This window comes from Condylura cristata, unplaced genomic scaffold, assembly GCF_000260355.1.
Source record: "Condylura cristata isolate star-nosed mole 26May11 unplaced genomic scaffold, ConCri1.0 scaffold00008, whole genome shotgun sequence".
Taxonomy (NCBI): domain Eukaryota; kingdom Metazoa; phylum Chordata; class Mammalia; order Eulipotyphla; family Talpidae; genus Condylura; species Condylura cristata.
Genome location: NW_004567109.1, coordinates 61,633,340 through 61,704,555, shown reverse-complemented (window position 1 = coordinate 61,704,555; position 71,216 = coordinate 61,633,340). Strand labels below are relative to the sequence as shown.

The 71,216-nt window shown below is 48.6% G+C and overlaps 1 protein-coding gene across 4 annotated transcripts; it reads right to left on the bottom strand.

Annotated features, from left to right (window-relative positions):
- Positions 1 to 24,821: 24,821 nt before the first annotated feature.
- On the bottom strand, positions 24,822 to 67,706 carry HRH2 (histamine receptor H2). 4 transcript variants are annotated; one of them, XM_012722723.1, is made up of 4 exons: positions 67,596 to 67,706; positions 45,642 to 47,174; positions 38,700 to 38,838; positions 26,946 to 27,083 (listed from the first exon to the last, which is right to left on the bottom strand). In XM_012722723.1, exons 2-4 carry the CDS (start codon positions 46,665 to 46,667, stop codon positions 27,040 to 27,042), a joined length of 1,209 nt encoding a protein of 402 aa, XP_012578177.1. In that variant the 5' UTR covers positions 46,668 to 47,174; positions 67,596 to 67,706; the 3' UTR covers positions 26,946 to 27,039. The 4 variants fall into 4 exon arrangements, with proteins under 4 accessions (XP_012578176.1, XP_012578177.1, XP_012578178.1 ...); XM_012722722.1 differs by lacking the exon at positions 38,700 to 38,838 and having other exon boundaries at positions 24,822 to 27,083; positions 45,595 to 47,174; XM_012722724.1 differs by lacking the exon at positions 26,946 to 27,083 and having other exon boundaries at positions 38,792 to 38,838; positions 45,595 to 47,174.
- Between the last annotated feature and the right edge of the window lie 3,510 nt (positions 67,707 to 71,216).

The following is a 71,216-nucleotide window of genomic DNA, read 5'->3' as shown; positions in this document are numbered from 1 at the left end:
CTCTCAAATGTCTCTGGTATATAGCTTTTCATTATTATTATTATTATTTTCTTCCCCTGGTCCTTTACACTCCTGCTATGAACGAAACCATCCGGTATTTTTCCTTTTCTTTCTGGCTTATTTCACTAAGTATCATCCCTTCCAGCTCTATCCATATTGCTGCAAAACAGAAAGGATGTTTTAAACAATAAATACATACAAGCTAATATGTGTTCTGTCGACATACTCTCTGTTTCCGAGGGTGTTAGATGAGAAGGTGGCCCCAAGAGGCGCACTAACTTTTCTAAGGCCATGCATCCCAGTGCAGAGTTAGGCCTTGAACTCATGTCCTGATCCCTGTTCTATTTGCTGCTCCAGGAAATGGAGGACTGCTTCCAAAAATAGCCCGCACCTCTCCAGACTTGGAGACTCTCCTGAGTCGCTCCAGGACTGCCCGGCAGTTGGGATCTATGGCTCCTTTGGGGTGACAGCACCATCCTGGCAAAGAGACAAGTTGTGGAGCAGCTGCACAAGGCAGGAAGCAGCCGAAAGGGCGAGGCCCTGGCCTTGACTGACAGAGTAATAACACAGTCAGTTACGTGGGGTAGGAGGACAGGGAAATAGAGCGTGTGTGAAACATAGAGAGGTGCTGATGCCATCTAGGGCTTTGGGCGAGGAGGTGAGTCTGCTGTCCAGGTATTTTTTATCCGCCTGATGTCCTGGTGTTAAACTTGAAACCGTACCCAGGGCCCCAGCCATGGTTCCAATCTTTCTTTCTTTCTTTTTTTTTTCAGATTTATTTATTTATGCACACAAGAATTGGGGTACAGGCCAGAGGTGCAGGGGCAGGGGATGAGAAAATTCACCAGAGTCAGAGTGGGAAGCAGAACAGGCAGATTGAGTGAAATACACTACTGGGGGGGGGGCAGCGTGTGAGACAGGAGAGGTCTGCTGCGCCATGTGGGTCAGCTCCCTGGCTGGGGATCGAACTCGTGCTGCAGTGGCTGCCAATAACTTCATAGTGCTTAGACTTAGTCCCTTGCACCACCAGGGAGGGCCCCACGGTTCCAATCATATCAACTAGGCATGTCCTCTGAGCGGTCTCTGGGCACTTGGTCTCACATGCCCCCAGGCATTCCCGGCCACACCTTGTGCTGAAGGCCCATTGCCCAAGAATGATCAGGCGTCCTGTTTCTGTTTAACTTGAAAGGAGGCTTGTAGAGTCTGATATCCTACTTCTTTCAGGTCATCTAACTGATTGACAGGGTTGTTCTGACCTTGTATTAGAGGGCAGAACACAAGTAACTGATACGGTGACCCAAGAGTCTGTTTTAGTCTAGCAGATGTACACCCTCCTTGGGTTTCCCCCAGCTCCCTAAGGCCTCCATTGCCACTCCCTGGGCCATTATTGTCAGTTTTTCTATCTTCCCATTGAACTGGAGATCAGGTCTGATGTGCTCCAGGGCCCCTGGCCCTTGGTGTGGGGCTGGGAGTGAAGTTGGGCACTCACTAAATGCAGGTGCAATGTTTCAGAACAAGAAAGAGCTCTGGCTTCACCCCCACCTTCCCCTTGCGCCTGAGCTGGAACCATGCCCAGGCTCACTTTTCTCCTCTGTGAAATGGAAAGAGCGCTCACTCCCTTCTTACCCTCCAGTTTAGCTGTCAAGAAAGACAGTTGTAGAATACCGGTAGTAGCTAACATCACTTGAGGGTTTACTCATTCCATATATTTCGTCCAACCATCTTTTAAGGCAGACAGTAGAATCACGCGCATTTTACAGATAAGAAACCGACTTGGAGAGAACAGATTTGCTGGGAGTCGCACAGCAGGAATCTACAAGTTGCACAGCAGGGACTCGATAAATGGAGTCTAGAGAAATAGTATCCACGGAATGACCGAGTGGGATGCTCCCAACCACACTGCCTTCCCTGCCACTGGGACCCCTTGGCCCTCGTTGAATTGGAGCCTGGCCAGATTGTGACGCCAGGCAATTTAAGGGCTGAAAAGGAGAGTGGGCCCCCAGATGCCAGGGCTGGGTGTAGCTTTTGTAAAGAGGGTGATTTGGGGTACAGCAGAGGCCTTGGCCAGCCAGTCTGAGAAACGACTGGCCTCATAAAGCCTGATGCTCTCATCCTGAGAATCATATACTTCTGCCTCATGCCAAATTTTCATTGCCTCGTCCTCTTAGCTGTAAGCTGGTGGTTCAGGAGAAGGCTTTGACCTTCAGAGCATGGATGTCATACCCTCCAACTGAGCAAGAAAGCACGGCAGGCGTAGCATGGGGTGCTTGGATGTTGGACAGGCTGGGGTCACATCCCTGCTCTGACCTTGGCCGGGGCACATTCGTTTCTGGAAATGGAACAAAGCCACTATCCCTTCTCAAACGTTGGAGTAACTGAGGTGTCAGTAACCAGCAGATGCTCTGGAATGCTTTCTCCTTCTCCCCACTCTTCCCCTTCTTGAGCTGTTTCCTGAGAAACATGAGGGTCAACGTCAGTTCTTTGGAGCTGGACACAAAGGTCAACACTTATTTTACATGAATCTGGCTCTTCCAGGTGTGGGTGCTTGTCTGGCATAATGATACATCCCCTGACAAAAAATTCACTGTCTGACCTGCCCCAGCCTGGAGGCCCTAAATGGAAGCTGGAGGGAGGAGAGTGAGGAGTGGGTGCTTGGTCAGACCCCACTCCCGCACCCCTCCATCTGCTTGCTTAGCCTGGGCTGAGGCTGGGAGACTCTGAAGATTCAAGGAAAGGAGGAGAGGTAAGGAGGGGGACACTTTGATGGTTTCCCCACTCCTGTTGGGTTAGCCAGGATGCGGTGGGGCCCCTTGAGGTTCTGGAGCCTTGTCTACTACTCTCAGTGGGGTGAGCATAGCAAGGACTTCTAGGGGAACCGATGGCAATACTTAGAATAAGGGAGGGGCCTGTGGAAAGGTGGGTGGGAGCAGCAGTGGTGGAGACCCGAGAGACTGTCCCATAGTGCAGTGAACGCTGGGGCTGGGGTCAGCTGTGGGGATTGTGAGGTGGCAGGGGAGGTACCCTGGGGCACTTTCCTAGAGCTCTGAAGGAAAAGTAAGATTAGGAGGAAGACTTGGATTCACTGTTCAATAAGGAGAATGCTTTGCCAGAAAAGTGATGAATTCCCCGTCTCTGAAGCCATCCAAGTTGATATATGTGACCATCAGACAGAGACATGGAATGGTCAGGACACCAGACTCTTCCCAATTCTCTGTGTCTTGCCATTGTCAGACAATTCTTTTGTTGGGCAGTGATCTCAGTCTTGCAGGGTGAGAAGCCCTGGCCTGGCTCTGGGGGGCCTGTCAAGGACAAGGCATAACAGCCCTTGCTGAGGGATTAACATGCTTCTCTTTCCCTGATGTCAAGGATAGCAACATTTGACTATCCTGCAGCTTAGCATCTAGCTCTGACAGGTGCATGGAAGGTCACGTTCCAGGAACTGCAATTGACCAGACAGCAGCTGGGCATGCATTACCTAAGGGTGAAAGGATAAGGGAATTCAAGGGGGTTGTGGGAAGGTACCTGGGTCCTAGAGAAAATGGGGTCTAATGCAATCAGTCCTCTCCTGGAAACATGGGGAATCAGAGAGAGCTTGCTGGGAGAGGTGGCATGAAACACAGTCTTGAGGGCAGGGCAAACGGGGGAGAAGGGAGACACTGAAGGCAGCTTAAACCTGAAACCAGCACCAGAGGCTGGAATTGCCCAACAGTCATGTTTGCAAGTGCCAGAAATAATATCAAATCCATATGGTGTGTGTGTGTGTGTGTATGTATGCACGCGCACGAGAGTTTATTCACATAATCGAAAAGTCCAGAGTTTGTTTCAGGTAAAGCTAGATCCAGATTCTCAAATAATACCATTCTCTTTTCCATTATTCAAATCTGCTTTTCCCACATGCTGTGTCAGAGATCTTCTTCCTAAAATGGATACTAGCAGCAATTTTGTGACCAGAGCCCCTAGAATAAACTCCAGGGAAGGTCTCCTGGCCCTGCTTGGGCAATACCCACTCCTCAATCAGGTATTGCAGGATCTGATTGTGTCATAGATCAACACCTGGATTAAAAAAAGTGAAGAGGGCTCTCCCTGGTGGCACAAGGTGCTAAAGCACCGCATTATGAAGCTCTCTGAAGCCACTGCAGCACAAATTTGATCCCCGGCCAGGGAGCTGATCCACATGGCACGGCAGACCTCTCCTGGCCTGCCCACTGCTCCCCTCAGCAGTGTATTTCAGTAGATCTGCCTGTTCTGCTCCCCACTCTGTCTCTGGTGAGTCCTTTCACCCACCACAACTCTGGCCTGCACCCCAATTCTGTAAGCATAAATAAACAAATCTTTATAAAGAAAAGTGAAGAAATATTTCCATAAAGAAATATGGGGTGCATGGGCCCTCCCTGGTGCAGCACTACAGGCCAGCCAGGCACTTCAGCACGAGTTCAATGCCCGGCCAGGGAGTTGACCCACAAAGCACAGCAGACCTCTTCTGTCTCGCCCACTGCTCCCCTCAGCAATGTATTTTAGTGGATCTTCCTTTTCTGCTTCCCCCACTCTGTCTCTGGTGAAACCTCTCACCACACCTTGCACCTCTGGCCTGTACCCCAGTTCTGTATGCCTAAACAATAAATCTTTTTTAAAAAGGAAATATGGGTGCAATATCTGGAACAGGGAGAGTGACTGTATCAGAGGCTAAAACAGATGCGTGTGGCAGGGGCCCAATCCTTCTGGGGGAATTCCGGCCTCTGCCATCTGTCCTTACCACTTCTGAGTACCCCTGAGTTCCCTGTCACTGTGCTCTTGTCCTTTGCCTTTTATTTGAACGCCCTCTTGGTGGCATGAGTGACTGACCACCTGCAGCTGGATAACTGTTCCACCAGGCTGTCTACACCCCAGCCCCTGGGTCCCAAGAATATGTGACTTTACATAATGAAAGGGACTTTGCAGATGATTTAAGTAAAGATTGTGGGGTGAGCAGATGACCCTGGGTGAGGTGGTTGGATCACAAGTGCCTATAAGCGAAGAAGCAAAGCAGGAGAGGTAGAGGACAGGATGTGAGGGCAGACACGCTGGTTTGAGCCAAGGGCAAGGACTGTGGTGGCTGCTGGAAGCTGAAAGATAGGGAAGCAGACTCTCCTGGAGCTCCCTTGAACCCCATTTTGGAATTCTGACTCCCAGAACTGTCAGATAAGAAGTATGTTTTTAGTTTTAAGTTTAAAGTCTGTGATCATATGCTTTCATGGAAAATGAAGAACCTCTCAGTACCTGATAGCTTTTTCTATAGCTCACTCCACACCAAACCCAGAGAGAGACCATCTCCTGGGGTTCACTGCAGAAGGCTGGGGTTCAGGTCTGTCCCTCTCAATCAGACCAACCCCCTCACAGGTTGCACTGTTCCAAGTCTCCTGCTACAGCTGGAACTTGCACTGAACTTCCCCCTCCACCTGCACATGGATCACAGATCTCCACTGAGATGTCATGCCCAGAGTTTTCCCTGCTCTCCACGGGCACCTGAACTCCCTGGTGCGAATGGCACATTTCTTTGGTCTCTCCCTAGGCATGTGAACTCCTTGAGGACACAGGTAGTGTCTGATTCAGGGCCCCTCTGACTCCCCTCCCAGGATCTGCACAGGGTAGATACTGGGAAAACATTTGTTGAACGAATGACTGACAACAGATACACCATTAGACATGCGGGTTAGGTCACAGAGAACTTCCCCTCAGAGGTGTGGCTGTTAACCCATCCGCACCACTTTCTCTTCTTCCTGGCTCTTAACCTCCCTGCTGGTTATACCAGGTGACCTCTCTGATGGCCACAGGCTGACTTCTGAGTTCTGCCTCATGAAAAGCAAAGCTGTCAGGGAGCAGGTATGCATTCCCTTACTTTCTCTCTTTCTTAAGGCTAGAAAGAGGTGGGGACAAGGCCCCCATTTCCAGGTGGGGGCAGCCACCAGAGGAGAAAGCTTGGGCCCAGGTCCTGGAAAGAAGAACCCCTGCTGGCTTGATACACAGGCTCGGGGCCCTCATACAAAGCAGAAGCCCACTGCTAGGTGCGTTGAGTTCTGATGCTTTGGGTCTATCTCTCAACAGCTTGTGATACTCGACTTAGTGTGGAAGTTGGTGCCTTGGAGTGAGGGTGTTGTCCTATCAACAAACCTCAAGTATGTGTCCTGACTTGGGATGTGTGGGGGACGGGAGGACATTGAGACCACAGGGAGAGGAGTGGGGTGCGTGTGCTGCAGCTGTGGGGCAGCTATGAGCTGCGGCCTAAAATGATTGGAGACTCGGGAGGAAGACAATCATAGGAGTGGGATTTGCAGGATTTGCAGGATTTGCAGGAGGGGCTGCAAAAGCAGAAAACTAGGAGACATTGGTTTCTTCTGGCAGTGTGTTGCAAGGACTCTCAGAAAGCCATGAGCTCAGCCAAGAATAGCCAGTCTGTAAGCAGGGAAGAAAGGAAACCCAGTCAGAAATGGGGCCCTCTCTTGCTGCCCTTCTGAGCTAGCTGGATTTTCCTGACTTGGACTATTACATGAGCAAGAAATCAACTTCTATTGCATGTGAATGTTCCCACACTTCTGGGTCTATTTTTGCAACAGTGCGCATCCCCTGAGTACATGTGGCGCTGGTAATTACCACTGTGGCTGTAAATGGGATCCCTGACGCACACTTGGGCTGTCTCCGGTGGCCGCAACAGGCCGTGCTGAGGCCCGTGCTCCAAGGAAGGTGCGCCCTTGAGCCCCCAGAATGGGGCTGCAGGCAGAGGACTGGACTCACATGTGGCAGGATTCCCAAGAGGCCAGGCAGCAAAATCCAAGGAGAGACAAAGGGGCCCTGCTCACCCTCCTCCCCACCTCCCTGCCCCCCCCCCACGTGCAACTGAAAACAAGAACCTGTTCCTGGGTCACCCGTAGGCGGAGGCAAAAATAACAATTTGGAAGTCGTATCTTGTCCTTTCTTAGTTTAACCATCTACAAAGTTCTCCCACAACATCTGTTAGCTCCTATGACGTGTTCACCAAGTCTGTGCGGAAGGTGTTCACGTTTTCTAGATGAAGGAACTGAAGCTTAAAGAGTAGTGACTTGCTCAGGGGCACACAGAGAAAGCACAAGGGTGCCTCCTCCAGGCCAGCTCCCCAGTTCCAGAACCCAGATTAGGGAGTGGGCCTGGGAGGGAGGGAGGGAGAGAAGGAGGTAGAAAGAGAGAGGGAGGGAGGGAGAGCAATGGAACCCTCGCCCATCTGTAAGCCACTGTGACCTTAAGGGTTGTGACTCTTCATAGGCTGCACTGAGGGGCCGCAGAAGGTAGGCATGCTTGCCCAGAAACAGCTTTACTGATGATAAAGCTGAGGCCCAGAGAGGTCAGGTTTCTGCCTGAGGTTGCAGAGCAGATGGACAAGCTACAAAACCTGCAAAGATCACCCAGGATTTCGGCCTGCACTGAGACTTCCATCTCTTTCTCGGTGTCCATTTACCTCACTTCCTCCTGCCTCCGCCTTTCTCTTCTCTCTCTCCCCTTTCTTGTTCTCTCCCCTGGCCTCCCCTCTTTTTCTCTCTCTCATTCTGTCCCTCTCCCGCTGCCCCCCAAAACTATGCCTCCCCAACTGGCTGGCATACTCTTGTTCCCAAGGACCTAGGGAGAGCTGCAGGGCAGGAATCCCAGCCTAGACATGCCATGTTCTAGAGCTTTACAGCCACTGGCTACCCATCTTCTCATCCCTTCACTGGAGGCTGGGCAGTGGGAGCGTCTCCCCTCCCTTGCTGTGGTGGGGTCATCCCTCGCGGGCCCTCAGGGTTCTGTGTGTGCTCAGGCCAGGGGGTGGCCACACTCCAGGAGCTCTGAATGGCAGGGAGTGCCAGCAAAGGTCACCCACCATGGGGGTGGCAACCTGGCAGAGAACAGAAAGGCCCTCTGCATCTGTGCCCTTGAAGCCTGCTCCCGGGTCTGCCGAGCTTCATCCTTACAAGCTACCTAACACCCTTTTAAAAGACTAAGTTCAAGTTCCCTCACATCAGAGGGACCTCAGACAAGGACTCCTGATGATGCAGAAAGAAACCCAAGTGGATGGTAGGAAAGTAAACATTTCCCTCAGGGCAAGGCAGTACACATTCATTGAGCGCCCACAGAGTGCTGGGCACTGGGGCCCTCCAGAGGCGAGAGGCGGCATCGAGCCACTTTGCAGCCTGGAGGAGCTCCCAGTCAGGGCAGGGGCAGGAGACAGTGGAGGGATGGCCTGGTCAGCATGCTGCTGTGCCCAGGGCTTCCTGTGTAATAAACCCCCAACTGCTAATTCAATTGGCACCCAGAAGGGCTTGCTCCTGTTTCTTCTCATTTTCCTTAAAAATCAATAAGCTACTTATGATGTCTTTAATAGAGACTAAATCAGAGCTTTTTATAACCCCGTTATGGGGTTAGCATTTTTTAGCAGTTTCCCCTAAAGCTAAAGTCGGGCTAATGTGGCATCATTTGGGAATTAGTCAGTAGACAGAGGCAATTGGCTAATGACAAATTAGCCAATAATCAACCTGCATCGGGTGGTTTATGGTTTCTGGAGCTGCTGTGGGCATCACAAGCACCCTGCAGGTTAGAAGACTGAGGCTTAGAAGAGGGAAGGAACTTGCCTACACGGCGCTGCCTGGATGGCCATGGCAGAGCTGGAGCTGATCCTGGCTCAGCTGACTCGAAAGCGGTGGTTTTCTTTTGTTGCACAGTGCAGATGAGTAACAGGCACTCTGGGAGCTGCAGGATGGTGGGGCTGGGAGGAGAGGCTTTCTGCAGGGAGAAAGCTTAGGAGAGGCAGCCTTAGCCCCTTTGGCTGCAGGAGCATCCCTGTTCCCACACTGCCCCCTGGTGGGCTCTCTGCGCCTGGCCTCCTGGCTCTTGGAACCTTGAGCTGAGCGTTTCAGGTCAGTAGCTACAGGTACCAGGAGGAACATCCGAGTGGAGACACCTTTGCTTTTGGATCCCAGAATGTTTAGGCAATCTGGAGCAGCTAACGTATGTTCATGACTACTTATTTGGGGAAAATGTCGATTCATGAATTCATTCCATTTGCCTCCAGAAACATCTGTGTGTCCCAGGCATGGCTCAGGCAATGTCCTTGCCCTCAGGGTGCCCTCGCCTCATGGGAAGGTCAGACACACAGGTACTCGTGATGCTGTGAGATGTGGGCTGGAAGCCCTGGAAGCCCAGCCCAAGCCACCCTGAGCTCCCAAACCCATGTGGGAATGGGGAGCGGTGGGAGGGGTCTGGGATAGGATGCTCAAGGAAGGTTGCAGGGCTCGCATCAGATGGGGCTGGCATCAGCTGGGCACAGAAGGGAAAGAAAAGCTGTGAAGCTGTGACCCGGGACTTGCTTTCCTGGGCCCTGGGCTTCCTAGCGTATTCGTTGCTTTATATTCTTTTCCTTCCGGAGATTTACCCCCAACCTGTAAGTTTCAGGGGTTCCACTGAGACTGCCTCTGCTCCCTCAAACAAAGCGAACACCAGTCTGGGAGTGCCTGAGAACATGGAGCAGCAGGGCCAGCCTGGAAGGATGTTGTGGCTGGAGCCCAGGAAAGTGCCTAGCAGAGGTGGGGATCAACAGGCGACAGAGTAAGAGAGAGAGGCAGGTGCCCCAGTGAAGAAGTGTGGACCCCATATCCTGAGGGCCATCTGCTACTAGAAGGTTTGAAACAGCAGAGTGGGCAGGTGACTTCAGAGTTAGAACGTCTTTGTAGATCAGGAGCTCCCTGGGGCAAGCACAGGCCAGGAAGAGAGACCCAGTCCTGGGCTGGTGCAATAGGAACCCAGCTCTCCTGCTGTGCCACTTCCCCTGAGCCCAGCTGGTGCACAGGGACAAGGAGGGTGTGCTCACCTGTGCTCTCTCCCTACCCTCTTCCAGGTCACATCTTGAGGAACTGGGGCCAGACGGCAGAGTCTGTGGAGGCTTCACCCTGCTTCAAGTGCAGCCTCCAGACAGTGCAACCTGTAGACAGTATGTGAATGGCTGGACCCAAGAGCAGCTATTTTGGGGACAAGGAGAGGGAGCTGGAGGGAGGCTCATGAAGTGGCAGGCAGTTACCTGCTGTCAGATGGTGGGCGTTAGGGGTGTGCCCGGCTGTCTCTGTGGCCTTCTTTGGTTGATCTCCATTCTCCCCACAATGATCTGTGAGTACCTGCTCTGTGCTATGGGCTGGGCTTATCAGGGCCCAGGCCAGGTTGGGCTTCCTGGGCAGATATACCCTGCACACCTGGGTGCTGCTGGCAGGAAAAGGTCCTTCAGGTCGGTTGGGGAATCTAGAGGCAGGAGGCCACACAGCCAGGAGGGGTGTTCTGAGAGGGGCCAGGCTGAGGACAAGCACAGGGCCAGATGGGGAGACAGAGCCCCAGAGCTCACTGTGCCTGGCATAGACACACTGGGGGCGGGCAAGGGAGAGGAGGGGCCAGACATAGATCTGGGCCAGCTCTGCTCAGATTTCCTGGTTCCTGGTTGTGGCACAGGAGTAGGCCATTTGACTTGCGTTCAGGCCTGGGTCAGGAAGCCACAGACAGAATCCCTTGCAGGCTGGGGAGCCTCATCTGGAGGGGTGAACCTATATCTGACTGTGTGGTCTCTGGGACACAAACCAGACCTCTTGTGTCCGAATGAATGGGATTCCCACCCTGTCTGCAGCCCCCAGGAGGCAATAGGAGGTTCCCCAAAGGCAGGGAGGATTTGCTTCTCTGGCCCAGCCTGGTAATTAGATCCTTCAATTGCAATTACTTTTGCAATTAGCTCAGCCGGTAATTGGAACTGGAGGTGGTAATTTCTGTCCTTCAGGAAAGCTCCCTCTGAATTGGGCTTTGCTCATCTGTCCAGAGTGCAGGGAAGTACTCTGCTGGTCCTTGGGTGGAGTGAGGAACACACAGCCCTGGGCTTGACTGAGAGGGAAGCCTGTGGGCTCTACTGGGGTAGGGCAAGGGGCTCTGTGCTCTGCCCTGGAGTTTGGGCTGCCTGAGTGAGTTGCTGGTAGAATATGACAAAGATGCTGGGGATGACGCTGTGAGAGGCTCTCAAACATGGTGGTGTCTTTTTTGCTAGCTCTCTATTGCCTCTCGGCTTGGAGCTTTGGTGCCCTTAACAGCAAGAAAGTGGTCAACACTCTTTGAGGAGCAGAATGCTGCCAAAGACCCCAGGGGGGACCTGGCTTCCCTAGTTGAGCCTTCAGATGAGACACAGACCTGGGCTGACATCTTAGTTGCCCTTCCTGATGGACTGTGAAGTAGAAAATCCAATTAAGCAGGTCCCGGGATCTGAGCTGTAGAAACTGAGAAAAAAAATGTGTGTTGGTTTAAGCAGCTACATTTGGAGCTGTGAGATGGGGGAGGTTATCACAATAGGTGACCAGTACACTCACCACTGACTTTGACCTTGACCTTGACTGTTACCTGGAATGTCAATTTCATAGCTAGAATCTTTGGACTCTTTAGAGCTCTGCATCAGGACATGGTGGAAGACCAGGGCAGGATTTCCAAAAGCACACAGACCAGTAGAGTCCCCTCTTGCTGGACTTGAGGTTGGTTCAGGTGAGCCTAAATGTCTCAGATAGAGGTGCTGCATTCCCAAGAGAAAGGTTAAACAGAAGCAACCCCTGAGAGGCAGGACTGGGTAGAGGGGACTAAATAATACCTGTCCTGGCTTACTGAGGTCATAGTGAGCATTTGCCACAGCCTGACAACCAAGGACTTAAGAGGACGCAGTCCTGGCGACACCCCATGGCAGGTGCAGTCCTCCCCAAGCACGTGGGTTCTTGAAACGCACAGCAGAGGTTTTGGCCCAGCGGGCCCTCATTCAATTAGGATTCACTGAGTACCTATTATGTGCCAGGAGCTGGGGATTAAGCAGGAAGGGATTTATTTGGATAGAGGTTATTAGAAAGCTGACATTCGTTGCAGACTGACTAGCCAGAGCTGTGACCAAGTCCCGCCCACAGGCTGATGCGTGACAGCCTGAGACAGCTTAACGCTTTCTGCACAGAGCTTATTTTTAATCAAAGTTACTTGCTGCCTTTGATCAGCAAATTTTAAGTCACATGTCTGCACCCAGCAGCGGTGGAGGCTGGCAAAGGCAGATGTTTGCATTCTCCATGGGGCAGGAGGAATTCACCATAGAGAAATTACGAACAAGGAGTGTGGGCAGCCATGATTGACAGTTGCCTGCCTAGGCAAAAAATATGTGGAAGAACAGGCTGAGCAGGAGTAAATCCAGCAGCCTGAATTCAGCATATACCAAAATGAAACCTCAGCTTCCTTCTAACATCCTGCTACTTTTGTTTTCAGAGACCCCTGGCTTGAAGAAGGGATTTCATCTCGCCAGATACAGAATTTTCAATCCCTTCCAATTTTCTTCTTTTTGCAAGTACCATTTTGTTTCAATTTGGGGTAAATATTGAAGCGACCCCATGCATGCTCGCTCTGGTAGCTGTCGCTGCTCATAACCTCCAGCTCCCACTGATTCGTCACCCTCCCCCTGTCTAGCATTTGCCGGCACATTACCAAAAGGAAAAAAAGTTGATTCGAGAATAGAAAAATAAGACTGCAGAATCAAAACCAATCAATGTTTATGTTTAAACACACTCTGCAAGCAGTAATATTGTGCCAGCTGGTGAACCACAATTGAATTCAATGCTAATAGAGTCATTTAAGGTGGGGGTCTGAAAACACTTTTTTTAAAGATTTATTTATTTATTCATACAGAACTGGGGTACAGGCCAGAGATGCGGAGCGTGAGAGGACTCACCATGGGAGTAGAACAGGCCCACCGACAGAGTACACTGCTGAGGGGAGCAACGGGCAGGCCAGGAGGGGTCTGCCACACTATGTGGATCTCCCCCAGGGCAGGCAGGCGGGGATCAAACTCATGCAGAAGTGGCTTAAGCTTTTTAGTGCTGTGCTTTAACCAGCTGAGCCACCAGGGAGGGCCCTGAAAACATTTTAATACATTGCAAAGATGTGGAGTAGATCCTTTCAGATTTCCAGACCTGTACAGCAAGTTCTGATCCATTAGCAAATGATAGGATTTTTTTTTTTTAAGATTTATTTATTTGTGTATACAGAACTGGAGTACAGGCTGGAAGTGCAGGGGCAGTGAGAGGCTTCACCAGAGACAGAGTGGGGAGCAGAACAGGCAGATTGATGAAGTACACTGCTGAGGGGAGCAGTGGGTGGGTCAGGAGAGGTCTGCCGGCCATGTGGTCACCTCCAGGGCAGGCAGGGATCGAACTCATGCAGAGGTGGCTTACGCTTTTTAGTGCAGTGCTTTAACCCACTGCGCCACCAGGGAGGGCCCATCAGGATTTTCAAAACCTGGAAATCTTTACTGTCTTTATTCGGTGATGTGTTAAACAGTTATTTATAGTGGTCTTCCCTTATTTGCAGAAAATACACCTCAAGACTTCCAGGGAATGCCCTAAAACTTGGATAGAACTGAATCCCACATATTCTATTTTTCCTGTATATAAGTACACATGATAAAGTTGAATTTATAAGTTAGGCACACTGAGATGAACAATGATAACTAATAAAACAATATAATAATTGTAACAGTTTATAGTGATATAACCATATGATCTCCTATGGTCTTTGTCTCTCACAAGATATCTTACTATGCAATATGTAGTAGTCTTTGACCTTGGGAACTAAAACTGTGGAAAGCAAAGCTGTAGATAAGGGGGAAATACTATACTTTCAAATTGTGTGGCATTTAAAAAAAATTAAGAGCTAGCTGATAGATGCAGGCATTTTGTTTCCATATGTCATTCAGCCTGGCTTGATCCCTACAATAATTGTTGCTCCCATTTTACAGATGGGGAAACTGAGGTACAAGTGATTAAAGTTCCTTTAGAACCCAAACTGGAGCCAGAACTCAGATCTTAAGGTTCTGAATCTGAGAGAAGAGTGAGGCACCCTCTTAAAACACCTGAGACCCTCTTAAAACACCTGAGACCCTCGCTTGGCATAATTGCTCTCTCCTTACATATTGGGTGAAAATGCAATTTGGTTTTGTGAACAATGACCTGTTTCACTTGACTACAGTTTCAAATATGTGTGGGCAGTGCTTGGATTTCCTTTTCAGGACTGTCAAGAGTGATTTTGGCTGGGATCAGTGTGACTTGGGCTTAAAAATGATGAGGCTATTTTATACTTTGTTATGTATGACAAAAATTGATACTTGTAAATGATCAAAACTCAAATTAAGGATCTTGCAGGGGGAAAAAAAAAGTAGCCTTATAGACAGGGAGATATAAAAGCCCTGTTGAGATCTCTTATCTCTTCTTTGTCCCTAGGGGTTACTATGGATACCAACCAGTGAATAGATCACCCAGAAAACAGCTCCAAACTAGAACATTCTTAGTATTTCTTAAAGCCAGGTCTTCATAGCGTGGTGCAAGCCTTCACTGGCACCAGCAGGCTGGGTAGCTGTTATCTCCAGGTGAAAGTGAACAGAAAGGGCCCCGGGGCAGGGACAGTTCAGGAATCAAGGGCAAAACTTTGCAAGAATTTTGCTGTCTCCACTGGGTGGTAAACAAGATGAAACCTGATGACTCCAGGGCCTCCCTCCTGGCAGAGGGGTTAAGTCTCAGCACTAACAAGTTATCTCCAGCCACTGCAACATCAACTGGATCCCTGGCCAGGGAGCTGACCCATTCAGCACAGCAGACCTCTCCTGTCTCCCCCGCTGCTCCTCTCAACAGTGCATTTTGTAGATCTGCCTGTTCTACTCCCCACTCTGCTTTTTGGCTAGTGCTCTTCCCCGCTACCTCTGGACCCCAGCTCTTGAATGCATAAATAAATAAAATAATTTTTTTTTTAAAAAGGAGGAAAGTTGGTAACTCCAAACCCTGCAGCCATAAATTTCCTTGGTTCATTGTTTTGGGAGTTTTTAAAACCAGTTCTGAGCTATCTTTTTACAGCTTATCAAGTTGGCAGCTATAGGGACAAAGGTAGCTGCAAACCCAGAAAAGCAAAGAGTCAGAGCTTGAGACCAGACCGTTGAGAGCCCAGAGCTGCTGGCACAGAGATGTTCACCTTGGAGACAGGGAAGCCCAAAGGTCCCAGAACGCGCTTTCTCAGCCAATAAACTGCAATTCCCTAGTTCCCAAACCCCGGTCCAACACCTATATAGACTATTAGTTCTGGCATCATGTCAGAAAGTGTCCACAAACCTCCCACCTCCCCCAAGCCCCTCCAGAGCCCTCTTTCCTGGCTCTTTCGCCATCAGTAAACCCCGACTCCTTGCCTGCTCTCACCAGTGTCGGTCCAGTCCTCTTCGGTCACCACCAGAACGTCTCCAGAGCCTATTTCCTGGCCTGGGAGCGGACCCCTTGGGCCACCCCTTCTGACTCCTGCCGGGTGGCGCAGGGGACCGCGGCTGGGGCGCTGCTGGTGGGTTATCTGCCTGGGCTGTGTGGGAGGTTGGCATTAGGCCAAGGGGCAGGCCACCCGCCTGCCCCCTGTCCCGCGACTCCATAAGCACCCTTCCTGATGACTTTCAGTGGGTTGTAAAGATGGAGAGGCTGGTCTCTAGTTGTATGGATGATAAACAGAAGTCAAGACCCAGGTCCACACTCTGTGACAAGGACCACAGAGGGGTGGCGCTAGTGTCCTGGTGATGGAGGAAGTCAAGGGAGGCCCTGAATTTTGTCCACCTTCTCCCACCACATCAAGGGGCCCCGGGGTTGGCAAGAGCCTAGGTTCCTGTTGTCTAAACTCAGCCCAGCCTCTGAGGGGTAACCTCTCCAAGGATTGTTCCCACATACACAGCTTCTTTTATTTCCATTTGGTGAAGCTAACACACATGCAATATGTCTTCCACTTTCATCTGATGAATCCCCAACATCAAAAGTAGAGACCAGTGAGAATATCCCATATTAAAAGTAATGTTTATAGACTTCATGAGTGTAGTTCTGCTACGGTCAACAATGAAAAGACTGTATTTTGCAGATATTTAATGAAGCACTTATTTCCTTTTTATATATGTCTCTTTCTTTTCATATTTTGGAGGTGCTGAGTCTTTTTGTTTGTTTGCTTTTTGCTTTTCGGGTCCAATAGATCTTTGCAGGTTTCAGAAAAGCTTGTCTTGTAGTATCTACTAGAGAGAATGGCCCTGCCTGTTGCAACCCGAGATTTGGTCTAAGTAGAATTTCGAAAAGATTAAAAATATGACTTGTACAAATGTGTAGTCAAAACAGGACGGAAATCATCAGGAGGAGAAGGACAAATACCTGATTTACTTCTATGTGGAAATTAGAGAAACTGAACGAAGGGACAGATAAAGCCAACCGGAGAAACGGAGAAACCAATCCTTGAAAACTGATCATAGAACCAGGCACCCGAGGGGGAGGGGGGAAGGGAAGCTACTGGCCTCAAGCGGGGTGGCCTTGGCCTGTGCTGCTTAGGTGGGGTGGGGGGGGGCGCTCTAGGGGCAGAACCTGAAGGAAGAATCCTATACTTCCAGAATACAAGCAACATTGTAAAAATGTTACCTCAGTAAAAAAAGAAAAGTTCTTACAAAGGTAAATGCCAGGTTTTCAAGACTGTAAAAAAACAAACAGAACACTAGGAGAGGTTAATTTAACCCATAATGAGGGAGCAAGCAAAATGGCTGAACTGTCTTAAAGAAATATCTGGAAAGGAAGGATCTTGGGATAAGAGTGCAAAGTGTTTTTAGCAATAGCTTTGAAAACTGCAGAACACCGCTATTTTTATTCTTTGGCCCATGAACTTCTACCATATTGCCTACCATTTAGAAAACTGTTTTTTGTTCATATATCTGGAAAAAACATTAAATTATTTTTGTTTCTAACATATCATGGTGAACACATATCATGTGCAACATCATGCATCACTCACATTTCTTTCAGAAAGTGATCTCAGCCACTGATCACTTTTTGTGATAACTGCTGAGGTAAAAAAAATAATAAATGAAAAATAATAATCAATAAAATGACTTGCTATTTATTAAAAATAGCTGATTGAATATTTTCTTTTCCATTTGAGGAAGAAATGGCAGGTGAAGATGTTTCCAGGAAAACCATTTTAAAATGTGTAAGATATGTACAAGACAGCGGAATATTTCAGTGCCAGCAAAAGCAATGATGTTGTAATATAAAACCATTTATAAAAAGATACCCAATTTCTCTGTGTGGCTTACAATCACCTGCATAAAATATGTTCTTAATTTTGATTTTACAAAGACTGCCAAGTGATATACAAAACTGATCCATGTCCTACAGAACAATAAGTCATATCCTTTGGCCTTATCTTTTATACTGGGAAGAAATCATTTGTGTTTCTACAGGGCCCAAAGAAAATAATTTTGACTTATCAATCTTGTATAAGTTAATATGTAACTTCATGGAATCTGATCCCTAATCAACAGTAAATAGTAAATCATACAAAGTGCTAATCCTCTAGTATCAGCTATGTTTAGGGGGGGCCTGCCAGAATACCTGTTTATGACACCAAAAGACCTATCTCACCCTTGAGCCTTATTCCCAAGTTTGGATAATTTTTTTTTAACAGTGTAAAAGGAGGAAAATGAGCATTTTTGTGACAAGTCCTTGCCAGGGCAGGGGAGTATAGGTAGCTCTGTGAGTAGGGGATTTGGCTCCCTTTCACATGTATATTTTTTGATTTCTGTTTCAACATTTATTTAGCAAGGTCATGGAAAAACAAAAGTTTTCTGTCAATAAAGACTATATACAGAAAGAGAGTCATTTACTTATTCATATCCATGGCCCCAGAGGTGTCAGTATTCTGAAAACAACAAAAACCTCAATGAAACATTTCCCATTTTTTGGTGTGGTCACTGTTCCTTCATTAGTTGCCTTGGGAGAGTATCTAAATCCAATAACTTAGGAGTTATAATTTTAGGTAATAATTTTTATTGGTAAGAAGCATGACCTTTATTGGTAGGCAGCAGAAATGACTGAGTTTCTGAATTTCAGTGAGTCACTATGATTTCCAGGCTTGCTTTACTGCAAGTGTATATAGCAAACTGTCCAGAGTAGGCAAGAGGCTTATGGGTAAATGATTGCTTTGGGGGATGATGGCAACATTCTGAAAGTAGACAGTGGTGATGGCTGCACTACTTTGTGAATATACAGAAATGTACTGAAATTTTTTTTCAAAGGGTGAATTTTATGGTATGTGAATAATAGCTCAATTTAAAAAAAAATAACCAGTACAGCAAAGGATTTTTTAAATTTCCACAATAGGACCACACTTACTTTGTTGTAAGTAGGGGTCAATAGACAGTTTGCTTTGTGAGACAGTGTGCTAGAATCAGGCTTCTGGAAATAAGGGCTCCCTATCTTTCCTGACTGGCTGAAACCATAACCAGCTTGGGCTGGCTCTATCTTTAGTGACCTATTTCAGCAGAGACAGTATTCAAGAACCTAGGAGATCTTCCCACTCCTTCTCCTTGTATGTAATATGTCTAGACGGTTACAAACTGTTTGGAACATCTGCTTTGATCTACCTAATGCTTTAGCATTTTATGTTGCATGAGACTGGATCTTCAAATTGGAAATGTCTATCCTATGGTATCAGGCACTACAAGACAACCATGTTCTGGAGAAGGTGGCCATGAAGAAAATCCACCTCAAATATAATTGTTGCTTTTGTGTGTTCATCAGATGCTTCTATTCATCATATTTTTTCCATCCTCGCTGTATCCTACAAATAGAGTTTATGAACACTGTAACAAAAATTGACATATGACCTTCTGATCCCTTGACATCTAGTCAAGGTTGGTTTGATCCCACCCATTTCCTGATCTCTAAGAAGTCCACATCTTCTTGGAGATTCTTATGACTTCCCCAAGGGCTCAGCTTTCAGGAGGTTTCTTCTTGTGGTTTCTTCTGTTTCTGGGCACCAGCTTCTTGAAGGACCCATTGATGTGGACCCAGATATGAAACTCCACCGCATTCACACTGGTTTTCCCCAAAATCACTTTCCTGGAGATATTTTTGTAAGAGGAGAGGTGGAAAAAGATTTCTATCACATAAATACATGCAACTATGAAATGAATTCCAGGAATGCCCTTCTCCGTAAAGTGTCACTTTGGGGATGTGCACGTGTAACTTTATCCTGTTTCCATCGTAGTAGCTCTTGTTTCTTTCCTCTTACCAACCCTTTTCCTCGTCATCTGCCACCTCAGAATATGCCTCAGGAATTCAAAAATTCTCCCACCATTATGTAGATAATTTTTCAGATTCATCCAGGTGATCATCAGAGTAAAGGGGACCCAGATACCAATAAAGGGAACTTATCTTGAAAAGACAGTTGAGGTTATAAATAGCATCAGGAAAAATGTTTCCAGGGTCACCAATTCATGGAAGAGAAAAAGAGGGTGAGAGAAGACCATCATTCCCAGTGTCTTTTCTGCTCGGGATGTTGGATTAGTTGTACATGTGGTCCTTGGGAGAAGAGATTGGAGTAAACTGAGAATATTCTATGAGACATTGGGAGGCCACAGCAGCCCTGGCTTAGTCTCAGATCATGAACTGTCCTACCCTAAAGTTTGTGGGTGCTTTCCACATATTTGGGGAAGGAGTAGTCTTCCAGACTTGGGCATACAGAAGGCTTAGAACTGACAAAGCAATAATGCATAGTCATTATGGATAGGGCATGTCCATCTCATGACTGGAACCTCTGTCCATATGGGAGCATGGTCCATCAGGCAGGTGATGTTTTCACATAGGTGCTTAAAAAGAAGATTGTTTAGAATGACTTGCATTTTACCAATAAATTTTACTAACGGTGACTTTTATTGAGCAGGTATAAGTGTCCAAATTTTTTTTTATTGCATGGTTCTTAGCATTTTGCGAATATGATCTCACTGAATCTTTCCAACAACTCTTTGAGTTGCTGTAATGAACCATTTTTATGAAAGGTGGTACACTAGGAAATAAAGTAACTTTTCACTGAATAGGATAAGTCAGTCAGATTTCGTGATCTACTTGTACTGGGATGTCAAAGACATTGAGATGGTCAAAGACATTAAGAGGGACTGGAACATTAGTTAGGCATCCCAGAAAGTCACAGTAAAGCCTGCTGGCCATGATATGGAAGAAGGGGGAAGCTTGAAAACCCTTCTTGAGGATAAGAGGAACTCTTTGGATTTCATAAAGAATTCAGTCAAGAAAAAAATAATTCACATTCTTCCTGTGGTTCTTCTCACTATTACTCCATGTCTACTGGAAGCCTTCTAGTCAAGTGTGACTCTAAGATTATTTCACTTTGTCTATACAGTGCTCATTAAAAACTGTATACATTTTCAAAGGCCTATCATCTATCTTATCTTTATCATCTGTTATTTATCTACATTATTGGTCAATCTGTTACCTATGTATCTGTCTGTCTACTTACCTGCCATCTATCTACCTATCTAGCTAGCTATGTATCTACCTATCCTGTGTGAGTGATTAATTAAGGGGACAGTGGTTAAAGGGCTACTATAGCAACTCACAGAGATGTTGGAAAGATTCCGTGAGATTGTGTTGGCAAAGTGCTTAGAGCAATGCAATAAAATATTGCATACTTATACCTGTCAATAAAAGTCACAGAGGAGGGAGAACTGAAGGACATTTGGCCTGGCAGGTCCAAGGCCCAGATTTGAGTCTTAAAGATTTTGCTGTAGGCCAGCATTGTGAATAAACATTGGTGTAGGTAGGAGATGTGAAGCAACTATGATACAGAGAATGCGGAGGCTTAGAGAATTCTGGGAATTTCCAGGTGTCCTCTGTTGTGAGAGCTCTGGGTCTGAAGAGCTCTGGAGTCATGTAGATTTCCATTCCTACCCAGGTTCTGCCTCTGTGGTAGATTGGGTGAGCACCCTTCCCCACTGCTGGACCTCTGATTCATGGAGATGTCAGTTTACTCACTCCATCCATGACTACTCATGGGACTTGCTTTCACTAAGATGTATTCACAAACAAGATGCTCAGGAGCTTGAAACACACTTGTGCTACTGGGCTGGTTCTTGTGTTCCTGCAATATTTGCCAGTATATCCAACTGGGTAGGTCTGTTGGCCTCAAAAGAGGAGGAGACATATGGGGAGTAAAACCAAAACACCCCAGTAGATTGACCAACCTACAGGTTCATGAGCTAAATAAGTGTTTACTGTCATATAGAGAGGTTGTGTGGCTGCTTGTTGTACAGCCCTACCATGGCCCTTGAGGGTGGCTATGGCTTGTCCCCAGGCTCTCGCCAGGTTGATCTGGGGAGGGTCAACTTCTTCCACAGAGACTCAAAGGAGGAAGGTAGGGATGGAGGGGTTCATGGGAGACCTGGGGGTAAACCTAGGGAAATTCAGAGAATCCCTCTGCCCAAACACCTTGTTCCATCCTGACTGCAGATGGAGCATCTCTAAGAGCAACTCATTCTAAATCACTGTGTGGTAGGAAAGACACAGTTGGTATATTGGGGCTGTGGGGAGCCAGTTTTCCTTGAGTCATTTTCAGGTGCTTGAATGAACCATTCCTCCCTGGAGGACTATTTGCAAAGGCATATGTTACACATTATAGTTGGGTGTGCTATACACACACACACACACACACACACACACTCACTCACCCTAATAACTATGATACCCACACGTGTATGAGGAGGCACTGACAGATGATCAGCACATTATTGTTGAAACAACTAAAAATTAGAAGGTATGCAAAAGCCCATGTCTAGGAGAATGGATGGTTGATTGACCTGTGAGCTCTTAATACTACGGAACACCCTCCAATGTACGTTTAAAAATAATGAAGGGCTGTGGTACTACCTATAGTCGACAAATGATGGGAATAACCTAAGTACCCAAGGATAGAGGAGTGGATTAAGTTATGGCCTATATACATAAAGGAATACTACTCAGCTATTAAAAAAAGATGACATCTGCTATTTGCAACAACGCAAGTATAACTGGAGCATAGTATGCTAATTGAAATAAGTCAGAAGAAGAAAGAGAAATTCTGACAGATTTCACTTTTATGTGGAATATAAAGGAACATAGTAACAGACAAAACAGAACTAAAACAGACTCTAGAAATATAATGGTAGAATTAAGACTCTAGGGGTAGTGGGGAATTAAGACTGGAAACAACGGTGGGAGTGAGCACAGTGGGCTTTGTGGAGGATTATGGCGTTTGGGTGGTGAGTATGGTGTGGTAACACACATTTGAAGAAATGTGAACCTGTACCCCTAAGTAATAGAGTTGTTGTAAACCAATACTACAAAATACAACTAAAAAGATAATGAAAGGTACTTCTGTTTGCTAATGTGGTTGAACCTTAAAGACATATTGTTACAACTTTTAAAACAGCTTGTATTCTGGGCCCTCCTTGGTGGCACAACTGGTTAGGACTCAGCACTGCAAGCTGGTGGCAGCCCTGGCCCTGGAGCTGACCCACATGGCCAACAGACCTCTCCTGTCTGGCCTGCTGCTCCCCTCAGTAGTGTACTTTGTTGATCTGCCTGTTCTGCTCCCCGCTCTGTCTCTGGTGAAGCCTCTCACCACCCCTCTGGCGTGTACCCCGTTTCTGTATGCATAAATAAATAAATCTTTTTTAAAAAGACAGGTTGTATTCTACATTGTTTAAATTTTAAAAATTAACTTCATAGTAGAAATGCTAGCAAAGGACCTGGACTTTAGAGACTAGCAGTTCTGGGTTGCAGTCCCAGAGATGTCACTTGCTTGGGTTTAGAGCTCTGGTGTGTCATGTCCTCTTTAGGTCCTGGTGCTTGGGATGCTAACTTCCGCCTGGTAGGGCTCATGGGAAGAAAGGAGTTGATGAAACAGTGGGACTGGCAGTTGGTGTGCACAGGGGCACTGGGTAAACTGAGTGCTGAGAGGTTTATTTGGGAGCCACACAGCCCAGATGGTGCACCCCCTCTGGGACCCTGTTTTCTTGGGCGTCCTACCTGGCACAAGAGGGCCTTGGCAGTGCCCCAGGGACAGAGAGCTTTGGTCCAGCCAGACCAGTGCTCCGCCTCCCATGGTGACATCTTGGGACGTGAGAAATATGTTGTACTATGTGACCTGAACTGGGAGGTTGGGAACACGGTGTTGCCATCTGCCACGACCTGTCAGTGATAAATGCTGAGCCTCGTAGGGCTGCTGGTTAGATGAAGCAGGATTCTCGCTGACATGCTGCAGGCTCTTGGTGGTCAGGGCTCCTGAGTTTTTTTACTGGAATGTTTGAAATTATGGTAGGCTTTGGGTGTTCTGGTGGGAGATGTGTTGCTTTGACTAACATTTCCTGCTTGAATGACCTAGAAAGTCTTCTCAAATGACTCATGATGGTCATAAACTCTCCTCTAGAGCTAGACCCAAGGACCAGGTGGGTGGGGTGGCAAAGGATAACTGGCTGAGTGACCCACGTTCTCCCACGGTCCACACACTGCTCTTTCCTCTCAGTTTTGGTCACCCAGTATCTGCGCGTGCATCATTCCTGCCCTGACTTCCTGGTGATACTGAGATGCAAGCCCATCTCTGTGGCGGGCGGAAGGGTTTAATTCCCTTGGGTTCCCAGTACATAGCCCTGAGATCTGCAGGAGAGTCTTAGGTAAACTCTATAGAAGGAGACAGTTGATCCTCACAGGTGACCCCCTGCAGTGGGATGCTTGTGTTCAGCCTGCCTGTCACCTCTTCCCCACCACCCCAACTCCTATCCATTTTCCAGACTGGAGTCTGAATTATCTTTGCACAACACAGATCTTGTCTCATGGACCCCCTCTTAATAAAGACTTATCAAAGCCATCCCATTACTCATGGAGTTAGGTCAAAACCCTAACGCTGCTCCCCCCTGAGGTCCCATCACCAGCCCCTGTGGAAGCTACTCTTTCAGCCTCCGTGGTCTCCTTTCCTCATTGCCTAGACAGGGTTTTGCTTCTCTTTCACTTGCCGGAATTTAAACCTGTTGGAGCAGGATTTTGGACATCGTGACTCTAAGGCTTCCTGCTTTCACTGGTTGCCTAAAAATAACCCTGTATTCAGCACAGCTGTGGTACTCACAGAGGACACGCTCCTGTCATCCCCCCATTTACACGGAACTGCTCAACATCATTGACCGAATGACCACCTCTGCTTGCATCTTTCCCGAGTCTACCTTCACATGCTTTGCCTTTCCTCTCCAGAAAAGAGCATTCTGGGCAGATCAGCTCCTGTAAGCTTTGATTGTGATGACTCATGATGTCTTGTCTGGAGGTTCAAAAGGTGTGTCTTTACCTGTGCTGCTGTGAGGCCAGAAATTCAGGATTCCAGAACCTCGTAAGTCTCTCCCTCCGATGGGGACATGCTCACCTCTGACATGCTGTTACCAAGTGGTGATCTTGACTCTAGCCAGCATTTTCCCTTTACTTTCTAAACCCTCTCATCAGTGACTTTGGGGTTCTTTCCTTGCACAAAACCAGTGATTTTTTTCTTGACCTTGTTTCTTGCATCTCACCATCTACTCTATTTTGAGTATCCTGGATTGACAAATTTTCCATTTCAAAGATGTCATTTTCTCCCACTTAACAAAGGCATCTCTGAATCTGACAACTGCAGAAAGATTTCATTCCACAAACATGTGCCAGTCACCTGCCAGGTACCAGGCTCACCAAGTGGGCACAATGAAGCCTGAGCCTTCCAAACAGCCCACCCTAATTTTCTGAGAACTTTTTTTGCTTTTTTAAGGCAGTTTGCAAGTTGGCCTTAACCCCAGCATTTTATCATAACTCTTTTTCTAAATCAAGATACCACATTATGAAGTTTGGGAAGTATTTCCTCACCAGGAAGTGAAAAAATAAAACCGCAAAGCAGCATCTGTTTTGATAGCTTTATTGGAACACGATGGTAACACGGAACACGGATTTGGGGACACACCACAGATGTTCCTTCTCTAGACAGCACACACCCCACTTCTGCAGCCAGTAGAGGCAATAGCAGACTCCAGAAGGGCAGGGGCAACTCAGGACAGGCTTGCAGGAGGCTCCTTCAGTAGCCAGTCCCCACTGGGCACCTGAGGTTGGAGCCAGACCAGTCTGTGCCTCCAGCTACTGGGCAGGACCTAGAGACCCACCTGCGTCCTACTCCTGAGAAGACCATCAAGGAAGTCTTGGGGCTTTCAGAGGAAGTCAGTCAAGAATCTGAGTGTCAGGTACCATCAGGGCCAATCGTGCCTTCGGCTGTACTGGCATGAACTACTTGGACGCCTACTATGTGCTAAGTACTCTCCTAAAGGCTGGGCACACAATGGTCAACAGAAACAGGCAGGACCCATGCTCTTCTGAGTTGGGGAGACAGGCAGAGGTCAGGGACTCACACAGATGATTACTAATTACGACCATAGCATTGACTTCCAAAGACAATTCTGGAGGTGTGGACTAGGGTCCTGACCTATGAGGGAGGGTTGAGGAAGACTTCCCAAGGAGGAGATATTTCAACTGAGATTTCATGACTAAAAGGGTGGGGAGGGCATTTTGAGTCATGAAAACAGCTCTGTGCATGGCCTGTGAGCTGTGAGATGATCAAATTAAAAGAAGGAAGCCATCTAGGATCGGGAGTTCACAGAAGAAGAGGAACTATAGCTGGAAGAAAAGGCTCGGGGTGAGTCTGGGGGAATGGCCATATCTGGTGGCTATGTGGAGAGATGTCCCCAAATGTCGCTGTTGAGGTGATAGAGAGACTGGAGAGGTGTGGGAGGGCTGGGAGGGGAAGCCAGGAGGGAGTCCTAGGACCCAAGAGGGGGAGTGGGTTCAAGAAAGGGCAGTGGTCAGCGAGGAAAGTTCATGGACACCCTCATCTCCCTGGGGGAGGGGGGACAGCTATTATCCCATCATCTTGGGTGTCTTCAATAACTCTGAAAATTGAAAAGGGGTGCGCACCCCCTTGGATGGAATAGTCAAGAGCTGTTCAGAGGGGTTCCTGTGCCCAAGGTCATCTTCCAGGAGAGGGCACTGTGGGGTTGACTCCCTGCTCAGTTGTGGTCTGTTGGGTCCCTTGCAAAGGCCTCAGTCTCTCCCTCCTTGACACCCAGTGCACTTTCTCTAGCAAGTTTACTTCACACCTCTCCTTGTTGACTAAAAGCACCAGAGAGGGCGATACTGCAGCGTGAAGGGCTCCCCTCCCCAGACTCCTGGCAAAAGGAGGGTAGTCTGGCTCAAGGAAATATCTGGACCTCTCTCTGAGAGGAGGCAGTGTAGTGTCCTGTCAAGAGCATGGGCTTGAAGCTGCTTTCCACTCATCTTCCCATCCGACCATTCCTTCATTCGCTTGTTTATTCTTTCAACAACTATTTCTCTGGGGCCTTCTCTGTGCCAGACACACTTTCTAACTGCATGGTTTTGGGTATTCTTCCAACCTCAGTATCCATTTCTGTAAAGTTGGGACTGGGGTCCTTACCGCAAAGGTTGTGGTAAGGATTAGGCAAGCTCATGCAGGTGGGATACCTGGTCCACAGCAGGTGTTTATCAAAGGCTAACGTCCTTCCATTCTCTTCCCCTCTTTTCTTTTCCCTTCCTTCATCCTGCAGAGCCAACGAGGAGGCGAGAGGATACCAATACCCACCCACCCCCACACACATATACACATGCGTGCATACACCCTCGCATGTTCTGCTGTCTCTGCTCCTGACTCAGGGCCAGCACCAACGCGAACTTTGAACCATGGACTCAGCAGACCCGGGCTCTGGGGAGCCCTGAGCATCTGTCTGGGAGCACTGAACTAGAACAGGTGCTCCACCCTCCACCAGAGGATCCCACATCTGCTCTGTGCTCTGGAGGCCCCTGGACTCAGGCTAGGGTGCAGCCTCTGTAACTGGGGACTGCTGCGTCCTTAGTGGCTCCAGGAGTCAAATCTTGATGCCTGGGAGCATGTCTTCAGTGTCCTAGGGCTGGGTCTAGACAGCCTCGGAGGGCAGTGTCCTCACCACTTCCTGGGGTGGTGTCCTCAGCGCTTCCTCCCACGGTGGCTCCCCTGGCTGCTCCTCTGAGGGGGCTCCCATGTCTCTGTGGAGGAACCTAAGTCCCCACAGGCTCTTGTAGCAGCTCAGAAGGTTGCTGGAGCACACGGTGCAAGACAATGCTGGCTTCCTGAGGAGACACAAGCACAGGTCAGGGCTGAGGTGACCTCTAGGGAAGGCCTCGGGGGCCAGGGCCTACCTCTGGTCTTCTAAGCCAGCCAGACTGAGAAAGATTGGGGTTGGGTGGGACAGTGGAGACTCCCATGTGTAACAGGGCTTCTTCCCTCAACCCGCAAGGGGAAACATTTGGGAGACTGCCTCCAAATCCCAAGTAGGCTTCAATCTGCTGTGTGCCTTTGGTCAAATGACTTAACCTCTCTGAACCTCAAATAGACATAAAAATAACCACCTTTCTAATTCTTGAAAGGGTTGAGTGTAATAAAACAGTCTAAAATTATCCCATATGTTGCCTGGCTCATAGTAGGAGCTTAATGCATGTGTGTGATTTCTGAATCTTAATGAAACAACTCCCCAGCATCTAAATCATGCCTTGCATTGGCTGGGCGGAGGTTGGGAAACAAAGATACAAATATTTACCTGGCCTTGCATTATAACCAGCTGTGAACACACCTCTCTCCTGAAGACAAGGCGCTTCACCCTGCCCCCTCCAAGCCCTGCAATGGAGGCTGACACTTAGTAGGTCCTCATTTAATGTCTAGCAAGTCAATGCAATCCAAGGCTAGGTCGTTAAAGCTCAGCTAGCGAAAAACTTGGCAGGAAAGTTTTTAACAAAATATTTGATATGCATTTTCAGAAGGAAGTTGGCACCCCTTGCTCTGGGCATACCACTTAGTAATGTTCAGTGAGAAAGAATTCCTTCATCTTTTTTTTTTTTTTATCTCAAACCTCATTAGGTGAAAGCATGCTCAATCTGGTACTCCCGTGTTTTTAAAAAGCATCTAATATCTGCAGATGTATCTTTAAAAGAGAAGGCAGGGCAGGCTCCAACTTTGAAGAACAGTTGTATCTGGTCAAATACGGATGACATGGATTCATGTGATTGTATCTATGTTCAAGAGTACTTTCCCTTTCCACAAGAGATATTGCAGTTTGGGATGATATAAACAGCAGGTTGATGTCGAGATTTAAGCACATATAATGCAGGTCCCTCGGTGGGATGCAGAGGTGGATTTGCAAGCGACAGGGTTTTGGGGAGTGCCTGGTCACTTGGTTCAAATCCAGGGGAAGCTGGGCACTGCCTGGTGTCTCTCGAGACCACTGGTGTCTCTGCAGCTTGAGCATAAAACAGGACCTGGTTTCAGGTCTATCTCTGGCCATGGAAGCTAGTTTCTTGCTACCAATCCAGTTGGACCGATAGCTGTCCTTGTTTGATTTCCTCGTGGGAGCCTCCCGGCACTCGGCCCTGGGTGCTGTCACATTTCTCCTTTCTGTCCCATGAGGTCTAGTATCATGCATTCAAGTCACTTGGACACCACAGGAATGAAACTCACTGCTTCCACCTTCCATATAGGGAGAGGGAGGAGTAAGACTCAGCCACAGTCAATGCCCAAGCTTGTCTCCATCTTGGTATGCCCCAGCTTAGCCAATGCTGACGCCTTGCGTGGCCTGAGGTCTCCCTGTGCTATTGACTTTCTTCCCAAGAACACTCACCCCACCTAAACTTGAAGGTCACCCCCTTGTAACGTTAAGAGGCTTTGGGCCTTCTCCTTGCCAGCACTGTACATATTTGAACAAACAGGCAGGTAGGTATCTACCCTTGGATTAACATTCCAGACAGAGATTGGCTCTGAAAAGTGATTTTCAGTGAAATGACTGGAGAGAAGTTTTATCTCTAGTCTAAAGGGTTTAAAAATCACTTAAAATATTACAGAAATATGACGTTTGTAGCAAAACATTCAACACAGATCCACAAAACAAAATCATCTCAGTAACTTTCCCTACTCAGTCATATTCTTTGTTACATGTCAATTCTGTGATTAGACATTTTTCATTGAGATTCATCAGACATCCAAAGAGACTTTATAAAAACAACATACACATGATTTAAATACTAAATAATTTAAAAACGGATAGCAGTGTAAAGAAGCAGGTTCTTACTAATAGCTGACTTGTTTTGGCAAGTGCGTATGTTTCCCTAAATAATATGTCGTATCCTGGTGTTCTGCCAGCATTATCCTTTTATATAAATGGAACCAGGTTTTATTTCTTCTGAGCTTTTTCTTTTGGCGTCTAACAGTTTGAGATCAAGCTGTGTTGATACATGTGCCTGTAGTTCATTTTCACCACTGCAAAGTGTTTCATTATGTGAATATACTAATTCGCTTATGTATTCACCTGGGGATGGACATCCGAGTTGTTTCCTTTTATTAACATTTCCCTTCTCATATTTATTTTTGAGCCATCTCTGCTGTGAGTTCACTTGCTAGCTGTCTTCTCTGAGAGTTTGCACTGGACTGGAAAGATCTTTCCCTTGAATGCTAGCATTTCATTGCAAAACCCAAGTCCTACTAGTATTTCAATGGCTGTATTTATTTTTCGTGATTATACGAGCATTCAGGTTTTCTGTTTCTCCCCAAGTCAGTTTTGGTTCTGTCTTACTAGGAATTTGTTCACTGCATCTGAGGTTTTCCTTGTTTTAAGCATAAAATTGTTCATAACGTTCTTATTAGTTTTCTTAGTATCTACAACATCTATTGTAGGATCTTTTAAATGAAGTTGAATGTTTTATTATTAAACTGCTTACTTTCCTGCAAGACAATTATTTGAGTGTTTAAAAATAGTGCCAACTAAGGCAGTATAGAGCACGATTGTTTGTCTGATACTATATAACTAACAAAAACTTGTTTCCACTGTCATTCATTTCCAGTGGAAAGGCCATTAAGCTTTTTGACCCAGGAATGAATGCAAGCAAGTTACAATATTATATAAGACTTAAGATCACAATGGTATCCTTGAATTACATAATTTTGTAACGAGTTCTTACCAGATGATTGAAGGAATTCTCATTTTAACTGTAGCCTAGCCTAAAACTAGTAGGGTATTGTGTAAAAGATGCTATTATGTCCACCTGTAATCATGACAAGTTAGGGAGTGTTTCTTTCAGTAGCATTATTGGCAACAGTTTCTTTTCCACTGGAAATATTGCTAAGCATTGCTATTTAAACCCTTCTATCTGCTAGCTTAAGACAACTATGCTTGATTAAGTTGTTTCATACTAGTTTATTTAAAGAGTTCCATTTTCACTTCTCAGTAGAGTTTATGTATTTCTCAAGCGTCTTCACTCATTAGTTCACCTAGTTCTGAAAGGATGACTCAGTGTCATCTTGATCAATCAATCCTCAGAAGATTTCTTGACATGTCCTCGATTTTCTGCAAGAATTCATTAATTTCAGTTACTTCTGATAGAGAGCAGAAGTCACACTTCTGCTTTCACACTTTCCAAATTACCCAACTCTCCTGGTTTGTTCAGTTTTATCCCAACTTCAGGCAGATTATGGTAAAAACCTGTTCCTGTGCAGTGTTATCTCAATTTATCCCCAGTGCAGTGTCTGGATAGCAGTGACAACCCCCCCACCTCCCCGGGCCCAGGGTGGCAGGAGGAAGCGGGCAGGGCTGTGGGCACGATCGCCAGGCTGTGGGTCTTATTTAGGGTATTAATTATTAATTCTCTTGGTAGTTCTGTCAATTTTACTTTACGTTTTAGAAGTTAGGTTACTGGTATGTACACATTTAAAATTATTATCTTTCCTGTGAATCAAAACTTTTTCTTCAAAACGTAGCTCTCTTTACCTTTAGTAAAACTTACTGCTTAAATTTCATTTTATCTGCTGTTAATAGAACTACTCAAATGTTTCAGTTAGCCTTTGCCTAGTATGTCTTATTTTTTGTTCCTTATACTTTCAACATTTTTATTTCCTTAAACCTATCATTTGTTAGACACTGTTTGTTTGGGTTTTAAAAATCAAATCTGTCCATCTTATGACTAATTCTTTCAATGTGATTTTGTGTTTTATAGCTGTCCCACCCTTTCTTCTTTTACATTAGACTGACTTTTTCCCCTCATTTGCCTTCCCCCTTGACATATGAAATTTCTACCTTCTATAAAACAATTTAACAGGCACATTTAACTTAATAAAAACCCTAGTGGCCCGATGCCTCATTTACTCAGCAATTGCTATTCATGCAAATGTAAGTTGAAATGGGACATTCAGCTGGATCTCCAAGCAGTGTAGACTTTATTGCATTATTCACATCTAGTGATACTAGTGGGTTTAATATTTACATACGCTCTCAGGGCCCCAAGACCCATGTATTCCCTCAGCTCAGACACTGAAACTGGATTCTAGGACAGTACAAATACCATACTTGTCGCGTTCATATTTGCCATCCTCCCATCCAGCCCTGTTCTCTTGGTAATAGCACCCTGAATCTCCTTTGGGGGCTAACCATCTCCACACTGTGTTCATACGGGTGGGGGTTGACCTCTAATCCTTGGCCTACTGCAGGTCTGGCACGTGACAGCTGGCTCAGGGAGAGACGCATGGACCAATCCAGCCATTGAAACACAAGTGTGAAACTTCTTGTTGGATCAGTAGGAAAGGGAACTCTTTTCCATTGGAGCTGCTGAGATGGTAAGATGTAAGCTGGGAGCTGCCAGTGGCACCAAAGGGAGACTCTAGCTGGAAGTGGGAGTCAACATAGTGTGAAATTGAGTTGAAAGCTGGAGAAAAACAAATTCCTGATGACATTTGTGCATTTGGATCCAGTCATGCTTGAAGTGCCTCTTGGTCTCTTCTATCCTATGAGCCAATTCCCTGCTTCTGCCAATCTAAGCTTCTTCTAACTGCTACTGGCAGTTAACTGTGTCCTAATTAATAATATCCCTAAATAAATGTTGGAATCTGAAGCTCACCTTTTCACATCGTGACTGTTATAATATGTTCGGCCACCAGGGGTCAGGACCCTGCTTCAGTGCTGCTCTGTGTGTGAAGTCTCGCTCAGGGCACCCTCCCTCCCCTGCACCACCCCCTGTTTTCTCATCTGTGAAATCAGTTAATATAACAGCAACCTCACAGGACTGTCCAAAGGATTGGAATGCCAGTCCCCTTCCCATAGTCCCTGCTCCTTCTAGCACAAATTATCACACAGAACTATTCAGGTACCTGCCACTTTCTTTGATCTGTGCCTTTGTTGTTTACATGGCTTGAAATGCCTTTTCTTTCTTTCCTTTTTTTTTTCTGTTCAGCTTCTATTTTTGCTTCAAGATTCTGTTCAAGTATCACCTATTCTGGGAAGCTGGCTCTGAGGATTACTGACTATCTCCCGGCTCCTTCTGCTTCTCTGCTGAGGCACTCACTTCTGCTAAGCGTCAGCCTACTTATATACCCCTCAGAGGAGAGGCAGGCCTTGGGTCTTTTATCTCCTACCCTGTTCCCAAGTTTCTGGGTGGGGTTCAAACTGTGAAGTGCAGCTCTTGTTGGCCTTAGTAGCAAGGTCACCAGCAAGTCAATGGGAGTGAGATGGTCAGAGACTATCTACGAGAGCTCTGCACACACCCTATCATCACATGCTAAATAACATAAAATTTATCCAAAAATGGCATTCCAGGACTTGCTGGGACTTCATGGAGATCAATAGGTAGCAGTCATAAAAGATTCATCTCTTTTTAATTTTTTCTCTATAACAAGGGAAATAGGTGGTGACGGTCAAGGGGCTTTAAGTTCATAAAAGGGATTTTGATTAGGGGCCCTCAGGCCACACGTCTCTAGCCCTGGTGGATTGAGGCCCAGAAGAGACCGGAAGCACAATTAGGGAGGGGTTGGCATGACTCAGCAGTTCTGTGTAGCCTGGCACATTGTGGGCACGGGTGAATTGTGCAGGTGAATGAATACATGACTCCATTAACTAAGCTGTCATGTTAGGCCCGGAGCAGGGTATTTTGCATCCTTTTTCTAGTTGGCTCTCCCAACTCCAAGTCAAGGGCAAGTATCCTCATTTCGCAGACCAGGAAACTGAGGCTGTGGCTGGGTAAGTCATACCCTAAGGTCACTGAATAGCAGAGTTTATATTTGAACCAGCAAGACTGACTCCTGAGTACATTCCCTTCTCACTGCGGCATGTCCCTTCCTGAGGACAGGAAGAGGACTCAGAGCTAAAATGACACATGTGGAGACGGTCAGGGTAGGGTCACTGACCTCAAGTAACTCAGGGGTGTGGTGGATGTGTGAATGAAGTGCTGATGTGCATGGGGTGAACACACCCAAGTTGAGTGTGTGTGCAAGGATTGGACTGTACAGCAGAGACACCAATTCTGACCTTGGTAATCAGGAAGGCTCCATGGAGCGGGAGGCCTGGGAGCTGGGCCTGAGGCAAGGAGGAGAAATTGAACACCGTGCTGGGGCGGAGGGGAAGGCACTTTAGACAGCGGGCATAGCACTGAGAACAGGGAGTGGTCACGTTCAGCTGGCTTAGAAGGAGCCCTGCGGATGCAGTGGGAGAAGGAAGCAGAAAGGGATTTGGTAGCCAGCACCAGGCAGTCTGAGGCCCGCAGGTGCAGGAGGGCCGCCAGGGTTCAGGGGCAGTGCCAGGAATTGGCTGAGGAATGAGCTGGTCTCAGCTTGTGGCCGGGACGGACTCTTCTCCCAGGACTTACAACCACATGTGTGAGTGAAGCTGTACCTGCCCACAGCAGTGTGTACATGGGAAGGGGTCTGGGAAGGAATGTACCTTCCTATGGAGACCAGGCACCCACCCTGGGGAAGCCAGGCTGGAGGGCAGGCCTGAGCAGTTTTCATAGCTGTCTTTTTTGATAGCCTCGGCCAATAGTCCTACTGTGAGTCAACAGGGAGCCCCTACTGTGTGCATGGCTGTGCCAGGTGGGTCACCACTCACATCTTTACAGATGCGGGTCTGACTCCCCATGGTTGTAAATGACATGAAGCAAAAGGGCCCCATGCCCGTCTGCTAGGTCCAAAGCCTGTGCTCTGATGACCGACAGTGGCCAGATGACAGCACTGCACTGAACTTCTCCTGCAGCCAGGCCTGGGAGTCAGTCCATCCACACAGCCACCCACAGGCTAGGTACTAGCATCATCATTCTCCCAACAGAAAGCTCAGGAAACTTGTTCAAGATCACACAGCCAGCAAGGGGTACTGGGCACGTTACAGTATGTTGTGCTTGTTTAAAGGAGCACAGAAGGTGTGGGGAGCCCCTGCCCCTTGGCCCCATGTCACCCCCTTCCTGCTGCTCAACTGGGATTGCAGAGTAAAACAATGAAGTGAGTGCCCGTGGAGGGGCACTGACCACGGAGCTCCTGCAACCCCTGTGTGATGCAGGAAGTGTGCTTACTATGTTCTCAGCGCTACGACGAAGGAGTCTGGGCCCAAGGAGCTCCAGTCACTCGCCCAGGGACGCAAAGAAAATAAATGGTAGCGTCTTCAGCAAGGCCAACAGGACCCAACTTCCAAGCTGGAGACTCCACTGTTGCCCCATTCCCCTTCCAGTACTGGAAGGAGCACTCGAGGCTGAGCATTGCCCTGAGCTCTGAGGCTCCGGCGTCCTGAGGCGTCCAGGCCCATTGGGTGCTGCACCCTGGGCCCTGCTCCGTGCGTCACCACGCTCGTCTCTTTCTGTAGGGCAGAGGGGCTCATGGCCTGCACCTAGGACAGTCAGTCTCTTGGATGCTGCCTCCTTGGAACCTTCCCCAACTTCCCCGGCCCTTGGGAGGAGACCTTTCATGCCAATATTTCCTCGCTGTCCACACCCTCTACCCCAGTGCTCTCCTCACACACCTGCAGGACTCTCCCTGTGTGGGTTTGGAGAAATGGCACCTTCAGATGTGGCCACAGCAGGGAAGCCAGCACAGCCTGTCTAGAAAACAGTCAGGCCAATTGTCACAAAAGGCCTAAAATATCCCTCTCCTTTGACCAGAAAGTCTGATTCTGGACACGCAGATTTTAGGGAAAGAATTGCAAAGAAGCACAATGTTCTTTGGATGATCATCTCAGTGTTGCTTATAATAACAAAACAAAAACCAAAAAAAATCCAAATGATTGTTGAATGTGGGCCAATGTGTCAGGTGTGGTAACTTTCAGGTGGGGCAGGAGGGGATACTATTTTGGATGTTGAGAAGTTGCTATGGCCTCTTACCCTTGTTTGTTCTCATCACCAGCACTGCCCCCCCACCACTTAGGTAGCAGCTGAGGTGAGGGCAGAGATGATTTCTTAAGTCCCAAGCAGAACAGTAGTGAGAGAGGCAAAGAACCTGATTTTCAAGACCCCCATGAGGATAGTTCCTGGCCATCCAAAGAAGAGGAGGAACCATGTGGGGATGGGAGCAGGAGCCTGAGAATTAGGGATAAAGTGGCTCTGCCCCCACCCCTCCCCTTGGAGTCAAAACACTGGTTGGAGGTGAGTGAGGCAGCGGCCACTGGCGGATGAATGTGGGGTTCTGAAAGTTTAGGGACTGGAAGCCAGGCCAAAAAAGAGGTCCTGCTGCAAGAAGAAATAGCAGTGAGGAGGCTTCATGCAGCCCATGCACCCTACTTCCTCTGCTGCCATGGGCATACAGGAAGCTCCTAAAAGCCCCCTGGACCAATAGTGACCCCCGGCATGTAGCTGGGCCTCGGGGCCTACCTCTTGGGGAGTGCCAACTATGCTGGAGTCTGCAGCAGAAGCTGTGCGAGACCTGTGCGAGGAAGTGGCTGGTCTTGGGCAGTTGGGGGTGCCCAGGAGCAGGCCAACTGTGTCTCCAGGGGCCTGGGCTTGTCTCAGGAGCCGTGGATGGAGAAGCCCAACAGGCTCAAGTGCAGGACAGATGGCAAGCCTCAGAGGTGGCAGTGATGCTTAGATCCACAGTACAAATCCAGGGGATGCCCAAGGGTCAGATGGCTGCAGGAGCCTAATTTACTCTGGAGGAAAGAGGGTGTTAGGGAGTGATGAGGATCTTGTACTGACTGCATTCAACTTCTGGAGTCACCAACTACAGACTAAACTAGAGCAACTGAGCTTCCCTGGGCTGGAAAATGTATGTTTTAACACCATGTGCAAAATGGCCTACTGACTCCTTGAGCAGAAAGAAACAAAGACCCTTACGTGTGGGTGCTGTGCCCAAAACTTCTACCCAGGCACACAGTTTGATGCCCTTGATCCTGTCCCCAAGCTGGAGAGGGAGGTACTGTTGTGACTTGTGACACTCCTCAGATGGGTATCAAAAATTCAAAGGAACAAAATTACTGCTCAAGTTCCCCGGCCCTCCCTCATCCTGCCAAACAGCAAGCCCCAGGGCAATGGGCTGCAGAGAGCTGGAGGCACCGGCTTTCAATGGCCACTACAGCTGCAGACACCCCAGCATTGACACATGTGACCCGCGGCTAGGGTGCCCCTTTCTCCCCCCACCCCAGTCCTCAGCTTTCAGCTTAGAACACTCCTACATCCTGTCGGGGGCCTCAACTTTTCCATGATTTCTCAGGCTGTTTCCCACAGTAACCAGGCAGAATCCCCCTTTCCACACACACCACCTGTGCCCCTACCCCTCACCCTCTGAATGAACAAGGAAGACCTCGTGCTGAGGAAATCTGACCACTGAAGCCAAGGGCGCAAGAGTTGCCATGGTGTTAAGACCTCTTGTTGCTGTGGTGTTAAGACCATACTAGCTCACCAAAGACAGGAAGGCTGGGCAGAGCTGACTTCAGGGATAGCGGAAGGTGGCAATGGGGTGGGGCTTCTCTTTGACTTTCAATTTTAATGTTGCACTAAATATCCCGGGCCTCCCTCCCTAGTCAGTGTGGAAAGGGGAAGCATGGGGTCCTCTAGGACTGTCCTGTGCCAACCTGGATGTCTGTCTTGGGTGTTCAGCCCTGGGCTGGGAAGGTATGAGCTTCTTCACGGGCCTCTGGTGCCCTCCCACTTTGCCGGAACCTTCTGGCCCACTGGGTATGGAGAAGCAGACCCTCTGTGGCTTCACAGAGTCACCTACCACTTGCAGGCAGTTGAGACAAACCCTCCCCTCCCCACTCTCCACACCTCCCCCACTCCCGCTTCCTCCTTCCCATCTCTGGGGCTGGGGAGAATGGTCCCCATGTATTAGGACAGACTCAGAGACTGTGGCATCCTGACACGCCTAGTGGGTCACAGGCACATCGGTCCCGACACTGCCATAAACAGCTCCTGTGGGCTTCATCTGTACCAGTGTCACCCCAAAGCAGAGAGCCTTGTCATTCTCCAGGGGCAGTGACAACAACCACAAGTCTTAACTCTCCTTGATAGATGGGGAAATTAGGGCTCAGAGAAGGGCATGATTTTCTTAAGGCCACATCGCCAGTCAGTGGCAGAGGCGGTGAGAAACCAGGTCCCATCTGGCAGGCCCGATTCTCTGGGTATCCCGAATGTGCCCCCAACTGCCCCTGGCCCTGCACTCACTGCTCAGGTCGTGACAAGGACACATTTTACTGAATTTGCCTCCACAGATTCAGAGAGATTCATTAGTATGAAAAACATGTTCTCACCGCCCTTGCCAGAAGATTCTTGACACAAACACAGTTGGAGGTTTGGCATAATTTCTCTCCCTTGTTAGATATTTATATAAAATTAGTCTTGGAATGGTCCCCTGAGACTGCTCCAAGACCCCCATCTTCCAACGAAGGACAGCAGACATGGGGCAGGGTCTGAGTCCGGCTTGAGCCATTCAGTGGCACAGCTAAGCATCGGGCCTGCAAACCTGCCTGAAATATCTCAGCTGCTCATTTGCAGAGAGACCACGGGAGGGAAAAAGAAAGGAAAACCTGCCACTCACGAAGCATCTACTTTGAGCCAGGCATTTTGCATAAATTGGTCCTAACCCTTAGCACAGTCCTCACAGGGAGGCATTTTTACCCTCATTTCACATGTAAATAAGTTGAGATGCAGAGAGGGTGAGCCACTTGCCCCAAACCCTGCAGTCAGCAGTACAAGGGCTGGAGTTGGTGCCCGTTTCTTTCCCCCATCCCAGAGGTTGGCAAACGAGAGCCTGCAGCCCCATCCAGCCCACCGCCTATTTTTACTGAAATGGTTGAAAAACAGAAAGGAATAAAATAATAATTCGTGATTGGAGACCATATGAATTCAAATTTCAGTCTCCATAATTAAAGATATACAGACACTGAAAACATTATATAAACACTCAGACTCTAAATAAACTTTAAATAAATACAGTGTTAAGGACTGGCCACCCCCAGCCATCTCCAGAATTGCCCAAGGTCACGGGAAGGGCTTGGTTGAGTATTTTTTATCAGAGAACACACAGGAAGCAAACTTTGACCCTCTGTTTCTTTGAAGGAAAGGTTTGCCAAGCCCCTCTCCCTCCCAAGGGGTCCTGGGGTGTGCTTGGTCCCCCAAACAGGGCATAGGGCTGAAATGCACACGTTCTCTGCTTGCTAAACCATATGCCCTGGGACTGGATCTCTGGAGAGTGTTTTCCCAGTCTGTTCTTCTAGTGTGCACCCCTTTTTTATGGGTAAAAATGATCTAGTACTGGCCCCAAAGGCAGAGTTATACTTCCATCCTCATCACAGTCCTGGGAAACAGCCCCCCAAGAATGTCCCTTGGGTGTGCTGGGAGGAGCCTGATATGAGGGTGGGAGAGGGTATGGGCAGGGTTGAGTGAAACCAGAGGGAAAGTGTGTGGGGGGGCGCATCTAGCTGGCTTCAAAGACGCTATCACCAGGGGGGTAAAGGAAGAGTTCTCTACCTTTCAAGCGACTCCTGGGGGGGCCACATTTATTCTCCTTGACTTTTGAGGCTGTAAAAGGCTTCCCACTTCCTCTCCCTCTGTTCTCCTTCCCCTGACTTCCTCTCCAGGGGTAGAAGGGTCTCACTCCCCAAACTCTCTGAAGAGACAGAAGATGAAAAGAATTAGCTTCTTGCTGTAGCCACCAGCCCTGCCCTGCAGTTGTGCATAAGTGGGGATGCAGATCCAAGAGGGGGTTGTTTTGAGCCCACCTGGGCAACGCATATGCCACCTTGCAGGGTCCTTGGTGTTTCCCCCTGGGGGTCAACAAAGAAGCAAGAGCTGCCATAAAACCCAAGCCCTTGGTGATGGAGCAGTGGGAGCAGGGATGGAAGGAAGGGGAGGAAAGGAGAAGCAGAGGAGACAGGGAGGAAACACAAGACAGAGGGAGGGAGGCAGGGGAGAAAGAAAGGAGCGTGAAAGTGATGAGCGGAGGGAGGGCAGCCATGAGGCAGGTGCCCTGTGTGAGCGCCCACAGATGCTTCGAGTTCCTTGTGGCCTGGGCAATGCAAGACTTGAAGGTGGTATCAAAAGGGCACAGGGCTTGTATTGGGAGTAATGAAAATGCTCTGAAACTGATGTGGTGATTAAAAAAAATGAGTTGTGAACTTGAACTCGGTGAATTATATCGTAAGGGAAGCCCATCTCAAAGAAAGGTGCGAAATGAAAGACACAAGGAAAGGACAGAGAGAGAGAGAGGGATGGTGACAAGTCAAAATTCACGTTGAAGGACCTGCCACATGCCAGGAATTACACTAAATGCCCATCTGTGCCCCTTACTCATTTTATTCTTGCCTCTGCAAGCTAAGTGTGGTACCCCTAAGGTCACGGACAAGGAGACTGCAGTTTCCACTGCCTACTGACAGACCACCCCCTACTCATTAGCAGGGACCGGAGCTACTGACCTCCACACTGGGGCAGAAGGACACCAGCCTTGGGATGTGGCTGCCAGGCAGAGGGCGGCCAGCAGGTACCACCGCGGGGCGTGGGGTGGGGACAGCTCTGGGCACCTCTGCAGAGTATTCTCGAGGGCTGTGAGAGCTGCAGCGGTCAACACGGCAAAGGCAGGCTTCTGTTAGAATCCCATAGGGTAAGAAACAAATTTGGGACCCTTTAAGGGGTAAGTGGTGAAACGTTCTGACCAGCCGCTCCTTCCCGAGAAGGAGGAGGGTGGGTTGGCAGCTCGTCCTCTTACAGGACTTGGGCCAGGAGATAAAGTCAGCCTCCACCACTTCCCTCCAAGGACCCCAAGTTTTGGCCAAATCAGGACGCCGTGGAGACACGATGGGCTCAGTTCAGGTTACCGGGAACTCAGATTCCCACCCCCACCCGGAAGCTCACTTTTGCATTTCTTAGCACAAGTTCCACAAATGTCTTCTGGGTGAGCTGCAATGTAGCCTTCACACTAGCAGTAGCCAGAGCAGGGACTGCTTTGCTGCTCTGGGCCTTTTTTCCAGTCCAAGATTATGACTCAAAGCTGGATTCTGTCATGGTTTGCCCAGAAGCCACTCAGCAGAGGGAGCATCACTGGGTGGCCGGGTTGAAGAGGGGCCCTGGAGTTTCTGGGTTCCCACTCAGTTCCCAGAACTTCCCTCTTTGAGGGGCCCTGGAGTTTCTGGGTTCCCACTCAGTTCCCGGAACTTCCCTCTTTGAGGGGCCCTGGAGTTTCTGGGTTCCCACTCAGTTCCCGGAACTTCCCTCTTTGATACCTGGTTTCCAGATCTCAAAGGTGGGGTGCCGTTGTTCACCCCTCCTATTAAGTCTAAGGCTAGGTCTAGCATGAAACATTTACCCATTCACGCGTTCATTCAGTTACTCATTCAGCCAATCTTACTGGGTTCGGCCTCGCCAGGCGGTAAGGAGACAGCAGCGAGCACCCACCCATCGGCCTGTCCTTGGGAGCTGTACACATTAGGCAGACAGGTTGGGAGCAGACCGTACAGTCTGGTCTCTGTTGAGGGCGGAGTGCACGGGGAATTTGTGGCCTCGAGTGGGGATAAAGGGGCGAGGGCAGTGGTAGTTGCTGGGCAGCTCAGAACCTAGCGTTTTACTACTAGAGCACCCAGAAAGGTGGCCATAATCCCATTCAGTTGGGAAATGCTCTCTCTGGTTGCAGAGGTAAGAAAGCAAAGCCAGGCAAAGTACTGGCAAGAGGCCTTTTGGGGAGAGAGGTGGCCAGAGGGTAGAGGGCCCCTTGCCACACCTGCCTCCCATCAAACGCTTCTCCAGACGCTTTCTGGAACGTGTCCTCCAAGGGCTGGGTGCAGGGGCTCTGGGTGCAGCCCCTGGATGCAGGGATTGTACTGGAATGGGCAAGCAAGCAAGACAGTTGGTTCTTAATGAACAATATCTCCTGCTCAGGGAGCTTCCCCTAGAGCAAGGCAGAGTTTGGGGAGGGGACCCCCACAGGCAGGGTGGGGCCCAGATGTGCAGCGCTCTTCTATTCCCAGCCCCTCCCTAGCTTGCAGAGGGTCTCAGGTCGCAGGCCTCCGGTGCCTCAGTTTCCCCATCTGCTATCCATGGGACAAGCCCAGAGTCTGGCTTAAGCTCAGGTATAGGCAGCATTTCAACATGGAAAGGGCCTAGGTTTGTGGGGTCAGAGAGGTTTGGGCTGGAACCCTGCTCTGCCAGACAAGACCATGTCTCCTAATGTGGCTACTTTACTCCCAGAAGCCTGCTGCTGGTCAGGGTCTGCACTTTGTGAACCACACTGTTCTAGAAGAACATCCCCCAAGGGGGAGGGTCTCTGCTCACTGCCAGGCCTCAAACAGCATTGCACGTAGATTCAGTGCTTGTGAATGCACGAACCTTTAGTGGTTTGCTTGGGTGGGAGCTGAAAGGGATGGGTGTGGGCCCAGGGAGGGTGGCACACAAGTGGTGCAAAGTGACTAAGGAATTTGGGGTGGGGAGATTGTGCTGGACTTTTCTGGTGGGCTCTAAATGTCACCTTATAAAGGGTGAGGCAAAGGGAGGTTTTGTACAGATATGGAGAACAGGAATATGATGATGGAGAAGGGATGGGGGCATTGTTAGAGAGACATCTCTAGTAACAGGAGATGCACCACGTTCCCCACTCTACTTAACGATGGGCAGAGCTGAGAGGCCAAGTGGAGCTAGACAGCATGGAAAGCAAGAAAATGAAGAAAATGAAGACCAAGAAGAGGGGCTTCTGGTATCTGCTGCCTGACTTGCACCCTGGTACTACTGAGAAGGAGACACAGAAGGAGTCATGTGGAGGCGAGACTTGTGGAGACGTTTGGGGGGAGACACGTGGGGAGGCTGGCAACAGCAGCTGTTACCTTGATATGGCATCTCCTTCTGTGCCAGCTTTCTGGGCCTGCCGCAAAGCCCTGTCTATGGTTCCCTCCTGGGAGATGCCTTAAGCCTGTGGCAAGTTTGGGGCTTCAGCAGCCCCGCTTTAAGTTGACCCTGTTTGGATGGGCATTTATCTTCAAGAGAATGGATAATTTTGGGGGGGGTTATTGGGACACTTTTAGGACTATCCTTTCCTTTCTACTAGTTCTGTTAACTTTCACACTAAGTTTGCTTTGCCTTCGTACACATGGATGACTGGATTCCTTTAGGGAGTGCAAGGCTTTTTTTTGGGGGGGGGGGTCCCTGGATACCCCTTGGTTGCATGCTAATACCATAAGTCAAGGAGTGTGGACAGCCTGAGGGTGGACATCCTTCAGACTTGGGGAAAGGCAGGGAAACATATTCTTCTTGGAAGCCTCCAGAAAGAATCAGCCTCACCAACACCTTAATGTCAGACTCCTTTTCTGGAATAATAACAAAATAAATGTGTTGTTTTCAGTGACCAAATGCATGGTGTTTTGTTAACGGCAGTGCTGGGGATGAACACAGGTTATAGCCAGTGGGGTTACTAAGCAGGGTCAGCAGACTGCAGTGAAGAGGCTGGGGGCTGGTGCCCAGCAGAGGCAGGCAAGGCTGTCCTGGGGAGCAAGGAGGAGCCAGGAAGGGAAGAAAGAGCACCCTGCTGTGGAGGTGGCTGCTGGGTGGCCACGGGGAAGAGAGGACAGGCCAGTTCAGCTGCACTGGCTCATGGAGTCTTCCTGGGCTGACACTGTCCCCTCCCTCGAGGACAGGCAGGTGAGTCTCCTAGGGATTCTCAGTTCAAGCCAACATTGCTCCCCTCAACAGTGGTAAGGACTCTTGGCCAAAGCCCTGGCAGCCTCAGTGGGAAAATCCACCTCTGACTTTCCTAGGTTTCCTACAACCACCCTGCTCTCCAACTGTATCCCACCCTCCTCTGACAAAGCCCTTGGCTCATTGCTTCCTGGCTCAGGGGAGGTCGGAACATGGCCATGACTTGTGCTTGAGGCTGCTGCATGGCCCAGGCAGGCACCACCACTCGTTGACCTTGGATTTTCATAGCTGTCCACCTAGGGTGGCACAGAGCAGGTGGGCATCACATCAGCAGTGTGAAGCATGGGGCTGCTATTGACTTTGGCTGACTTCTTTGTCGCTTGGACAACTGACTTAACGTCTCTGAGCTCCGATAAAGCTCAGAGCACACCCGCTTATGTGTAGAGCTGAGACATGGCTGTATAGAGAATGAATCGAGGCCGTGAGCCTAGAGAAGCTGGTACCATCTTAGATGAAGGGAACTCTCCCACCTGCTTTTAAGATTCGGCTCAGAAGTCTGCACCTCATAGCTGGCTCCTGGGACCATGCACCCCTCATCTGGGTGCCCAACCTGCTTCTCCACCAGGCTGAGAACTTTCAGGAGGTAAGCATGGTGGTGTGTGTATGGGTGCTCTTTTCTGAGCACCTTAGCACAGGGGCTGGGAAAGGATAGCTCCACAGAACAATCAATACGTAGTCACAATGGCAAACCTGTAAAACTGGCTCCAAGGAGGTACTCAGTGAGTGTTAGTTCACTGTTGGTAAGTGCTTAGCAAATAAGTTTCCCTGGAGTAACTTATTAATAGGAGCAGCTTATTAATGGGAAGAGGTAAGAGCTATAGGAAGTGGCGTCAAGACTCAACAGAATCATGTCAACTGCTTTCTATACAGCCCATATATACTTTGTGAACTAAGTTAGCTTTGCACTCCAAGCCTCCTCCTGAATGAGGAAGACAGACTTGGTCAAATGAGCATCTTCTCCATCAGGGATGTGTGGAGAGGTCTCTGGATCTGCATTTTGTAGAGATAGCTATGGGTGGCTCACAGGATGCTTCTGACAGGGAGATTCTAGGGCTTGGGAGGCCAGAAAGGAAGCTGAAGAGACTGTTCATTCAGGAGCAGTAAAGTTAGTTCAAGAACAGCAGTGAAGGAGCCCTAGTCTGTGGGCAACATTTCACACCTTGCTGTTGCAAGGACTAAAGGGGACACAAGGTCCTGGGGTCGTCAGGCAGTTTTGCTCCCACCATGCTCTGCACAGACCAGACTGGGAGACTGAGAGTCGGCAGTGCCCATACAAGCTTGAGAGTAGACGAGCACCCCATAGGATTGTGTGAGACCCTCGGCAGTTCACGCACGCTTCTGGCAGCTTTGGGAGCTGAGCAGGCAGGCTGGTTGAGGATAGACCTCTAGGTGAAGGAACTTAGGCTTGAGATGGGGGCAGGAATTTGTTAAAGATACAGCGTGAGGGCAGAACTGAGTTCAGGGCTCTATAGGTGGCTTTCTAGACCTGTTCATCTCCATCAACACTAAAATGGCATTTCTGCACCCCAGTGCACAGCACAGTTCTGGGCAAGTGGTAGGAAGTTGCAACAGAATGAATGAACGAACGAATGAATGAATGAATGAATGAATGAATGAATGAATGAATGGGTCAGTCAAGCAGACCAGTATGCTCCGGGCAAAGTCACGGTCCCTGGACAGCACAAGGAAAGCCACATGCTCCGCGGCACCCTCCCATTTACGTGTCACCCTGCGAGGCAGGCCAGCGCCCTCCTTCCCTCCAGCTGAGCCTCTCCAGCGTCACTTCAGTCCTCAGTATCTCTTAATACCCTGCTCTGGTTTCGTCAGCAGTGAATTTAATTTACACCTTCGTCCCATACCTGCATAGATCTTGGGAATGAAATTCTAGCATGTCCTCTCTCCTGCACCTCTGTCACCCCAGATACGCAAGTGTCCAAAATTTTCTCAGAGTCTTCTAGATATTTCTCTATTCTCTTTCTGCCTTTCATGGATGAAAGACACAGCCCCCTTTACTCATGTTCCTGTCTCAGGGTCTGGTCCATGGTCTCGGGGGGCAACCAGAGCATGGAGTTAATTGCCTGGTTTAGCATCAACCTTACTTCCTTCCAATTGTTTCATCTTCCAACGACTGCTGTACAGTATCCAAACCCACGGCTTAGCCTTCACGTCCTGCCCTCTCTACTCGGCCAGTCCTTTTTTCTTTGACCTGAGCAGGCCCCTGCAGCCCTCCGCCACCCAGGGTGAGCATAGTAGGTGCTCTATGAATTTGCCAAGCTGGGCTTCTCCCTTTATCCCCAGCTACAGCAGCAGCCATGGCTATATGAGGATTTGGGTGACCCATGTGACGCTACGTGGCAGAGTTGGGCCTCAAACTTAGGACTCCCCTCAGGAAGGGCAACATAGCTGAAAGAAAAAAAAGACCTGCTATCTAGCTGTGTGGCCCAGGCCAAGTTCTCTGATAGTTAATGTGCACCTTTGAAAATGGAGGTAATAAAGTCATCTCTGGGGATGGAAGGAGGGGAGACCTGGGGCCATGGGAGGACATGAGGCTCGCAAAAGCTTCATGCGTGTGTTCCCAGCCCAGAATGTCCCAACCAGCGTCTCAGAACAATCAGCACCCTAGTGGTGATGAGATGTGGGACTCCCCTCACTGCGCCCCATCCTGCACACCAAAGGCCAGGGTTGTTACCTGTCTGTGGTTCCCCTGGGGACTGTGACCTCTGCCCCGCTCCACACCTGGAGCTTCAGGGGTTTCTCTTCCTGCTGCCTAGGTTCTCGGCTCTGGTTCCTGGACAGTTGGGAGCTGTTGGACCTCAGAGACATTTCGTGGGCGGTGTGGCCAGCGGGCCTACAGCGGAAGAGCTGCTGGTAGGCTGTGCGGAAGTCCCTGTTCAGTGCAGCGTACAGGATGGGGTTCAGGGCCGAGTTGGCATAGCCCAGCCACAGAACGATGGCTTCAAAGACCTCGTTGATGGCATCATCCCCTCTCAGCCCACGGTAAACAAAGACAGTGAAGTAGGGGAACCAGCAGACGATGAAAGCCCCCATGACCGCGGCCAGCGTCACTGTGGCTTTGTGCTCCCTGACGGTGGCCGCCTTCCAAGAGCTGACGTGATGGATCCTTTTGGCCTGGTCCCGGGCAATCTTGAAGATGCGGTAGTAGGTGATGCACATGACCAGCAGGGGCAGGTAGAAGGTGACCAGTCCATCTACCAAGCCGTACACCAAGTTGACCTGGACTTTGCACTTCGGGACAGTGTGAGTGACCATACTGGTCTCGTTCCTGCTGTTCCACCCCAGGTGGATAGACAGAAAGGACAGGGTGATGGAGATGACCCAGATTAAGACCAGGGAGACGGCGACCCGGAGCGGGGTGATCAGCACGGGGTAGCGCAGAGGGTCTGTGACGGCACAGTACCGGTCCAGGCTGATCATGAAGAGGTTGAGGATGGAAGCCGTGCACAGCATGACGTCCAGGCTGGTATAGATATCGCAGAAGACCTTGCCGAAACTCCACCTGCAAGACAGCTGGTAGAAGGCTGAGAAGGGCAGCACCAGGAGGCCGAGGAGAAGGTCGGTGACGGCCAAGGAGACAATGAAGCAGTTGGTCAGGCTGCGGAGCCGGCGGTTCAAGCCCACGGCCAGGCAGACCACCACATTGCCAGCAATGGTGATGAGGATGAGGACCGTGAGGACCACACTGACGGTGATCTTTAATGTGATAGAGTCTAGACAGGAGGAGTCTGTGACATTGGCTGCCATCCTGGGGCCCTACAGCTCCTTCCTCTGCCCACAGCCCCCCTCCTGCTGCGTCTCTTCCAGCTCCCCAGTGTGTCAATTATATCAGCCACTGGATTCCAGCTGCCCAACAGAGCAGTATCCAGAGCTACATTGTCCGGCCCAGTGCTGTTTTACTAGGAATAAATAAAGCAGTCTCCTGGGGAGTGGGGGGAGGGGGTGGGCAGGAATAGGAAAGAAGATGAGGAAGAACAAGTCCCTGAAGCTAGGTTCCTGATTCAGATGCCAGTCCTCAAGTTGTGCCCTGCAGAGCTGGCTTCTTCCTGGATCTGGAGCAGGTCTCCATTCACCAGGTTTTGCATAGAGGCTGAGGCCCTGGGGCATGTGTCCGGAGGTGGCTTTGGTTTTTTGCTGAAGGGATCACGGGGAGATGGGTCTGTGTCCCTCTCCATACCTAGTGGCTGTGCCCATCCACGTGATGGGGGTCAAGTCCAGCTGCGTCCCCCACTCAGAAGCACTGGAGAGCAGGAGCTGAAAATGCAAAGGTCAAGTGTTGAGTGCTTTGAAAGCAGATTAAGACCCTGACCCAATTCAAGAAGAATCCATTTACATCCTGGCCTGCCTTCAGACACCAGGAGGCAGGGATCAGTCAGAACACCTCTCCTTTGGAGGGACTGAGGCCATCAGGACACAGAGTTGGGGGAAGGAGGAAGAGACAAGGGGCTGGACAGTGGTGTTACCTTGCCGGATGGGAGTGGGGAGAGACAAGGACTGTTTATACCCGAAAAAGAAAGATCTAGACATAGATGCAAGCTCGAGGACCAGAAACTGCACCCGAAGGCTCACTGTGTCTGGCGCTCCATTAAGCATCTGGTGAATCAATGATAAAATAATAAACACGCTAATGTAATAACTTTACTCTTAGGAAACGCTGACACGGCCTCTGACATTGCTGTCTTACAAACGTCACCACACTCTAGGGCAAGCACTGTTTTAGTAAAGGGCCTGTAGCTTGGCCTGCTGTAACTCCTCTGTCACACAAAAGCGCCCACACAGGCAGCGTGCAAATAAACGAGTGTCTTTGTGTACCAGTGAGATATAAATTAGGGACACAAATATGAATTTCACCTCATTTTCACATGTCACAAAATCTTGATTTTCTGTTTCCAAACTATATTTAAAAATGTAAAAATCAGGCTTAGTGTATGGGCTGCACCCAACCAGGCAGATCTGTCTTTCTCTCACAGTTTGCCCACCGCTCACCCCGCCCCTGGTCTGAAGGGCTCTCTAAATCTCCTCTTGATTAGCAGCACACATGGCCCCTTGTCCAGGTCAGCTTGCACAGAACTCACTCAATCTTTCTAATGGCTGCATAATAGACCATGGGGTGGGTGGTTATGATTTATTCTATTAGTCCCTATCATGGGTAGGGCCTTCGCTCCCTCCCTCCCTCCCACCTCACTGCAAACATCACTTCAGCAGAATGGCTGCACACACAATGCTTCTTGGTTAAATCGCAGTGAGTCCCTCCTCTTAGTGATGCCATTCTGCAGTTCCAATCTATGCCCAACCAGCTAAGGCCCTGCTGAGAATTCCTGGACTTTGATGTCGGCTGGTCCTGGTTTTCCAGAGATCAGCCAGGAGGCGATCTCCTGAGATCTGGGGGTGTGCAGAAATCAAGTCGACAGCAGAACCCTCAGAAGCCAGCTAATCGCCATGTGACATAAATGAAGCCTCTCCAGACTCTTGCTGGGAGCGGTTTTGCAACCTGAATAAGAGAAGCATCATTTAATCATAACCACTGTGTCGGTGCAGGGATCACGCTCCTGGTCACCTTCTGCCACTCCAGCTGGCTCAGCCATCAGGCCTCGGGAGCTGGGCCTCTGGGTATTATTTTTAGAAGATCTTTTCATTACATAAATAGCCCAAACAGCATGGCTCTCACCGCCACACTTAATTAACTTTGGAGGGGGTGGCAGCGAGGGTAGATCTCTGTTTGTGATCAAAATTTCCTCTATGTTTCCTTTATAGCCGGGTACAGGTATGCCGGCATTGGATCGACATTTTAGGTGATTTTGGAGGTTTTCAAGTACAAACCAGCCTCTCACATAATCAGAACTCTCTTTTCTCTCCTCTCTCCTTCCTTTGCTCTCTTCCCTTCTCTCCTTTTCCACTAGTATTTCCTTCAGAACCTATAATGCCCCAAATGCTCTGCCAGGTGCTGGGGTGCATGGAGGAGAACAGCACTGGTTCTCTTTACTGTGGAGTTCTCAAAGAACCTCTGTTGTGCTTCTATTTACAGTTCAGGTTCTAGAAGTTTCTGGTGACCTTTTGTAAAGGCCTTTGGCCTGAGCTCACTCCATCTTGCCCTGTGGCTAGATGCTTGACCTTGGGGGCCCTGGTACCATAAGACCATCAGCGTCGTTGTCACCACTTAACAAAACTCACTTTCTCAAGCTTTCAGATTTCCAAAGTCATCACAGGCTGAGTACAGCCCCCCCCAGGGTCTTAAGGTGTCAGCAGTGGTCTGCTACTGGGTCTCACCCACCCCGAGGGACATGGGAATCTCCTTCTTTTTTTGTTTTATTATGTTTAAAATGGTTCAGAAAGCAGAGTTGATTTTCAACTCTGATATTATTACTTTGTAATAATATTACCTGATATTATTACTTTGGCTATTATCACAATATTTTACATAAATAATTTAAGAAGATATCTTTCAAAGTTTAAAGTTAGCCATAAATGATGGAAACCATAACTAGCCACATGCCAATACATATTTTGCTAATATAAAAAATTATTTATATTTCATATAAGAGGAAACATGGGACATAGGTCAAAGTAGTAAAACTATGATAAATGTTCTACCTTACTTTTCAATTTCCTTGCTTCTAATATGCTTTTTTTTTAATTTTAAAAAAAGGTTTATTTATTTATGCATACAGAACTGGGGTATAGGCCAGTGGTGTGTGTGGAAGGGTGAGAGGATTCACTAGATACAGAGTGGGGAGCAGAACAGGCAGATCTACTGAAATACACTGCTGAGGGGAAGCAGTGGGTGTGTCAGGAGAGGTTCGCCAAAGAATGAGGTAGATATGTGACCTGGTGGGTCACATGTGGGTCAGCTCCCTGGCTGGGGATCGAACTCGTGCTGCAGTGGCTGTGATAGCTTCATAGTGCTGTGCTTTAAGGGCCCTACTAAGCTGTTTTTTGAAAGAACTTTTACCCAACTACTGCTTCCTTTGTCTTAAGTTTCTGTTTTTTCACTTTATTTCATCGACATGTAACATATTAGATTGGCATATTCAACAATGATTTGATATTTGTGCATATATTGCAAAATGATCACGTTAAATTTAGTTAATATTATCCATGAATATACACAGTTACAAAAACATTTTATTTCTTCTGGTGAGAACTTTTAAGATGGACTCTCTTGGCAACTTCTTAAATATGCAATATGGTATTGTTAATGATAGTTCCCATGCCAGGTAAGACACCCCGGGATAGTTACCTGATAACTGGGATTCTGTGCCTTTTGACACTTCCCCCATTTTGCCCCACCATCCACTCCCCACCAGGGCCCATCCCTTCTTCCTCTGGGCCCCTGGGAGTCCACAGGTTCACCAGGCCTCTGCCTCACACACACCCTACACAGCACCCGGCCATTTTCTCTGTTCTGCCTTTTGTTAAGTGTCATATATATATATCTATACACACACACATATGTATATATATATAATGTCATATATATGTATATATAATGTCATATGTATGTCATATATAATAAATGTCATACATATACATACATATATATATGTCATATATACATATATGTAATAGTTATCCCACCAGGTCACATATCTACCTCATTCTTTGGCGAATCTAGGCAGTGGCAGTAGAATCACCATCATACAAAGACACAGGAAAAGGATGTCTGCATTAGCAGGTTAGCAAGGGACAACATAGTTGTCCAGGAGCAAGTGGATGACTCAACGCGCGCTGGCACATCTGAGCTGAGCGGTGAGGTCACACACATAACAAGTGAAATATTACTTCATCCTCGCAGTAACTCATGAGTGAGGAAAATCCCTGTCCCCTTTCAACAGCTGAGGAGAGTGAGGTGAAGAGGACATCCATCACACTCCAACTCAGTGGCCAAGAAAGAGCCTGGATACAAACTGACCTCACACTCCTTCTGCCTGTCTTTGTCTCAGCCTTCAATCTGTCCTTTGCTGGTTCTCAACAAACATTTCTGAATGTGTCTCCTCACACTGACATTCAAGACAACTGGGCTTTTCCCCAAATATACCCCTGGTCACTAATGTCTTTGCCTTCTCCTTCACTCGGAGTCCTGTTCTTCCTTATATTCACCTCAACTACTTTGCTCGCAATGTGTAGCTCCAATACCTCCATCTTCCCAGATGCCTGCACGTGGGAGCCCCTGCCCCTGGGCTCTGTATCGGTTATTCTGTCCCACCTGCTATGTTAGTATGTCTCGGGGTGGGAGGTTTCTCCAGTAGGGCCTGAGCCTTGCGCTCCACCACCGTCCAACACCCATCATCCATCTACCTGCTCACTCTTCCACGTCTACCACCCATCCATCCACTCACTCATCATGTACCCACCTTGTACCCATCCATCCAACAACCCATCCATCATCCAATATTTCCTGCTGTCTGTATGCTGGGAGCAGTATAGTATGGAGAGAGAGAAAGAGAGAGAGTTTCTCCACCTAAGGAAACCTCAGGGTACTCACCTTGCGTTCAGCGGGTCCAGCTAGCATGCGACTGTCTATGTGAGAATGGGTCAGTTATGCCCCCCATTTTATAGTGGAAAACTTCCAATACACACAAAAAGTTGAAAAAGGAAGTAATGCAATGTGCATTAGATCTGGCCCAGCTGTCTATGCAGATTAAATAATTATCTGTTGACCCCTCTCATCCTCTGTGTGTGTGTGTGTCAGAATGATATGAGATTCATTAAAGCAGGCTCCAGTCAGCTACTTCCTCTCCCATTTTGCAGGCTGACCACAGATGCACCTGCAGGAACCCTGCCGCTTCCTCTTACATCTTCTCATCTTTGCCTTAATAGCCTTTGAAATGGCACTTTCAGGAGAATTTGTTCATGGGTTGCGGTGCCCCCCACTCCTCCCTGGGGAGGCTTCTGACCTTTACCTACAGTCATTACCAAGCAAACACAGCCATAACAAAAAGCAGCAGTGGCAGCCCTGAGCCTGCCTCATGGTGTGCCTCGCAGAGGCCATGCTGCCAATTAGCAGTCAGGAGCAGCCGCTGCCTGGTGTGGTAAATGCACCCTGCGCCCTCGCAGTCTACAGCAGAGCCTGCCGGAGCATTGCAGGAGTCTGCTCCGGCCACTTCCCATGTCCAGCCTTGGCTGTCACTAAGTACAGCTGCTTGACTGGCACTCAAGGTTCTCTGTGACCTGGTTATGTCTTCTCTCTTTAGCTCTTGTCTCTCAGCTGCCCTTGGGTGTCCTAGGGGAGCACTTTGAGAAACACAGCTCAGGTGGCCTTTAATTCCTCTGCTTTTGAATGTGTCAGGCCCAGTCTAACTGTATTTCTCGGCACATGGTGTTCCCACTGCTTGAAATGCTCTTTGTCCCATCCAAAGCTGATGAACCTGCACTCTTCACCTCCTCCAGGAAGCCTCCTGGGAGCACTTCCTCCATCCTTTCTACCTCTACCCATGTCTGCAATGGCCTGTACTTTCTGGAGAACACAGAAAGGAGTGGTTCTCTGACCCCACTGGGGAGAGTTCTGAGTTTTCAGGATCATAAGAAAACTCTTAGTGGCGTCCTTGGGGATTTACTGTCAGACTGTGTCTCCCTGGGAACTGCTGTGATGGGTGGGATCCAGAATGCCATTCCCCTCCTCCATCGACCCATGTAGTGGCAAAGAAAACAGGGACTTAAGAAGTTGAGGGCCACCCCGTGAGCAGAGGTGTAGCCCCAGTTCAAAGACAGGTCGGATGGGCACCCCAACTTCCCTCCTACTTCTCCTCATGCACAAAAATACCAAAAGAAACGCCACTGGTGTTAATTTTGTTAGCCACCTGGACAGGGGAGACTATTTAAGTGACCAGTCTGGAGGTTGGGGTCTCGGGCACATCGAATTTTATCAGACTCAGTTCGCCAGTACATTTCCCTTTTTCATTAGTATGTGAAAGAGTTCCTCTTTCGAAGTTTAAATTCCTCACTCCAGGCATAAAACCCTGGGGAGCTGGTGATGGCACGAACATGGCACGAACAGCCATTGGGGGAATCGGTTAAGGTTCATTTGTGGGGTTGCTTACTAGGCCAGCAAGATGAGCCAGAATTCCCTGATGATAATTTGCAACAGGAAAGGAAAATGGTGTTCATCAAACAGCAGCCATGTGCTCACCAGCTTCTGGCTTCTGGGTGAGCCACCGGGCAATCCTGTGAAGCAGGAGGTTTAAATCTCTCTGCAAAAACTGACACTCAGAGAAGTAAAGGAAGCCTCCGGGGCTGACCAAGGACTTTGACAGTGAACATATCGGGGTTCTAATTCTGGTGCTGTCATTTGATAGCTTCGAGACCTTGAGATGATGTAATATGTCTTCCTTCACTTGGTGGATGTGAACATTCAGACAGGAGGTTCTGTGAAGCACTTCATGCCCAGCCTGCCCTAGGTCATATTATTTGTAAGAATGTTATAAAGTTATCATGTATAACACCAAGAACTATTTGTGCTACTGTCTGAAGTTGTACCACCAGAAAGTGGCCTCCCGCACTCCAGAGAGTGGCTGTGCCTTCCCAGGGCAGGGGCGCATGGTGACACATCTGGGAGCTGCTGTTACAGCAGGGGAGACCAGCACTGAGTGACTCGCTGCAGAGTGAGTGAGGCTCATTTAACTGCAATTGCGTTGAGTTATGTCAAGGAGGAAACTATAGGGAGCCACAGGAATGCCTAATAGTGGCATGTTTGAGTTGCGATCTGTCCAGATGGGAAGGAGGTAGCTGAATGTACAAATGGATGGAGGACAGGCAGATTGCAGACAGAAGAGATGTTGCAAAGGACAGAGGACAGAGGTGGTGGTTTTTGTTTTTTCTTTCAAGATTTATTTATTTATACAGAACTGGGGTACAGGCCAGAGGGGCAGGGGCAGTGAGAGGGTTCACCAGAGTCAGAGTGGGGAGAAGAACAGGCAGATTGATGAAGTACACTGCCGAGGGAAGCAGCGGGCGGGTCAGGAGAGGTCTACTGTGCCATGTGGGTCAGCTCCCTGGCCAGGGATCAAACTCGTGGTAAAGCAGCTGCTGTGCTTTAACTCACTGAGCCACCAGGGAGGGCCCAGATGGTGGGTTTTAAAAACCAGAGCCATGGGAAACTAAGGGGTGGCAATGAAGGGGGAGTATGAGTGGTTGGGGATTTGATTCTCCCCACCACTTGTGTAAGCAAACTGGAATGGTATGAAAGTGCACAGGACAGAATGCCATGTGGTCATCAAAAAAAAAAAAAAAAAAAGGTGGCATTGGCTGTCTGGAGTGATAAGGGATGGCTTCCAAAGTTGTGCTGAATTTGTTATGAAAAAGGGGGTGCATGTGTGTGTGCCCTGGATGTGGTTTGACTGCTGGCTCAGGAAGGGTCCCTGTGAAAAGGGGCGGGTGGTGGCTTGCTAAGGGCATCTTTGGGCTGAGTGAAGAGAAGACTTCCTTTACTGTATGCCCTGGGGGGCCTTGGGAATCCTTTTAGCTTGGGTATGTAGTGCTTGTTCAAAACCTAACAGCCACAAAGTTTGACAGCCAGAGAAGGGAAGGGGGAGGGGATGGTGGCAAGAGGGAACATGTCCAGGAGCGGCTCCTTGCCTTTTCATTCCATCACTGGGTTGTGTTCAGGGCAGGATGAGACATGCAGTTGGTTAGATTGGGCTGCAGCTTGGTCTGTGAGCCAGGAGCCCTTTAGAAGGAAATCAACCGTCGAGTTCATATCCCTTGGGGAACATTCCGCTCCCTGCAACAGGTGCACAGATTTTGGAATCCACTGTCTTGGCCATTGCCCGCTTCTTCAAGGCACCCCCTACTGTTAAACTATTCCTTTGCCTGCAGGAGCTGGTCTCTGATCCTCAGTAGAGAAAAGCAGCAGGGACGGAGTGCTGAGGAGCCTGGACAGCTAGTGAAGGAAACAGGGGCCACTGCAGTTTCACTAAGCAGGCCCGAGGTTGCCAAGGAATTGGGAACAGACCTGGGAACCCAGATCTCTCCAGACCTGTCAGTCAACAATGAGGACACTATTGCTAATTAGCTGATACCGATGCTTACTCCATGACAGCCCAAGGCTTTCTATGCTCAGCTCCTGTGCTTGGCACCACAATGTTGTAGGACTTGGGATCTTTATTTCCCCTATTTTACGTATGCTTAAGCTCAGAAAAGTTAAGATATGGCCCAAAGTCTCAACATCACTAAGTAGAAAGGTTAGGCTTGAACTTTAGGTCTGACTGGCCCCAGAATCCCTGTTCTTAGTCACTATCTATTTGACTTTCCCCAGAGAAAGACACCACCCTTTGGACTCTTCAGAGATGGGGTGGCTGGCTGGGCATCTGCCACACAAAACACTTTCTCTGTGGCGACAATGCCACAATGAATCTTCTACCTTTGGGGTTGGAGATGTCTGACTCCTTCCCTGTAAGTGGGCTGCACAGCCTGTGATTTCCCTACAGAGCAGTAGAAGGCTTCTGAGGGAGACTGCACAGAGAAAGACCTAGTCTGCCAGGGCCTGAAGCTTTGGGGGCTTGAGGGGGTCCAAACCAAGGCTGGTTTCTGCTTCTGTCTTTGAGAGCACCTGTCCCAGGCATGCCAGTCACTGCCTGCTGAATACCAATTAGTCCCACTTGACACGCGATGAAATGCAGCCTCGGAGGTTAAGACATTTGTCTTAGGGCACACAGCTAACAGAGAGGCAGGCAGGGCTTTGAACCAGACCACAGACTCCCACCCCCACTCTACTGACCTAGCCCGGCGTTCTAAGTCAAATCTGTATATGCGACTTTATGTTCAGTGGTGGTGTCTTCTTATCTGTGAGAGACACCACACCATTTGTAGGGCTTCTGCCCATGTGGGAACCTGAAGCTGTATCTTTCCAATTGTCTTAGGAAGTATTTATTTCCTTTTTTTTTTTCTGATTAAGATGAAAGTCACATAACAAAAATCAACCTTTTAAGTAGATAATTAACTACCACCTCTATCTGGTTCCAAAACATTTTCATCACCCCCAAAGAAATGCCATACCCTATTAAAGGGTCAACTCATCATCCTTCCTTTCCTTGACTGTAAGGCCAATCTACTTTCTAGTTCTCTGAATTTGCCTATTTTGGATATTGTGGGCACAAAATGCACTTAAAATGGGAAGTGTGGGGTTGGCAGGGGGATCCTGATTCTCATGCCAATTTCTCTTCATCCACTAGGTGCTCAGAATCAATTTTTTTGGGGGAAGCATCTTTGACTCTAATCTTACCTTCACCCCAGCATTCAAACGACCACAAACCTGGTGGATGGGTGTGTGGGTAGATCAATAGATAGACAGATGGATAGACAGACATATAACTAGAGAGCGAGAAGTTTTGGATGTCTTTGCCATTCCCACCACCCTGTCTTGGTCCAAGCTGTTCCCACCTCTTGCCTCACTGCAGTGTTGCTCATCACTGCACTGCTCCCTCCAACCAGGAATATGTGTATCTCTTTCTCTTCTCTAATCCCCTAATCTGGGAGTCATAGGCCCACAGGATCCACTCCCCACCTCTCTGATATCCTACATTAACCCCCAGGCCCATGGGTGCACACGGGCAACTCTGACCTTGCACCAGAGCCTGGGACTTCTCTTGCGTCTCACTTCTCCTTGGAGCACAGACGGCAATCTGCTGCTGAGCTGGATATCGGCATCTTGGGGCAAATTTCAGTTCATTCCAGGGAGCCTCCTGGACACCTATCCCCAAGGAACACCCTTCACTCTTTATCATATACTCCACCCTATCTGACCATCTGTAGAGCAAAGGGGGCCCAGTATCCACTGTCTTATTCCTGACAGATATCCTGGGGGGGCTCAATTAATGTTTATTGGCTTAACTAAACTCATCTTGAAAACAATTATCCTAACAAAATATCTTATTAAGAACTTTAAAAGTGCCAGGCAGTGCTCTAACTACTCGACCTACTTTATCCCATTTAATTTCTGAAACAACACTATTACATGGCTACCATTATTTGTCTCCATTTTATAGATGAGGAAATTGAGGGTTTTGGCGTTTGGTAACTTAGTTCATAGTCTAAGCCAGCAGAGGGTTGGCAAGTGTGGGAAAGACCTGGGGAGAGAGTTTTCAAGGCAGCATTGGTCTGGCCAAGTGAAAATCCTGCCTAATTCTCCCAGGGGAGTAAAGACACAGGATTGCCAATGTTTGGGGAGGTGGACAAATCTCTGCCCAGAGGGCAGGGGTGAGGTAGAGAGGGCACTGGGTTGGGACTTGGAACCCTAAATCGGAGTCTCTGATGTGACTCCGACATGCTGGGTGGCGTTCAACAGTTTTCATAACCCTGTGTCTTCAGGAGAAAAGTGGGGGTTGTGTTTAGACTCTTAATAGCTTTTCCCAGTGACTGTATGTGTGTGCACGCACACATGTGAGTGTGTATGTGTGAAGGGTGTGGGAGGGAAGGAATTACAAGTCCCCAAAATAATAAAATAGGAATGCTCAGGGTAGAAACAAAACCCTGGTGTTCAGGAACCCCTTCTACAACCTCCCCTAGTGGGGGGGGGGAAGGTCTCCCCTAACCCCTTGCATACTTCCAATGATGGAGGTTTTACTATTTACAAAGTATTTGTCAATCAGTCATGGCCATTCAAAGACATTTATAGAACGCTACACACTCTTTGTTTTGGAGGCTGTACCCCCACTGAATAAAAAATACATTGTAATATATGCACATTCCTCCGGAAATATAATTTGCATATAGCTATTTAGTATAATGAGATGCCATTGACTAGCTGTCATTATGTTACATTTGTAAATGTCCAATTAAACATTCAATACTTGCAATTACGTAGTTTCATTTTGTATTTTAGACCAGGTATCTGTGTGTGTGTATCTGCAGGGATTTTTATTGGTTCCTGAAAAGCTTTGAGGTCCCAGAGAGCAAACTGAAGTTCCCTTTGTCAAGCTGCCCTCCAGAGCGCCACGTTCTCACTTGCTTCTGCTAAATATACCGCAGGACTCCTGGCTGAACACATCACCATCCTCGTCACCATCACTGCTCCATCACAGCCACTGTCGCCATTACCATATTCACTGCCTTTACCATCATCACCCCCCTCATCACCCCCATTCCACCATTATAACCAGCAGCCTCTGCCACACCAGCCAGGCACCAGATCTACCCCACCAACACCAGATTTCTCTCCCTCTCTGTTCTTCCTCCCAACCTCATTCCAGGAAGCTTTTACCCTTCCAGAAGATACGACTTGCTCTTATAGGCAAAAGACCTACAGGGGCTGGGTCACCTTAACCATACCAGCAGCAGTTAACACTTGCCAACAACATTCATACTTATTGGTTCTCTTACATAATCCTCTCTGGCCTCCCCTACATTCCTGGCCCCTCCACCTATCCGTGAGCTCATTTTGAGTCCTGCAGGAGAAGGATGCGAAGCAGTCAGAGCAGTCAGTAAACCCCATTTTGCAGATGTTGCACCTACATGGAAGTCACACTGCTGGTCAGGGTCAGGAAGAGCCCTTCCAGCTTCCAAGTCCCCATAGCTAACCCTGTACCCCACCTCCTGTGTTTCCCCAAGGTTTACCCCTTCATATACCATGTTCATGATTTTTCCCCAACCCAGAAAATACCAGCTCTGTTTTTCACTTAAACTTTTCCTTTACCAGTTCACTTCCCCTCAAATGGGTCACCCCAAAAATAAATGCAGTGAAAAACACATGGAGCTACTGCTGCAGGTGGCGCCCAGCCATCTCCTTGTTGGAAAGTCAGGGGCTGAGGTTAACAGTGTGGAGGCGGATTAGCACCAAACAGACACATTCTCTTTGCCATGAGGAAGGCTGGAAGGAGAGCTGGGAAGGAGAACTTCTCACCGTGGGGTTGGGTGTCTGTTGATATCTGTGCCACTGACCAAATGAGTCTGTCTCTGGGGCCCTGGGCTGCCTGCCCGACACTCTAAGAAGCACTTTGCTCACCCCAGGAGGCCAACACAGTGTGGCAGCACGGAGCCAGGAGCACCTCAGAGGCTTGGCTTCCCCGTCTGTAAATGGGCAGACATGGCAGAAGGCAGCTGGGGAAACAGTGAGCAGGCTGGGGAGAGGAAAGGCTTACGGAAGGAGATGGGGCTAGAAGGCAGAAACAGCTCGGAAAATGCCACTCCCTGCCCCATGGCTATTCTCCAGTCTTCTGTTGGAAATAAATTCTGCCTTTCCTGCCAGAAAAGGCACTCAACCAGATGGGGAGAAGAGTTGAGCACTCTAAGAAAATACGGGTCTTCGTTGGGATGGGGCTGAGTTCAGGGGCAGCTCGTGGTAGATCCTGGCTAGACGGCAGGCCAGTGGGACTGTGCTGGGGTAGAAGGCCTCTCCTCTTAGCTTGCCCCCTCACCCCACGCTGATCTCAGCTTCCCTCCCCGATGGAAAGATCTTTCGTAGCAGCAGCCTTGGGATCTAGTCCTAGTCCTGCAATGGTTTAACCAGGAGACTTGGCTTTGAGCACCAGTTTCCCATCCTTTGAAATGGGCATCACAATCCCAACTACACACAGGTATCCAGAGGCTGTGGGGTGAAGAGCCAGGCATTTCTAGAACCAGTTACCTGCATTACACTCTGGCCACACTGCTGCTCTCTAAGCTCTCATGAACAACGACTCAGTGTCTCTCTGCTCTCAATGTGTCAACTGGCCAAATGGAAACAGAGAGTGCCTAAGTTAGCTGAGGACTAAAGGGCACACTCATGGAAAGCCCCAGTACTTTCTAAGAGCTCAGCTGCTGTGGAGACTCGACCCAATGGACAAACATGAGCAAAATGCTTGCCAGTGCCAGGAGCCTACCTTTCTCTAGCTCCCAGCTTGCTGGAGTCCTGCCTTGCCCTTCTCCTTCCGGGATCCCATCCATCTCCTCCCCGTAGACCACTCCCCAGCCCACAGCCCATCCGCCAGGCCTCTAGCTCCTATCGTGGGTGACCAAGTCAAGGCTCTTCTACTTTGGGTCTATAGGCCAGATTTTGGGTCTATAGGCCAGATTTTGGGTCTATAGGAGACACTCACTCAACCCAGTTCCAAATAGATTAAAAAAAAACAAACTGTAGCTTTCATGGTCTTATTCATAACAGTTGAATATTGCAGATGACTTTATGTGTTTAAAACTAGAAAAATGAGTAAATTATGCCATAATGGAATTACTATAGCTGTAACATTTTTACTATTACTGTAACATTTTAGAAACTATGAACTATTTAGGGGAAATGTTACTATGTAAGTAGCAAGACAGCTGGATTCAACTTATATAGAGAGGATGACAGTAACTACCACTGTCTAGTCTTAAGTTGCGGGGCATGGCGGGACCAACTAAAATCAGTATCAGGTTTCTGTAGATGATGATAGAATGACTTATTGCCTTCTTTCACACTTTTTTTAATTCCAAAATTTCTCTGTTGAAAATTCTAGCGACTAAATAAAACCATGAAGGTGAGCATTGGGTATGCAAACTGTTCCTTAATGTCAAGTAGATATGTGTGTGTATATACACACACATATTCTGCTTTTTGATATACAGATGTCAGAATACCTTTGCATATACTGTCACACTTATATACTCATATATTCTTATTTTTGACATTGGGGAACACAGGTATCATATATAGGGAAAGCGAAATAGATAATATCTTTGCATGTATGCAACATGCATATGTCATTGCATAAAGAAGGAAGGACACATACAACAAGCTAACAAAGGGGTACACCCTATGCACATTTGTGCTTCTGCTGTTGAACTGTGTGAAGGTCTTGCCTGCTCAAAAAGTGAAAAGAAAACCATGCCCATCTAATAAAGTTACAAAAGCAACATTTCCCCCCAAAGGGCTCTGAAGGTATTTGTTAAAGGCGCTACTTAAAAAAAGGAATCTGTGGCCCTCCCTGGTGGCGCAGCGGGTTAAAGCACAGCACAATGCAACTTAAGCCACTTCCTCAAGAGTTCGATCCCCGCCTGCCCCGGAGGAGATCCACATGGCCTGGCAGACCTCTCCTGACCGGCCCGCTGCTCCCCTCAACAGTGTACTTTGTTGATCTGCTTGTTCTGTATCCCACTCTGTCTCTGGTGAATCCTCTCACCCACTGCATCCCTGGCCTGTACCCCAGTTCTGTATGAATAAATAAATCTTTAAAAAAAAAAAAAAAAGGAATCTGTGTGGGGGGCTGGGATGAGTCAGGTCAGTGGGGTTCTAACTGGGGCTTGGACTGAGCCTGTCAGCTGTAGCATGTGCTGTCAGCGCCTGAGAAGGGCTGTGGGTTATAGGGCTTCCAGAAAGTCAAATAAGGTACCAGAACCTGAGCTCCCCCATCCCCCAACAGCCCATCATTTCCAATGGAGTTCCCCCCCAAAATAACTAAGATCCCAGGACGAGTTTGGAGACACAGAACAAGCCTCTGTTACAGCCTCCAGGTGCCAGAGCAAACATGAAGAAGGCTGTTCTGGCTTCCTAGGTCCTGGGGCTGCTGACCCAGGCAGGCTGTGTGCGAATTGTCTCTACCCACTCTAGGGCGGAGGTGGGGGGGATTGGAGGTGAAGGGGCACGTGACCATCATGCAGCTGGGGCCACTGTGAGTTCAGTGCTGCCAGACAACCATATTCTGAAAAAAAAAAAAAAAAAAGCCCACAAGGCTGGAAATTTTGGTTCTCAGATAAAATAGCCAAGCTTTCCGATGAAGTTGTGTTAACTTTTTTCTTTTTTTAAATATCTATAGACCCTGCAGAAGCCCTCTCCCTGCACCCCCACCCCCCACCCCTGCTCTCAGCATGTTCTCGGAATTGAGGACCAGGTCATCCTCTGGATTTACTTTCTTTTCTAACCGCAGCTCTCTTTTTATTATTGCTCTGCAAATTCTGAGTTTGCGCCAGATCAGCATCAAACTCATTGACCCACTCATGGGGGAGTCACCTTCTTCTTGCTTGAAAATCAGGATGAGTCTTGCCCATCTTAGCCCCCGGGGGTGTGCAAAGAGTAGAAGACTAGCTTCTGCAAGGGTTCTCCTGGGTAGTGGTTTCTGTCTCCAGAAGCAACCTAGTGGTGTTGCAGCGGGCTCCTGCCTGTGCTTGAACAGCCTCCAGTCTTCGCAATGTCAGTTTGCTCTCCCTCGCTCCCATGGTGAGCTCTGTGCCCCAGCCACCCAAAAAATCTCATCTTTCCATGAACTCTCCACATTCTCCACTACTGTGCCTTTGTACATATCTACCTCTGGATCTGGGTCACCTCTTCTGCCTCTATTTTTTATCTCCCACCTGGAAAATGCTAGGCTCAAACACCAGCTCCCAAAACAACTTGTGCCCGGCATGTCCCATGTTCCAGTCTCTTTCAACCCATATCCCTTCCGGGGTTTTTGCCTCCCAAACAGCTTTTGAACCTGCCCCTTCTCTCCCTTCTCACACTCTTCTCCCTTTCCCCTTGCTCAGCTTTCATCCCTGCTCACCTGGACAAGTGCAAGGGCACCGTGATTAGCTTCCAGGTCTCCAGCTCTCACCTTGGCCACACCTGTCCCTCTCTCCTGGCATTCTGGAGAAAGGGCATTTTAGAAAATGCAATCTGACCTCCTTCTGGCCTCAGCTGACAATCCTTTTGTGGCTCCCGAGGCCTACAGAACAAAGTCCAAACACCCAGTTTGGCACTGCGGGCTTTTCATCATCCCCAGCCCTCCCCCACCACTTCCTTTCACAGCCCCTAGTGCCACAGGCAGAACCTAATTCTTCCGACTGCCCTGAGCACACCTGGAGGCTTTGCAGCTCTGAGTCTGCACACATTTTTTCCTCCGCTGGGAATAGCCAGGCAGCCTTCATCTGCCTGCTGGCCTCCATTCACCTCCACACGCAGCTCTGCGACGCCTTCCCTGGTTATCCCAGGGCAGTGAGTACTTGAATCTCTGAGGTTTGCATGGAGCTGAAGGGCTGTACCTGTGCAATGCCGCCTAGCTTGTTGGTTACCTGTCTGTCTATCCTACCACATCTGAATTCACATTTACCCAGCTCCCTATCTTCAGTGAACCACCCAGAACTAAAGCACAAGTGGAATCCTGGGACCTTTTTGTTAAATGACTGAATGAGGGTCAAAATGGTTTTAATGCTCAGAGCAGATCTGGAGGTCAGATTGTTCTTCCAGGGAAGAAGGTGATGCTAGAGCTGAAAGTGGTCTAGATGTCCAGTACTGGCTTATAACACTGCCTATATTTGGGGAATAAAGGTTCCCCCCCATGTGTCTTGAAACAGTGCGTGATCCACGGTCCTCTGTGCTCCCTCTCTGTTCTTTTCTTGCTTCATCCCCACCCCTCTGGTTCCTCAGTTCTGTAATCAGCTCGCAAGGGTTAGTGTTTGATTTTTCTGACCCTTCCTGTTGTTGATTCTTCCTGTTGTTCCTGGAGGCTGGGTGCCAGCCCAGGGCTCCCACATGTTCTTGGAGACTGTTCCCTGGGGGTGAGTGATAATCAGTTGCTCTCTTATCTGTGACCAACTTGGCTCCAGACACCCTTCTTTTACAACAATGGCGCCAGGCTCTGCCCGCCTAGCAGTGCTGTGACATGGAAGCTGGCATCAAGGAAGGGCAGAGTGGGAAAGGCCCTATGAAGTCCACCAAAATACCCTTGTCTGGTTTTCAGATGGGGCAGCAGAGAACCAAAGAGGACAGTGGTGTTCCCAGGGTCACATGGTGATGAAAGGTACAGACATCAATTCTTTTTGATCTTATCATATAGTCAAAAATAATAATCAAAGGTTTGAATCACTGGATTTGCTACAGAGAGCATGTTTGGGGGCTGCGGGGGAGGCCCTTGAGACTAGGAGGACAGGGAAGGCCTCTCTGAGGCTGACCTGAGATGCTAGACAAATGGCAATCTGGGAGAAGAAAGGAAAATAGCCTGTGCAAAGGACCTTAGCGGGGACCAGATGCCAATTTTGGGCTAGCGTGGCTAGAGCAGTGACTCAGCAGAGACATGTTTGAAAGTGGGGGTAGGTTCCATCACGTAGGGTTTGCCGATGTCTGTGGGATTTGCATTTCAGTCTAAAGAGAATGGCTCAATGAAGCTTTCAAAGATAGCTCTGATCTGAACAGACGGTTCTGAAAAGATACACAAATGGCTAACAAGCACCCCGAAAAGATGTTCAAATCCATTAGTCATCAGGGAATGCAAATCCAAACCACAATGACACCCACCTGGATGTCTAGAATCCAAGTCAGGTAATCAGTCAGTAAGGACCTGGAGGACCTGGAACCTTTGTGCCTTGCCAGTTGGGATGTAAGATGGTGCAGCTGCTTTGGAAAACTGGCTGTTCTTCAAATGGTCAAACAAAGCATTATCACATGATCTAATAGTTCTACTCCTAGGTAGTTACCCAAAATAAATGAAAGTCGATGCCTTACACAAAAAACCTGTACACAAATGCTCACAGCAGCCTTCTTCATAATAGCCATAAAAAGGAATTGATGAATGGAGAAACAGAATGTGATCTATTGCTACACTGGAATGTTATTTGGCCATAAAAAGGAAAGAAGCTTTGCCACATGCTACAACACGGAGGATTCCTGAAAACATCATGTTACATGAAATAAGCCAGAAAGGCACTTCTATAGAGACAGAAAGCCTGACTATAGTAGAGAGTGGATAAGGAGTTATGTATAAAGTACACATTTCTTAATGTAAAAATATTTCTAATGTATTGTTTCTTTTGGAGGTGATAAGTACATTCTGGGATTAGATGGTGGTGACGGTTCTTCAGCTCTGTGTTTATAATAAATATGATTGACTTGTATCTTTAATGGGTGCATTTGATGGTATAAAAATTCTCTATCTATAAAGCTTTTATCTTTAAAAAGAAAAGACCACTGTGGTTCCTGATGGGGCAGAATGGCCACAGGACAGCCAGGCGGTCAGCTCATATGGGTGGGTGGGTGCCTGATGTAGGCTGACCCAAGTGCCCTTCCCTTCAATCAGAATTTTGCAACTCAGCACTGCTGGCATTTGGGACAATCCCCTGTTATGGGGGCGCGGGGGCTGTCCTGTTTGTTGGGAGATGCAGCAACACCACCTTCTACCCACTAAATGTCAGTATACCCCAGCACAGTTAGTATGACAATCAAAACTATTTCCAGATGCTGAAAGAGGTACCCTGTTCCCAGTTGAGAATCACTGTTCTGACCTCTTTTGCTCACCTGGTACAGTCTTGCTTATCCTTCCAGAATCATCTCAAATCTCATCATTTTTGGTAAGCCTTTATTTACCCTTCAATTTCTGAAGAGCCATAGCTTGCTCCCCCAGTGACCCATCAAATCAAATCTCTAAGGACACTGTTTACATACTACTTTCTCCAACACCCACCCACCCTCAGAAATCTCATCTTAGGGCTCACTGTGTGCAGCACCAAGCCTGGCACTTTGGAGGCCTCTAGAGGCTGAAGAGTTCCATGGCCATAACTATCAAATGAACTATGTGTTCATTGCATATCATCAGTAAAAGTTAAAAACTTATAGAGTCAGGGAACAAATCACCTGTGACCTGGCCACCCACTGGCAAACATTATTAACATTCTTCAGCCTATTTCCTTCCAGTCTTTTTTCTTAGTGCTTGCCACAAATTGTAGGCAAGCCATACACATGCATATGCATAAGCATGTCCCCATTCATTAAAAACTCTCTGTTTTTAGAAGCCACATGACTCTCCCATAATTTACTTAATTGAGTCCCTATTGTCGGACACTTAGGCACTCTCTGATTGTTGATGAATCTGTGCATTTGAAAGAGCCTTTGTTCCTATTCCCATAGCTTTGGATGTCCTCCTCTTCTTTTAAATTATTTTTGGCAAAGGAACCTCTCTAGCCTGCGAGACACCCATTTTCCCATAGCAGGAGGCCCATTTTTCCCATCATCAGGGATTTCCTACCAAACTGAGCTAAATCTTTGGGATTGGGACTTAATCCTGTTTCAGCTTCTTGGGGACTTTGGTGGAAATGGACCACAGCTGGCCTGGACATATCAGCTGGGTGGTGGGGTCAGGTCAGTTAGTCATCAGCAGGATGGAAAGTGCCTTGGGGATCCAGGAGAAGCCAGCTAGGCCAAGTTTACAGAGAAGAGGTCAGCCTGAACAAGGTGGAAGAAGAAGGACTAGAAAGTGGCTGGCTGAAGTGAGTCAGCCTGATGGCTGCTTCCTAGGTGGTGTTGAGTAGAGCACTTCCTTCCTTAAAGACCCCTAGAGAAATCATTTGGCAAAGGCCCCAAACTCCGCCGCTGACTTTACGATTCGCTTTCTCCAGGGATTATTCTTAGTATACTTGGAGAAAACACCAAGGTTGAGTGGGGCCTCCTGTCAGGTGCCAGACCCTATGCTAGACACCTTTCTGTCATACTGAGGGAAGTGCTCTGCGCTGGGGCAGAACTGGGGCTCTTCTCCACTCAGGCACTTCCCACCAGGGTGGCCAAGCGCATCGGGATTTACTGGTCCTGATCCAGGGCTGTGGTAACTACTGTCGCTACTGTATACACAAGGCACCAGGCACAAGGCCTGTATGGGGCTGGCACTGCAAAAATGTTTTCTCCTTGGATTCCATTCTTCTCATGTGTCAGGGTCAGAGATGTCAATACATGTAATCCACCTAATTGCCGTTGGTAAACTCCAGTGACAGGGATGTCATTAGCAGGAATAACTTCCTATTAAAAATTAGGAAACTGAGATGAAGCGGGATGAAGCCAGGAGTCTGTATTGTATGTAAACTGCCATCTCACAGATTTCCTATCATTGGGGTGTGTGTCTGGTTTGGGGGTGGGTCTCCTGGGGCCCCCTCACTCCTTGGGTCCTGCTTCTTTGACTATCTCTGTTTAAGGAGCCCAGAGAGGACCTAGTGCATGTAGACCAGCGCCCAGACTCTCTGGCCATCTCAATTAGGGTGTGACAGCTGTCACCAAGGGCACCACCACTGGCAGGTATTTTCCTGCCCTAGCACCCTATTCTCACAGTCTTCTCACTTTAAAGGGGCACTGGCAAGCCCCTTTCCGTGGGCATGGGTGGGACTGAGGCTCACAAGCTCAAGGTCAATTGCACTACTTAAGCAGCATTCCCAGGGAGGCCACTTGTCCAGTCACCCCCCACCCCCAAGCTTCAGCTGTGCACTGCTCCATTCTCACTCCCGGGCATGGGGCAGCAGCCCAGGAAGATGAAAGCCAGAAGCCCCTCACAGCCTGAAGAGCTAGGAACCCCACCCCCTGCCAGTCCCCAGGCCTTTTATTTTATTATTATTATTATTATTTTAAGCAGAAAGTAGCTCCATGATAGACACATCGCCCAGGAAAAAAAAATGCCACCGCCCAGATGCGGGGACAAAACAGAGGCTGCTCGGGCGCAAGTGGACTTTCCAAATCCACCCCCACGCGGGCGGAGGGGACGCAACCCGACCTCGAGCTGAAGCCGACTCTGGCGGCAACCCCTCCTCTCAACGCAACGCCCCCTCGGGCACGACCCCCCCGCGGATCACCGAGGAGGAAACTGAGGCTCGCAGGTGGAGGGACCTGCCAAGGTCAGGCACAGCCAGCTAGCGGAGGGGCCGGGGCCAGAACCTGGGCTCCCACAGGGGTCTGGCTCACCGCCGCGGGGATCCAGGAGTAGCCGCGCGGGGGCGGCTTCCCCGGAGCCGCTGGCGATCCCACCCGGAACCCCCGAGGCCCCGCGGGGAGGCTGCGGCCGTTACCTGGAGCTGCAGCCGCCGAGCGTGGCTCCGCTCCGGCTCGCCTGGTCCTGCGCCCGCGCCGGCTCCGCTCCGGGCAGGGATGGAGCGGGCGGCGCGCCTCGCACCCACTTCCTCGTCTCCGCCCCCAGCTCGCTCCTCCTCGCTTCCAGCCGTTCCTTCCCTCCCAGCCCCTCCAAGTCTCTCTCCCCCTCGCTCCTTCTCTCCCTCTTTCCTCTTTTCCCCTCACTCCTTGCACCGCGCGCGCTCACATTTCCTCTTCTTTTGCTGCTCTCCCTCTCCAAGCTGAGGCTCGTCTCCCACTCCCCCGCTCCTCCCTTTCCTTTCTCTTAGACCTTCTTTCTTTCTCTGGCTCTGACACGTCCCCCTCCTTTTTTTTCTGTAACATTGCCCCCTCTTTCTCACTTTCCCCTCCTCCGCACACTCCCCCACAGCCCGGCCGGGACCCTACATCCAGCTGTGTGCTAATTGCCTGAGCTGCAGGGGATCCCCGGCAGGGCCCCGCGCGGAATCTGCTCACAGCTGGAGGGTCTGCCCTGGCAGGGCGCTGCCCGCGCCACCAGGAGGACCGGCACCTTGGGGGCCCTAGCAGCCCGCGGCCAGGAATCTGGTTGGAAGAGAAAACTAGTTTCAAAGGGAACGGCTGCATAATTCTGGAATCTGAAAGCTGGAAACTGAGGATCTGAGGTTAAAAGGCGCAGAGACCCCATGCAGGGGTTATTAATGATTTTTTAAAAAGTGGAGTTTCAGATACCCGCCCTCCCCCACCAGTGGATTTGTTCTAGTTGAAGGAGATGGAGAGGGAAGAGGCAGGGAGGAGGGTCTTGGGGAACAGAGTTTGTGGGCTAGTGAAAATAACGCCCACTTTCCAGATGGGAAAACCTATCTTTTAAATATCAAGCTATCAAGGCTGCTGTGCTAACTCTGCACCCTGAGAGGATGGATCTTGGGTGCACAGGATGGTCACAGTGCTATGCCTAGTCCAGGTTGCCAGCCCACGGAAGGTGAGGCGTTCTATCTCTGGGTGATTGGGTCTGTGAAACCTGATGAGCTCTAAGCCCCTTATCACAGACAACACCATTTGGCCAGAGGCCACCTCTCTGATCTATTGTCTCATTATTCTCTGCTTGATGCCTCTGCCACAGCAGCCTCCTCCCTGTGCCCAGAATGGGCCAAGTCTGAGCACACCAACCGCAGGCCATTTGCACAGACCACGCCCTCTGCTGGAATGCTCTTTTCCATCTTCCTGCTGCTACTGCTCAAACATCAGAGAGGCTCCAGAACTGATCATCTCACATAAAGCAGTGACCCCCTTGCCGGTGTTTTCTACACCATTCCAAGAATTACTTGTTTATATGCATATTATCTGTTTTACCTCTATAGAATATAACTGGTTTTATCTCCGCAGAATATAACTGAAGGAGCAGGAGCTTGGTTCCCTGTCTCTCCCCAGAGCTTGGAACTCAGCAAATCATAATGCCCCCAAAATGTTTGAGGAATGAGTGAATAAGTAGGGGCTATGATGAAGAGATTTAGAGAAGAGGATGGGTTGATTGGTCCTGCCAAAGGACAAAAGATTACTTTTAGAGAGGTGTGGGTTTTAGAGCCAAGTCTATTGTCAGTAGGCAGGAATTAGTTTCCTTAGGGCTTTAGCAGTGAAAGTTTGGACTTGATCATGTGAGCAACGGGCTTCAGGCTTGGGGGCTGGAAAAGCTGGGATGTGACCCTGGAGAAAGGAAGTATCCAATGATCTGTGGAGCTGTGGGGCAGATGGTCGAACAGACTTTTATCCAATGGAAGGAAGAGAATGAGTCCGATGTGGGCTCTGTAAAGAAAATGGGCTCCATCTGGGTGGATTGCTGTCTGCTCATTTTCAGTGCTCCTTTCAGAACGTTGATGCTAAAAATCTGTGACAGCTTGGCCATGGATGTATTGGCAGGTGTGAGTAGTGTCACTTCTATGCCGAAGCTCTGGGCCAGCAAAGTATTTGCCATGTCCTTTACCTGTCTGTCTCCTTTCAGGTAGCTTCCTGGGAGAAGCTGCCTCACTTCATCACCTTGGGTCACAGAATAAAGTCCCAGAATCCAGCCAGTCCCCAAGGGACTTGTAATGTGAACAAAAGATACATTTGTTATAAGCCATTCAGATTTCTGGAGTCATGTGATTTTTGCTGGATAATCATGATTCTTCGGGTTTTTCCTTACGCAACCAGAGGTCCAGTCAAACTGGTCCCAGCACTTCCCAGTCATGATAGATCATTGAAGATGGCCACAGACAACTTGGCCTAAGCTCATTTGCAGTGTGACAGCATCTCCTAGAAGAGATGGCATGTATGTCCCTTCCCCTGGTTTGCTTGTGACTTGCTATGACCCATGGTGCCCAGTGGAAATGACACTGTGTGACTCCTCAGGCTAGGTCTTGAGAGGTCTGCACACTCCCACTTTCACTATCTTGGAATAATGCTCTGATACCACCAGGCTGTGAAGGTGCCCAGGGTCATGGGGAGGGAGATGAGCAGCTGACCCACGTCTAATAACCACATAATGAGCTCAGGCAAAACCAGGAGAGATGCATCTAGCCAGCCCTCAGAGCTGAGATAATCAGTGCATCCTTCTCCTAAGCCAGTGAGTTTTGGGGTGGTTTGTCACCAAGAAAGGAGAAACTAGATGAGGGACTTTACAGGGAGCCCATTTCTGCCTCAGAGCCCATTTCCTGGACCATTAAATAAGCACAACAGTGATGGCAGCCTCAAAAAGTTTGGGTGAGACTCAAATGAAAAAAAAATGGATATTCAATTTGTTCATTCATTCAGCATTTCTATTGGACCAACAGTATGTCAGGTATTGGGTTAACGTGGGGATACAGCCATGTACAAGATAGGCAAGGATCTGACCTGCTCGAGGGAGGAGAACAACGAGGAGCAGACCAGATAATTTCAGCTAAAGATAATTGCTATGAGGAAAGCAAAGCAGGGTAATGTAATTGAGAGTAACCGGGGGTGGTACTTTTTAAAGCTAGTTGGAGAAGGTTTTTTCTGAGCGTGTGACATTTGCACTGAGCCAGGCTTATGCAGATAAGGGGAAGCAGTATGCCTTGTAGAGGGATATACAAATGTCCCGAGGTAGGGTCAAGGTTCTGGGCAAGGAACAAGGAGAAGGTCATCCTGGCTGAGTGTACGAAGGGAAGAACAGTGGTTGGAGGTGGATGGGAACAGAGCAGTGGTGGGGCCTGTGATTTCTTCCTAAATAAAATGGAGCACTGGGGGTGTGCAGTAGTGTTGTGATCCCCCTCCCGACGTCATTCCTTGAGAAAGTGAGTTAATGCTGCAGCAACTCATGGATGGCCACGCACTGTGAGTGATGCTTGCAACCAATTACAGCTCAAAAAGTTTCCAGTTCCACAGTAGGTTGGAAAACCCTTGGCCACTATGGAACATATTCATCATTACTTCTGATAGACTCTCCACCTTGCAAAAGGGCTTTGGGACCTGAGGGCTTCAGTTCCCTCTTCTCTCTGAAGATGTAATAAGGACCATCTTTCAAAGGAAGCCGGAAGAAGCTTCTTATTCTGAGGAAACCCAAACCCCTATTTGACCAAAATAGAAAAAGCATCTTTTCTTTGGAT

Excerpts from the sequence above, each read along its gene's own strand:
- HRH2 (XM_012722722.1), bottom strand. The coding sequence starts at position 46,667 with ATGGCAGCCAATGTCACAGACTCCTCCTGTCTAGACTCTATCACATTA. Across the intron at positions 27,084-45,594 it reads CCCAGGGGAACCACAGACAG|GAAGCCAGCATTGTCTTGCA; the intron begins GTAACAACCCTG and ends GTGTCTCCTCAG.